At 37.7% G+C, this 72,089-nt stretch overlaps 4 protein-coding genes across 5 annotated transcripts in view; 2 read left to right on the top strand and 2 right to left on the bottom strand.

The window, feature by feature from the left end:
• The window catches only part of mc3r (melanocortin 3 receptor), an 11,224-nt gene extending 6,376 nt beyond the window's left edge, over positions 1-4,848 (bottom strand). The window contains exon 1 of one of the 2 annotated variants that reach the window (XM_053503634.1): positions 3,737-4,848. In XM_053503634.1, coding sequence (XP_053359609.1) covers positions 3,737-4,731 — 995 coding nt within the window. In that variant the 5' untranslated portion in view covers positions 4,732-4,848. Of the gene's footprint in view, positions 1-3,625 lie in introns of those variants that run through there. The other variant, XM_053503633.1, reaches the window with a different exon arrangement.
• Positions 4,849-14,170: 9,322 nt separating this feature from the next.
• slc13a3 (solute carrier family 13 member 3) lies at positions 14,171-55,074 on the top strand. The gene is made up of 13 exons (XM_053504500.1): positions 14,171-14,497; positions 17,730-17,995; positions 26,844-27,007; positions 27,963-28,026; positions 28,590-28,769; positions 32,471-32,596; positions 32,903-32,995; positions 40,805-40,909; positions 43,226-43,323; positions 48,158-48,270; positions 50,059-50,220; positions 51,391-51,528; positions 52,612-55,074. Exons 1-13 carry the CDS (start codon positions 14,390-14,392, stop codon positions 52,771-52,773), a joined length of 1,779 nt encoding a protein of 592 aa, XP_053360475.1. The 5' UTR covers positions 14,171-14,389; the 3' UTR covers positions 52,774-55,074.
• A 9,394-nt stretch (positions 55,075-64,468) lies between these two features.
• Positions 64,469-66,265, top strand: LOC128530659 (putative nuclease HARBI1). The gene is made up of 2 exons (XM_053504715.1): positions 64,469-64,733; positions 65,094-66,265. Exons 1-2 carry the CDS (start codon positions 64,608-64,610, stop codon positions 66,123-66,125), a joined length of 1,158 nt encoding a protein of 385 aa, XP_053360690.1. The 5' UTR covers positions 64,469-64,607; the 3' UTR covers positions 66,126-66,265.
• Positions 66,266-66,720: 455 nt separating this feature from the next.
• Positions 66,721-68,344, bottom strand: LOC128530837 (uncharacterized). Its single transcript, XM_053504982.1, has 5 exons — positions 68,276-68,344; positions 67,929-68,022; positions 67,739-67,826; positions 67,189-67,356; positions 66,721-67,042 (listed from the first exon to the last, which is right to left on the bottom strand). The coding sequence occupies exons 1-5, from the start codon at positions 68,307-68,309 to the stop codon at positions 66,782-66,784; spliced, it is 645 nt and encodes a 214-aa protein (XP_053360957.1). The 5' UTR covers positions 68,310-68,344; the 3' UTR covers positions 66,721-66,781.
• Positions 68,345-72,089: the final 3,745 nt, after the last annotated feature.

Genomic DNA, 72,089 nt, shown 5'->3' with positions numbered 1-72,089 from the left:
CTTAGCTGCATACCATTAAATAGCCATAAGTGTTGCTAGGAAATGGTTGGGCTCTTGCCTGATGTCAGACCACAGGGCAAAAAAAAAAAAAAGCACAGAAAAAAGAAGACACTCAACAGTTCCCCCTTCTGCTTATTTAGAGTAATTAACACATAAAGTATACCATACCAATAGATTTTTGTGGGTTTATTTCAGTCACCAAGAAAGTGCTTTGATTGGTTCACAAACATATTTCAGTGTGAAGCACCTCCTTGAAGCAAAATTCAGTTTGTGCACTCACCAAAAAGAAGGCTGAGCAGTTTAAATAGATGGAAAAGCTAGCCTGTTTGGGCCAATCCCTTCCAAGAGATACAGTACTTTAGCACAATTTACTATCATTTATTTCTGGGTATGATAAAAAGGTATAGCCACAGCAGCCATGCTGACTACTGCTGAAAGCTCCTACAATTGGCTTTTCAGCATCAGAACCAGACTATGCAGCAACTGATGGACCCCCCCCCCCCAACCCCCATTTAAATCACTTTTGTAAGTCGCTCTGGATAAGAGCATCTGCCAAATGCCTAAATGTAAATGTAACGTAAATGTAGAAGGTAGTAGAAAGTGGCCTTGTTTTTAGTTTATGGATGGCTGGGTGCATGTGCCTCACTTCCCTGGCCAATCTTACTCCAGGATGCACTATGGAAATGCTCTGGGCAAAGATCGGCTGAAGAACCCTCAGTCTCAGTTCATGTGGATGTTACTTTGACATGAACCACCTATTAGAAATTGTTGCATGCCAAGTGTTTCCTGACGGCAGTTGTCTTTTTTTCAGCAGGATAATGCACTCTGCCATACTGATAAACCATTTAGGTATGGTTTAAGGAACATGACAAATAGTTCAAGTTGTTAAGTCGGCCTTTAAATTACCCAGATCGCAATCTGACTGATATGTGGGAAACACACCACGCACAGCACCACGTTCCCTCCGATCTTTCAGCACTGCTCGCCTCATCACACCATCTCTCAGGTATCGAGGGCGGCATTCATCCAGGCTCTTTTCTGTTCTGGCACCTAGGTGGTGGAATGAACTTCCTTTAGATGTCTGTACAGCAGAGACTTTGACTATCTTTAAACGACGACTCAAGACGCATGTGTTTCTCCAGTACTTGGACTAAACCTTCCCCCCCTCTCCAAAAAAAAAAAAAACCTCTTCTCAGTTGTGTTGGACTAATGGCACTTAGTTATTAACCTAGTTAACCCAGTGTAAGTATCTATCCAGGATGCAAACTTTAAAGCACTTTTTGTAAGTCGCTCTGGATAAGAGCATCTGCCAAATGCCTAAATGTAAATGTAAATGATTGACAAACAACTGATCCATGAATGCCCCACCTGGCAACTTACAGGATTTAAATAGTCAGCTGCTAACACCTTAGTGCCAGATATCACAGCACACCTTCAAGGGTCTTGTGGAGTCCATGCCTTGATGATTTATAGTTGTTTTGGTGACACAAGAGGGACCCAATATTAGAAAGGTCATTTTACCGTTATGGCTGATCTCAATAAAACTTTTTTGTAAGGGCTTTGACAGTACAGTTGTTCCATCTGTGTATATATGTATGTATGTATCTGTGTGTATATATACACTTTATTGTTGTATAATATTTCATGTATTTATTTAGCCTATATTAAAAAATGGTTCACAAAATGCTTTTTGGAAAAAAGTCTATTTATGTAGTTTCATCACATTGTAATGATCAGTATGTTTTACAGTAGTTTCAGTATCTTAGAAAATTTTATACCGTACTAAGACAGAGAAAGAAGAAAGGCTGATAAAGTAGTGACTGTCCATAGCTGCTATAACAAATGAAAAAATAACTTACTTTGTTACATGGACACTTCATAAAATGAAAGTTCACTATAAATTATTTAAATGCTTTATGAATTGTTTAGTAATTATTAAAAATTTTAACTCCTGGAAAATTATATAACAATTCAGGACTTTCTGATGGTAATGGTATTACTTCAACTTTCTGATGGTAATACTACTAATAATCAGTGTTGATCATTTTCCAACAACAGTTCATACTGTCACATTTTATTCCTGGAAACATGAATGAATATTTCCTCCATCCCATTTATTTCAAAAGGTTTTATGTCTACACTCTAATGTCATTACTGGGAAAAGCACACTATGTGTCTCTCTCTCATGAAAAAGTGTAAGCGACTGCTTCTGAAAAACAAGTTGCAAGAAATTTATAAAAACAGACAACCCACACAATTCATTAGGCCAAAATGAACTGAATAGGTGCCCTTAGTCATAAGTCACTAACAGTGTGCAGAGAGTACACCTGCCTATTAATTACTTAAAATAAAATGCTTGTGACATAGGTCGACTGCAGAAAGCAGCTTCAAAACAACATCTATTGAGTAGAATTATTTTTAATGTAAGGTTCTAAAGAGCAATTTTGGAGCAAGAGGTTTCAGGTCATACGAGTTGAAATGGGCTTTACAGCTTCAGCACCATGACGTATTAATAGCTATTTTTGTGTTCACAGAGAGGAAAATATACTGTAGCTTTCAATGTGATCGCTTGTGGATTACTGTGAATGTAATGCATAAGCACAGAGTACTGTATATATCATCCAAATGCTCTGCAAATTTTATTTCCACGTTCAACATTACAACACAAATAATACTTTAGAATTATTCACAAATAATTCACATAAATAAAAAAAATCGAAAAAATAAAAATAAAACATTGTCACTATTGCAATAATGTGAAGACTCTCACAAAACTCACACATCAATACATTTCACGAAAATGTCACATCAATAATGTTGATAAACTACCATGTATTTTAAATATATGATCATTAATACATAATCTTTATTTTCAGGTAAATGAAGCAATTTGCAACACATAAACAGGTAAGTGAAACAATTAGTTGAAGGTATTGTAATACACACACACACACACAAGCTCACACACACAGAGGCAGCTGCTCACTCAAGGGCAACAGTTAGTTAAAGGAAACAGTTATTTTACTTGGACAAAGTTATAAAATTAAATATCAAGGACATTAAGATCATTTATATTTTGCAATACTATTTATTGGAAATCGGATTTTAGTCTCGAGATGACACAGTGATTTAGCAACTGGAAACTGCCTGCAGTTTTTCTGAACAGATCAGATTGAACAGACAGCCAGAAGGCCATTTTTAAATCCTACAAGTCAACAAGCACTGACAATCTATGGGTAGAAAAAAAAATATTTTGTAAATCATGCTTTCAGTTTGTACCTTTCGTAGATTCCCCCAGCATATAATTATTTAAAAAGTATCCTGAACATTATTAATCCTAATATCTGGGATATACATACTTCAAAAGCAATAGCAGAAATCCTTTGGTAGCATTCATAATTTTAACAAAAACTCATTTCCAAAATATAATCATCCTAATGTCCTCTACAAAATCAGTTCAGTTATGCATTCTTTTTTAATCTCTCTCTCTCTCTCTCTCTCTCTCTCTCACACACACACACACACAGCAAAATTAGTTCAATTAGCTTTATCCTTTACACTTTAAGCACTAATTCCCCTATGTTTTCTGCATATTTCCAGCACACCCACCAACTCTCCTTTTTCATCTCACTGTGTCTCACTTTCCTTCTCCCATTCCTGTGGTCTCTCCCCCGGTCTCTCTGTCTCCAGATCTTGTTCTCGCTCGCAGGGCGGTTCTGGGCACCCTGTGCCGAAGCAGCAGAGGATCTCCCTAAATGTCTTTCTCATCTCCAGGCTACGGAATGCGTAGATGATGGGGTCGATGACTGAATTGCACATGATGAGCACCAGGTAGGTAGTGAAATGTGACATGTAACACAAGCAGAGTGGGTGGCGTGGACATGCCACGAGAAGGATAAGGTGGAGGAAGAAAGGTGCCCAGCAGCATACAAACACCCCTAAGAGGATGCTGATAGTCACTGCTCCCTTCAGGCAGCTGCGTTGCCGTGGCACCGGCTCACCAGCAGCAACAGCTGCAATTGGTAATGCAGCAATGCGCTGGACATGGAGTCGGGCAAGCAAAAACATGTGAACGTAGAGTGTCGCCATTAGTGCCAGCATTGCAAAGAACATTGTAATTAGACAAATGATAACCATCTTGCTCTCGGAGTAGACGATGAAGACAATGCCACAGATGATACAGGTGAGCCAAATGGTGCCGATGGCAGTTAATGCACGCCGTGCAGTTACGATGCTGTGGTAGCGCAGTGCATAGAATATGGTGACATAGCGGTCAATGGCGATGGCCAGGAGATTACAAATAGACGATACCAGAGAGATACAAATCATGGAATCAAAAATATTATCCATTAGACGCACAAAATAGTCACTGAGTTTGAGCAGATTGTTTTTAAGAATGGCGATCACAATTGTCTCCAGTGAATTTGAGACACTCACGAGCATGTCCGCTGCTGCCAGGCTGCAGAGGAAGAAGTACATGGGCGAATGTAGATTCTTGTTTTTCGCCACTGCAGAAATGACCAGGATGTTCTCCAGAAGGCTGATGATCCCAAGTGCAAGGAAAACTTCAGCCTGGATCTGAACCTGCTGGCACAGTGCCCCTGGTGGCGGAGGAATGACACTGCTGTTAGACTTCCATATTGCTGTGCTTCCATTCTCGCATTCTGCTTCTTCTGTGCGGTTGGTCAGAGAGCTGTTCCGCAGGAGCATGTGATGGTAAGAGTCACTCATGAGTATCCACAGAAAAAAAAAGGAATATCAAAAAATGAAAAAGGCTAAAGTTGGAAAAAGAAAAGTTAAAATGATTAATTAGAGATGGAGAGTTAAACAGAGAAGGAAAGTCGGTGGGAAAGCAAGATTATGAGAGAGATTGAACTCAGATTACAGAATAGAATAATGAAAAGAGAATAGATTTTGAGGTAAAGGTGAATGAATAAGATCAGATGATGGTGCATAGGTTAGTTAAGAGTCCTCTCGTGATGGTATCTGACACAGGCTTCCACAATGATGCTCAGCACAAACTGACTCACTGCCTGATTCTGCTACTCGCACTCCTTCCACCTGATGCTTTCTCTCTCTCTCTCTCTCTCTCTGTGCTTAGATATGTCTGTGCATGTGTGTGCGTGAATCTGTCCTTGGTTCTGTGTTCCTGTATGTGTGTGTGGCCATGTGTTTGCAGTAAGACATATATTTGTATATATAATTAAATAGGATGAGAATGAGGTAAGGACATTTTAAGCATTTTAGAGATTATGAGACAAATTTCAGTGAACACACACACGCATACACACACACACGCATACACACACACATCTATTTATTAAAGGTCTTTTCATAATTTTTTTTCAATCATTCACAGCGTGGAATGATTCTAAAGACATCAAAAGTATGAAATGACACAGTACTGGCGGATTGGTTTATACAACATATGTGTGAATCAAGATGATTCATTAAAAAGTATAGATTAATATACTAATCATGCTAGATTAGATTAGATTAGATTAGATTAGATTCAACTTTATTGTCATTGTGCAGCGTACATGTACAGACCCAATGAAACGCATCTAAGCCGGGAGTGCATAAGTGGTCTATTTACAATAAATAAATACAGTTTATTATACAAACAGAAGATGCATTTGGTAGTGGGATTATGGTATATATAGTGATATAGTAATGTACAGTTGTGCAACATTGTGCAGTAAATGTGTTATAGTAAACAGAAGGTGCATTTGGTAAAAGTTGTGGAATATATACAGTGAGGTCAATAAGTATTTGATCACCCTGTGATTTTGCAAGTTGTCTTACTTAGTAATCATGTGGTCTACAATTTTCAGCATAGGTACATTTCCACTGTGAGAGACAAAATCTAAAAAAAAGAAAAATCCGGAAATCACATTGTATGTATTTATTTGTGAATTACTGTGTCAAATAAGTATTTGATCACTTGCTTATCAGGCAGATTTCTGAACCTCAAAGACCTGTTATTTTGCTTTTAAATAGTCCAGCTACACTCTGCTTATGATTCTAAATTAGTAGCACCTGTTTGAGGTCGTTAGCTGTCATAAAGACACCTGTGCACCCCACAATCAGCCAAAGTCTAAGTAGCAACATGGGCAAAACCAAAGAGCTGTCAAAAGACACAAGAGACAAAATTTTAGACCTTCACAAAGCTGGAAAAGGCTACAGGCCAATTGCCAAGCAGCTTGGTGAAAAAAGAACTGTTGGAGCAATTGAACAGAATATGGATGAGGCTAATGATGACTGTCAATGTCTCTCGGACTGGAGCCCCATGGACGATCTCTCCTCGTGGGGTATCAATGATGCTAATAATGGTGAACAATCAGCCCAGAATTGTAGGGGTATTTGAGATGGATGTGTCCCCCCTCCTCAATTGACTTTACAATTTTAAGATAAAGTAAAAACAACATGCTCTGCATATTACAGGTTTTTACTAATGTGTCAATTCCAGTCATTTTAATTCTCCTTAAATCTTTTAGGTACCATTACCGTTAATTCAACCTTTATGAAGTGGTGATTTTTTTGGGGGCCGGGTATGTGGCAGTACATACATATATACATACTGTACATACATACTGTACATACATATGTGCTGAAATGTTGTGGGAACTCCAAACGACTCAAACAGAGTACACATCCAACACTGTGTTGACCTTTTACAGTGCACACAGACTGACTTGTTAGTCTTATGCACTAGGCTATTTCAATCACTGCAGGACTCCTTTTCATTTTATTTAATTACCCCCATCTCAAGACATGTTTTTTCTCTTCCAGTAAAATGTAGGGGCTACTGCAATCAATCATATTTTAAGGAGTGTCGATGTGGTGTGTTTTGATTTTTGAACAAATAGGCTGAAATAAAAAGAAACCTCTAAAACCATGTCTTTATGAACCTTGCTTTGTGCAAAAAGAATTTTCATGCATTGGGTCATTTTAGCTCTAGTAATGGGGAACCTATAATGTTACAGCATCCAAAGACATCCCACATGTTCTCCTGATGTTGTGGTCACAGTTTTGTGAAGGCACAAATAGATGCATGGGATGGTCTGATGCTCACATATTTTTGGCCATATACAGTAGTCCTACTAATCCACCTGCTTGCATGTTTTTCAGAGGTTAGAGAAAACTAGAGAACGCAGAGGAATCCAATACCAACACAGAGAATATGTGAAACTCCACATGGCTGCTAACCAAAGCACTTTTTGAACTGCGGAGTAGCAAAGCTTTTCATTTGTATACCATGTTTTTAACTAGTGTTTCTTAAATGTCATTAAAGAAAAATATATAAATATATAACAGATTTTTTTTTTCCCCGGAACGGTACAAAAAGGTTATTAATAACAAAAATAAATAAGCACATTTCGGAATGGTACATTGGGCCTTGAGACAAAGTATATATATATATATTAGAAATGGACAAAAAAACTACTTTTAAAGGCCATTTCTAAGCCACTAAATACTAAGAAATATTGATGTCTGCAGCCTTGAAGAATAAATTACCTAACTGAAGTAATGATGTAATGTGAAGTAATATGCTCATTGATTTCTTTTTCTTTAACTTCTTATATCACAGTTGTCTTCTCTACATTAGAGTCTATTTAGACATCACACTGACATGTATTTCATTTTTGCCATTCAATGACATCTAAAAAGGTTTTTGCAGTGTTTTTTTTCTATTTGCAGAATCTGAACGACAGAGGGACAAGGAAAGAAATAGATATTTGTGAATTGCAGTACTGGTTATCGCTTGTGTATTTCATACCTCTCAATGTCCCTGTGTCAGTGCCTTAATCTCAAAAACCAACATTTACACTCCAGTGCATAATTTCTCATCAAATATTCTAATTCCTATCATCTTTTTGTTTTTTATCATTTGGCATTTGGCCCAACTCACCTACTATATAGTAACTCATGAGGAATGGAGTTACATAATGTACATTTGTCAAAATAATAATGTGTAGTGTTGGTAAAGCTGTGACATTTAGAATATACTGACTCTAAGTTAACCTCTGCTAAAGAGTAGGGAGAGGACAGCAAAAGGTAATATGATATGTCAAGGCAATTTACCTCAAGGGGAACTTTGAGGTAAAAAAGCAAAATAAAGCCTTGATTTGATGTCACCCACAGTTTTACCTTTATAGATTTAGTTTTTTTAATCAATTATAAAACAAAACAGGTGGCACGGTGGTGTAGTGGTTAGTACTGTTGCCTTGCACCTCCAGGGTCCGGGTTCGATTCCCGGCCAGGCTTGATTCCCGTCTCTGTGTGCATAGAGTTTGCATGTTCTCCCCGTGCTTGGTGGGTTTCCTCCCACAGTCCAAAGATATGCAGGTTAGGCTAATTGGTGTTCCCTGTAGTGTGGCAAATGAGTGTGTGTGTGCCCTGTGATAGATTGGCACCCTGCCAGGGTGTATCCTGCCTCGTGCTCTAAGCCTTCTGGGATAGGCTCCAGGTCCCTGCGACCCTAAATACAGGATAAAGTGGTATAGAGGATAAGTGAAAGTGAGTGATAAAACAAGAAAGAAGAGAGGCACATTGGTGTAGTGTGGTGTAAGCATTGCTGGCATAGTGCTCCATGGTCTGCAGTTCAATTGTCGGATCTGTCACTGTGAGGCGTTTTGCATGTTCTCCCCGTGTTTGTGTGGGAGTTCTTTAGCTTCTCAACACTGTCTAAGACCATGCAGGTAGGCAGATTGGCTTTGTTAAATTTCACATAGGTAAATGTGGCATCTCATCTCTCAGCTACAAGCATGTCTGCATATGTACACACACATTTTTTTCTCACACACAGATGTCTCGCTATTAACAGATTGTTGTAGTTGTTGTCAAGGAGAAGCTAAGCTTCATAATGAGTTTCTTCTACACTAACCTAACCTAACCTAACACACACACACACACACACACACACACACACACAGACAGAGCGCTGCTGTAATTGTTGGAACTAAACGCACAATAGTATATAGCTGCTAAAAGCTCTGTATTTATAGCCCCTCCAAACTCTGCAATTTTCCTTTATTTCCTTACAGTGTTTTATGACTCCTAATTACCATTATAAATACCCTTCCAAATTGTAATGATGTTGCTGACTGAAGCAGCAAGTCAGGGTGAGCAGTGCTACAAAATGACTCAGCGGCACAACACTATGAACAACAGTACATGAATTTTCAATACAACAGAATTTTTTTTTTTCTATGGAAAGGCACAGCTTGTTACCTCCAGGGCCAAGAGTTTGCACATTCCCCCTGTGCTTGGTGGGTTTCCTCCGGGTACTCCAGTTTCCTCCCCCCATCCAAAAACATGCAGATTTAGCTTATTGGTGTTCCCAAGTTGCCCATATTATGTGAGGTGTGGTGTGTGCATGTGTGTCCTGTGATGATTTGGCACCATGTCCAGATTGTGCCCCAGTTTGTGCCTGAAGTTTTCTGGGATAGGCTTAAGGCTTCCTGCGACCCTTCTATAGGATAACCAGTATAGAAGAAGAATGAATGAACATTAATGTATGGTGATAACACACCCTATTTCATATGGTACAGTATAGTAGTAGCAAATATTAAGTTACTATAACATTAAGATGGATTATTAGTTATATTCCAGTAAACCGGTGGCAGGATCAACACCCAAGGCTCATTTACAGTATATCCGCTGGGAGTAAAGGCCAGTCTGTCTGGTCTGATCTCATAGAAAAGCTAATGCTGCACCAATTGATTGTTTGTGCTGTTGATGATAGAAAGGTATCAGAACCCTCATTGCAGCACAGCTTGCTGTGTATAGGGCTTAGCAGGCAAAGAGTTCAAGGTTGTTGATAATCCGGCCTCCAGATTCTCCCTTCTGATCAATGGAGGCCCCATCTTGCTAATTGCAGTTCTCAAAGGGTCTGATCCTAATATCACATTCAAAGGTGTTGTGAAGTTATACCTATGCAATAGTGGGTGTAATGTTTTAGGTTTTAATGGTATAGCTGATCAGTGTTTATTTAGATATGCAATGCTGTAGGTAATGTTTTTGTTATTTGGATACAAATTTTTATGTCATTTACAAGATTATTTATTTATTTGGCAAATTTGACAGTTCACAATTCATTTAGAGAATTCAGAGACAGTTTTCCTTTCAGAAAATCTCTTAAAAAGCCGAATACAAGGCCATCCTTGGTGAGCCCCAGGCATTTCACATTTTTGCAATTCTACAGTCACTTTTTTTCCATTCTACAGTTCTGTATTATCAAAATGAGCTGCGTTCAACAACTGAATAGCACAACAGCATGAACTGCTAGGAACTAGAGGACATAATTAAGAAAATCTTTTTAAACATCTAAAATGTGTTTAAGGGTATATTTTTAGTATTTATTCATTTTATGGCAATCCCCTAAATGAGACTTAACCATATACTGTAACATAATTACATAGGGCATGGTGTATGTTATATATAGCAAGACTCTCCCATGGCAGCCCGTTGCTCGCTACAAGTAATAAGGTCAAAGCTGTAGAATTAGGTTAAATATTGGGTGTGGATAAGGGTTAAACATTAGACATTTCTTTAGGAATTGCTGTGAGTGATGTTTAAAGTTCCTACTAAGGCCACTTATAGCCAATAAATACATACACCTTCTAGTGGTATCATACTGTAGTATTTTGATCCAAAAAGAAGGAAGTTATGATGCAAATCTTGTTATACAAGTGGAGGCCCACTTATTTTAGGAAACAAACAGTTGTTATCTTTGCAATGCATCTTTGCATTGACTTTTGTAGAGTTTAGCACCATTCTTCCTTATCTCAGCCTGTTCACAAACCATCAATGGTCTAATGTCTGTGTCTAATCACAGATACCAGAAAACTAAAAGCTGCCCAGAAAAGTAGGAAAAGGCAGTTTTCTTAGGCAAGCAAAGTTGAAATGTTATCACATGTCCTAATTGCATACTTATTAATGCTCGATCAAGGATTAATTTCTTCCTTTGAGTAGTACAGATGCAAGACAAGGAAAATGGTAAGAGGTCTATACTCCTTTCAGTTCGTCTATTCTTCTCCACATACAGTAGCATGCAAGATGACAACTTGTGTACAGTAGCTACCCAACATTTAACCTGTGACTGTGGTATTTAATTAAAATGCCATGGTCTTAACAGAATGCTAGGTCTAGACTGTAAAAAAAAAAAAAAAAAAAACCTCTTTATAATTCATGCACCAAACCCAAGAATCATAAGTCATACAGTATATAATTTGCACTTTCAGTCCAAAGGGAACTGTAAGTAGGCTTAGATTCTTGTTGTGGTATGTGAGCAAATGATCTGTTTTTAAGACTATTTTAGAATTATTTAAATACTTTGTTTGATTTAACTGATGTGCTTTAAATCATCCTGCTTCTACTTATATCTCACACAATTATAGATATATGTGACTTAGCTTATGAAAACCCAACTAAAATCATTTTTATATTCAATTATTTATGTCCAATATAAAGGGCTCCAGCAAAGCATTTTATGCATAGTACATGATTAATTTGCCATGAAAAACAACAGAAGGTCGACAGTAGAAGCACAATTAAGCACATTTATTAAAAGAATATAACATGGCTATGGAAAATGCATTTTGGAAAAAATACATATAGTATATCGTAAATATATGAAATTATACTTAAGTTTATATCATGATGTGACCTTCTCAAAAAAAAAAAAAAAAAAAAAAAATATATATATATATATATATATATATACTATGTTTATTTTTGGAGCCCTATATATATTGGGCACAATTTAATTTATTTTATATTTAATTACGCACTAAAGGTTTCTGATATTTTACATTATTTGTTTAGTAATCTTACTTATAAATTCCATAACATATATGAAATGCTGTAAATTAATCCAGTTGTTTCATTCATAGGATCTGGGGTATTTCAGTGGTTAAGGCATTAGACTATTGCTGAAAAGATCTCAGGTTCAAACCCCACAACCACCAAGTTGCCACAGCTTGGATGTATAATAAGATAAAAATTGCTTAAGCAATTGCTTATAAGAAAAAAAAAAAGTTGCTTTGGATAAGGGTGTCTGCCAGATACCTATATGTGAAAAGCAGAAATTCTGTGATTATTAGGAGAAAAAAAAACAAGCAGAGTAAAAAATACTGTGCAGCAATCATTTGATTATTAGAAAAAATACCCAGCAGAGTAAAAAATATTTTGCAATATATGTTGTCTTAAACAAATTTTCTGACAGCTTACATCTGACATCCACTGTGTTTTAGTTTCTCAGTTTTGTACCACAAAAAAAGGGTTGATATAAATTAAAGGATTGAAAGGTTATTATGTATATGGTCATATATTTTCTGTGCATTCTTATGTCTAAATTCTCTGTTTATAAGCTATACATCAAAGTCGTAGATACTGTAGCTTTTATACCACGAAAAAGCAGAGCAGTGGCATTGTAAGGTTCTATTTCATATGGAGATGATGTGAGATAGAAAGCCAGAGCAATAAAGACATCCACTTAAGTGCATCTTTTTACTAAAGGACAACACACTGAGGAAGACAAAATGTGTGCTGTTGTGCAACCCACCAAAGTTGCTGTAATGGTCTTTTAAAAGAAAGAAAATCCTTAATTCAGATGGAAATAAAGAATTTTTTTTACTTTAAAAGCCTAGTTCATTTCTTTCCTCTTTCAATTGCTTATGACTAGGATTTATGGGAAGAACATTTGCAGAACTGGTTTAAAGAACAAGTCTTGAGCCTGAGGGTTGTTAAACAGTATCTTTGTATTAGAAGAGGGTCATGCTTAGCATGCACCTGTAAAAGCAGTGCTGAGGCTTGTTTTTACATGAGTACAGCTGTATTTTTGGTGTTTTGGTGGATTGTTTTTCATTTTTCTTTTGTTTTTTTTTTCTCTCAGTACCAGGTAACCTGTGACTAATCATGTAAAAAAATTCCATGACAGTTGTTTAACTGTTTGAATGATTTACTTGTATGATAGAAGACTGTACACATGTATAAAATGAGTATAGAGAAAAGATGGAAGTTTAGTTCATAGATATAATTCCTTTATTTATTTTGGTAAAATTTTATGTATTACATAGCTCTATTCACTTTATGTCTTATTTAGTTTATAGGGCACTCAATAAAATACTTGAAAATTCTAAACTTCAAAATGTCAAGAAAAAATACTTTTTTTGTATATTTTTTAAATGCCCATAAATAATAAAGTTAAAGGATTATTTATTTAGAAATGAAAAGCTCAAAAAAATATATATTTTTTCTACAAATATGTTTCTTGAGGTGCTGGTACTAGCACTTGTATGTTACCAAATATGGTTCTTCGCCCTGTTAAGTGGTTGATGTATAATTTGCTTCTCTTACTTACAACTACAAGCAATACCGCTGAGAAACTCTATCACATACAGTAATAAACCCTAAATAGCAATATTGTTTTTTACATTAGAAAATGATATCTGTTAAAATATTTGTTTAGTGGAAGAAACTTTTTGAAGGCAATTATCAAAACATGAAATAAGCAGGTCATATTGAGATTATGTGTAATTAATGAAACATCTGCAACAAATAAAAAGATTTAAAATGCTTAATTTTTTTTTAGCTCAACATTGTGCGAGACATAATGTTCTTGAAGAAACCTTCAAATGATTATTGCATAGATTTTTGTTGTTGCTGGTTTAAAAGTCGTGTTGAGTTCTCCTCTGGCAAGAGTCTGAGGTGTACTGATAACAATATTGGCATTGATGCTTGAAAGTCGGTCTGTGTGTATATATAGGAAGGGAAAACAGACCCTTTTTTTAGACGTTTCAAAAATTCAGTGCTGGTATTTGTGAATTCATAGCGTGGAGGCGTGCGCGCGCATGTGAGTGAGTGTGTGTGTGTGTGTGTGTGTGTGGCAACAGAAAAGGGAGTAACCAGTTTCTAACGTATATATCCTTAGCCTTTATGTTATAGCGATGTGTTATCTTGGCTGTATCAGTGCGTAAAGCAGACTAGTATTTCAGTTTCGATGCGCCCTTCCCCTGACTCAAATCCTTCTGACCTCCGTAGCGCGTGTTGCACAACACTCCTTTACGACCCACCTTCTTGGCGAAGCAATAGAGCACACTATAGACAGCTCGTTTATATAAATAACCCGCGACATTCGATGTTTCCCATACTGACCCCACTCAAGGGCCCCGCTTCGAACAGCATGTTTCACCATTTATTACGCGTGAGGAGTTAACGAGTAAACCAGGAGTTAATCTTCTCCCACGGTGTAAAAATCAACAAAGAAAACGTGATAAAAAGTGGAGACGGAGCATCGGAGTTGTGAAGCCTACAAACTTTAAGGTCGCTTGAAGAAAAGGGGGAAAAAAAGAGGAAAGGAACAGAAACCCTACTTCCTCGCGCTATGGATCTGCTGAAGTTTGCCAAGAAGGTCTGGTGCGTCCGTAAGGAGCTGATTCTCCTCATCACACCTGGGCTGCTGCTCCCATTACTCTTCGTTTTGCCAGAAAAGGTAGGACGCAGAATCCTCAGGTTCGAACATCACAGCAGATCTTATTAGAGGTTGTCACCGCTCCAGTATTCAAATTTTTTTTTTTTTTTTTACAAGTGTACAGAGAGAGATGACGAGTCTCCTCGTGCCTGCGTGGCCTTGCAGCTTGTGTGGGCCACGAAATGCCAAATGATGCCAGCAATATTTAATAAATAAAAAAAAAAAAAAAAAGTCTGAAAGCATTCGTGAAAATAATTCTGTTTGGCATTATTTTTTACATTTAACATCATTTAAATCTTTTCATTGCAGATAATATTCTGCAAATAATAATTAATGGAAAAATCTTACAAATATTTCCCTAGATTTAAGAATGTCTCAGTGAATCATGTATCACTTGATTTTTACTTGAATGAGTGTGCACTCAAGATGACATACCTGTATACTCCACAGAATTGTGTCAAACCTGATAATCCATGTTTGATCAAATCCCTCAATGTGTCATGTCAACACTTGTTTCAGTGGAAGAGATAACACTGACCTTTTGTCCAAAGCAGTTAACATAATCAGGATCACAAATTAGCCTTAACGTGTTTAGTGATCTATAAATTATGCAACATCTTGAATACAGACTTGTCATTACATTGTTTATCTCCTTCGTCGTTGTTGTAGTAGAATTCTACAGTTCTTGAAACTGTCAATTTATTTCCAGTTTAAAAAAAAAAAAAATCAACAAAAGATCTATTTATACACAAGGTTTACTTTGTGTTTTTACAAATGAATCATTTTCAAATCAGATTGTATTGGATTTACGGAGCCAGCGACTGAACCAATCCATGTTTGATTCTTTAAATATCATTTCACACACATGTGACAGTTGTTTAACGGCAGTTTAATGGCAATTTTACTGCTGTAGTTATATTTCCCACATGATATTATGTCACTTGGATTTGTGGCAGAAGTTAGAAGGCCAGCATGTGACTGGATGTACATCAGTAATATGTGAGAAAGGAGAATGAGTGAATGTAATGTAAGAATACAGCAGTGCATACTAGTACAGTATTAATACACACACACACACACACACACACACACACACACAACCCATTTGGTAAGATGATGGCAAAAGGGAATAATTTTCATTATGCCTTTTTTCTTTTACCAGCGCTAGGAGTCAAGATATTTGTGTGATATGTTGGAGAAATTTCAACACAAGATTTGCATTTGTGTTTTAAAAAGTTAAAAGTAATTCATGGGAACACATTCATGGTGAATCACACTGTGAAGAACTCGCTTGCGTTCTGTTAGTCAAGTATGCTGTATCATTAGTGACAAATGCACTGAATAAAGTTTTTTGGCTTTTAATGAGCTTTTACTTGTTAATTAATCAGTGACCTTGTATCACTGCCTTAGTAAAGTTTTGTTTCTGTGTCCATGTGGATATATTCCAGTCTCCTAGGCTTCCTCACATCTTCCAAAAACATTTTGGTAGGTGAATTGGCTACACTTAAATGATACTCTAGTTGTATTTGTGTGAGTGAATGAATGTGTGAAAGTGTGTGCATGGTGCCCTGTGATGGACCTTGTTGTGTGCTTCACTGCTTTGCAACAAACAGAAGTGGGACCTGACTTGAATAGTTATGATGCCCATGGGGGAATACACTATTCTTTTATTAAAATAAAATATATACCCATACTATGTTTCCTCATGCCCAGACACACTGGGCCTGGGGTTCTGTTAAGAGGTCATGGCATCACTGTGGATCTGCATGCATGTTAAACATGCTGAAAAAAACAAACAAATCAAGAACTGAGATCAAAGACACTTTTACGGAATATAAAGGTATGTTCATGCGTTTGGGCCATGCATGTAAATAAGATAGGAAGAACTGATATACTAATATGTAGGCGCTTACAGTAAATGGAATCTAGGTTTCCCATACTGTAATCGAGATGAGGCCAGTCTGCTGAGAGTTTGATTAGCCTGAATAGTGATACCATGTTTGTCTTTTCTGCTTTGTTGTATTTGTTGTAAGATTCAGGAGTTTAGGAGGTTTAGGTGCCTGATGTTTAAACAAATAGAATGTTGGACTTTATCTGTTTTTCATGCTATCTAAAACTGTTAAATGTTGACTGAGTCAACCTGAACTGTATCTGATTTCTTGGTGTGTCTAAGGATGCACACATGTGCCATGAAAGCAACTAAAGAAACTAACTTGTTTCATGGATGTGCCTTTCATGGATGTTCTGAGACATTAGGTGCAGCTGCAATATCTATATTAATACTGTATCCTTGTTCTAATATTGCACTGCCTGGCCAAAAAAATAATAAAGAAATGTTTCAGAAGGTCAAATTGCTGGTCTACATCAAGAAAAGAAAACAAAGGAGAATTGAAATGGATCAGTATTATTCCTGTTCAATATATTATTTAAGCCTGCACAAACAGTACTGAACTGCAAACTTTCCAGAGAAAATGTGGTAAAAAAAAAATCCTGACTAAAGATCACTTAAACACTTGATGAAGTTCCATCCATCCTTTTTTCAACTACGGGGCTGTGGAGGGCAATATTAATTTCCATTGGTTTCATTCTCATTGTACAATTTCAGTATGACCTCCGGTCAACATTCAAACATGCACACAACAGGAAATTTGTGAATGCCATCTGCATGTGGGAGTAAACCCGGGGTACCCGGAAACCCTAGGAAACTCACCAAGCACAGGGACAGCATGCAAACTTCATGCACACAGCCCCCGAGACATTTTCACATGCTCATGAAGTAACAGAGAAAATACCTTTTTTTCTTTAACATAACCAGTTTCATTTTTATCTTATTAACTTAAACAGAAAGAGAAAAAGAGCATAATGAGAAAATTATTTTTTGGTAATTGTAGATAGATTAATGTTGTGAATTAATTATATCTTGATTATGTTCACTTTAATGTGCTGCCAGTTCTCGAAATTATAGAAATGATATAGAACAAATTATACAGCAACTTTATATAAAGATAAAACAATCCTGTGTTTTTTTCTCTGCCTCTTCAAACTTCTCTTAATAAAGGATAAGAATCTCTATGCATCCATCATTTACACATTCATACGTACCCATCTCAAAGTACAGTATACCAAAGCACTTTAACCATCAATATATCATCTGTATATCCATCCATCCATCCATCCATCCATCCATCCATCCTTAACATACAACAATGTATGTATCAAATTGTTATAACACACTCTTCTCTCTTCCTTGCAGGAGGGTAAATGTCTATATGTGGTGCTCTTGATGGCAGTATACTGGTGTACAGAAGCTCTCCCACTAGCTGTTACTGCCTTACTGCCAATCTGCCTTTTTCCTACAATGGGTATTCTACCCTCCAAGAAGGTCTGTCCTCAATACTTCCTAGAGACTAACTTCCTCTTCTTTAGTGGCCTAGTAATGGCAACTGCAATAGAGGAGTGTGGTTTACACAGACGTATCGCCCTCCGAGTGCTCAAGATTGTTGGCGTGAAACCAGCCTGGTAAGATTAGCCATTTATTAATTCAATAATTTATTTATATATATTTGGTTATGTTTTTGTTTTGTCATATAGAATTTTGTGAAATCTGTCATTTTACATTCAATAACTTATACAAGACAAGTCTGATACAAGAATATAGTGTGTCAAGTAAAACCATTAAGTAGTTAAGTTGCTTGAGCTTAACATGGTTATACAAGAAACACTGACAAAAGATTACCTTTAATAGGAGATCAGAACCAAACATAATGAACCAAGGTCAGTATTCTATTCAAAATTCTAACATCATTAAACCATTCTGAATGATGTACTTCACAGACCTTTAGGACCTTTAAACATCAAGAAAGATATATTTTTAGAGCCACTGGCAAAGTGAAAGCTTTGTGTGAATATATTTTTCTTTTTATTGCTAAGATAAGAATTGTCTGCTTGGAGACTTCCAAATTCTAATTTGGTATGTTTGATATCTGTTTTAAGTTTCTTTTAACAATAGCAAAACTCTTTTTGCAGCTTTAGAGAACAGTGAATGAATAATCTTGGTTGTTGTGACAGTATGGTCCTGATGTTACTGTTATGAACAGTAACAATTCAGCAGTGGACATATTAATGCACTATGTGTTATGCACATATTCTCACTCATTGCATAAGTATATATAAGATTTTAACATGTGCATATGATATTTTATATAATGAAACATTGTCTTTTTTTCCACTTCAAGTTTTTCTAGTTTCTCATTAACATATAACATACAAGCTATTAAAAAAAAAAACCCATTAAGTTTAAAGAGAGCCAAAAAGCATGAAGGAATAATTGTTTATAGCTACCATGTTAGTTGTTACAGAATCTAACAGGTTTCACATTAAGTGTACCGTTAAATACAGTCATGTTCAAAAGTTACTACCCCATCTTTTAATGTGTTTTGGTTTAATACATACAGTAATAAGAATCATCTGCTAATAGAGGGTCTTAGTATTAGTGAAATATAACCTCAGACAAATAACATATGCAATTTTTTGATAAATATGTTGGCAATACAGGTAGTCCCTGACTTACTAACAAGAGTTCTTCCAGGAGCACGTTCATAAGTCGGATTTGTTCTTGAGTTGGATTTGTTCTCAAGTCTGTGAAAGTGAGTCTTATTTGCCTTTGACTTGAATATAAAATGTAAAGTATGTCAATTCACTTGACCATATCCCTGTCTTCTTTTCCGATATTGCCATCATGTGGCCAAAAACTGTAACTGCGCGAAAGGAGTACTTCTCTTAGTGTTGTCTCTGCAACTTTAAATTGCAAAGGGAATCCCAGGCTCAGAGCTTTGTTCCACTGTATTGTATTGTGAAAGTTTATTCTAACATTTATTTTAGGATGTTGTTGAGGAAATCATTTTATAATAATTTAAAGGATATATATATATATATATATATATATATATAAGAGCAGTACGTATATGCTTTGCCTGCCAAGCTGATGATCTGAGACAATAGTTATTCTCTCTCTCTCTCTCTCTCTCTCTCTCTTTCTCTCTTATGGGGACATTTGCTCTTAAGACAAAATAGTGTCTGGGATTCCCCTTGTGATTTAAAGTCGCAAAGACAACACTGTTAGATTTACTAACATGGTTCTGTTTTTGGCCACATGTTGGCGGTGTGGGGAAAGGTGATAGAGATTTAGTTAAAAGGATTGGTATGCTTTACATTGTATATTTGTATAAAAAAATTATAAGACTCACTTTGTTAGGCTTAAGGACAAATCTGATTTATGAATGTGCTCCGGAAATGGACCTCAAGTCGTAAATAGGGGACTACCTATATTATATTTTATTGTGCTCACGACTTCCTTTGCGTAGAATTTAATTGCACACTCATAAGCGCATTTTAAAAAATGTACAATGCAATCTGTTGAATTTATAGATGATTTAGGTTTTTTGTTTAAATTTGAAATTAGCTTATCTTCTTTTCCCATGGGCTGATTGTGATAATACCAAGCCTATATGTTATCTTAAACTCAGTCAAATACATCTGGAAAAACCTTATTAAATTTATTGAGTAGTTTTTACGTTATGTGTGAACAAACAAACAGACGAAAATTACAAAAACCATCTTGATGTGTTCTGGTACTTATAATACATAGAGATTGTTCACCATGTTGTAAAAGAGAATATTTGCAGTTAACCGAAAAGCAAATACACAAATATTTCTAGCCTAAAAAAAAATCTAAAATATATATGCAGCATACATAAAAATGCCTGAAGTTGCAACCGACTAAATGGTACAGTGTGGGTAAGTGGAAGAAATCTTAACATATAAATATAAAAATGCTAGAGGGTAACCCTGCTAACAGAAAGATTTGACAAGCCAAAAGCTAAATAGTAGACCAAGGGTGAAGAAGATACAGTCATCTGGATGATCCTCAGTCATCCATCATGAATTTTTGGGACCAGTTAAAATACTTTGTGATTGGTTATTGGCTGGAAAGAAGTACTAATCAAAAGTAAGTGTAAATAAATAACATGAATGGCACTGTATTAGCTGGCTTAGTAGTAAGCACTATTGCTTGGCACTTGGTGCTCCAGTTTCCAAAGTCCAAAGACATGCATATTAGGCTTAATAGGCGTTTCCAAATTGCCCATAGTGTGTGAATGACAATCCAATGCAATAGATTATGACCTGTGTTTTGACCTAAGTCTCCTGGAAAGAACTCCATGCCCCCTGCAAAAAAAAATCTTGCTATTTTTTTTTTCTTTTTACTCCAAGATCTCCAGCTTTTTTCAAAACAGATCTCCAGTTTAGATTGCATATTCATCAAGATCTATGGATGTGGCTTCGGTTAAACAGTGAGATTTAAATGTCATCCCACTTTCCTTTATAGCAGTGGTTCCCAAACTGTGTCGCAGAATAATTTCATAGGGTCGCGAGAGGGATAAAAAAATGATGTATTTTTTTTGTGATTATAATACACACTTTTCACTATTACAAGTAAACGCTATAAATAAATATTTTCTGATTTGTAAAGATATTACTGATTAAGTGTGAGTGTTTAAACTGAGTGTTTAAAAAAAATTAATTTGCGACTCAAAGATATGACGTCACTGTGCAGCGACTAGCTCACTAGTTATTGCTACAGCGCACAACTGCACGTAAAAACAACAACTGCCGAGATGGATAAATTTGTTATTCGCAAATCTAAAAATGTTGGGGAAATTGTGGACAGTTTGCCTGAGTCATCGGAACTATGTACATCGACCAAGCATACAGTAAGAGCGAAACCCCATCAGACTGAAGTAGGAAACGTCGAAAATATCAGGAAGAATTCATAAAGTATGAATTTACTTGCTCTATTGTTGATAATGTAGATTTCCCTCAATGTGTAATCTGTTCAGAAGTGCTTGCTCATGAAAGTATGAAGCCCGGCAAAACACATGATTGCTCAACAAGCAAAAAAACAAAACAAAAAAAAGTACACTCTTCCCATTAAAAGGTAAGCCAGAATTATTTTGATGTATAGTAAATGTATTCAAAATACTGTGAACAGCTTGTTATGTTTATTGCTTGTTTTTGATAGTGGGGGTCGCGAGATCTTGTCGATCTTCAATTAGGAGTCGCTGGCTTGAAAGTTTGAGAACCACTGCTTTATAGTACAGTTCTTGCTACTGTAAGTTTAAAAGCACCAAATATATCTTCTAGGATTGAGACCAAAATTTTAAATAATCACAGCATTATATATTTTGTCACATCATTTTGGTTGATATAGTTCTTGAAAAATTACTTTCATCTCAACAAACTATGTTCCTATGCTCAAGCCCTTGTGGAGATGTACATTGGGGCAAAAAAGTATTTAGTTGGCCACCAATTGTGCAAGTTCTCCTACCTAAAAAAGATAAGAGAGGACTGTAATTTTCATCATAGGTATAACTTAACTATTAGAGACAAAATTTTATCTCAATACCTTGTTATATACTCTTTGTTGGCAATAAAAGAGGTCAAACGTTTTCTTTAAGTCCTTACAAGGTTTTCGCACACTGTTGCTGGTATTTTGGCCCATTTCTCCATGCAGATCTTCTCTAGAGCAGTGATGTTTTGGGGCTGTCGCTGGGCAACACGGACTTTCAACTCCCTCCAAAGATTTCTTTTAGGGTTGAGATCTGGAGACTGGCTAGGCCACTCCACAGCGCTTGAAATGCTTCTTACGAAGCCACTCCTTCATTGCCTGGGCGGTGTGTTTGGGATCATTGTCATTCTGAAAGACACAGCCACGTTTCATCCTCAATGCCCTTGCTGATGAAAGTTTATCACTCAAAATCTCACGATACATGGCCCCATTCATTTATTTTTTTCCACGGATCAGTCTGGTCACTGGTCACACAGGAAAACATCCCCAAAGCATGATGTTTCCACCCCCATGCTTCACAGTAGGTATGGTGTTCTTTGGATGCAACTGAGCATTCTTTCTCCTCTAAACACGACAAGTTGAGTTTTTACCAAAAACTTCTATTTTTTGTTTCATCTAACAATCTCCCAATCCTCTCCTGGATCATCCAAATGCTCTCTAGCAAACTTCAGACGGGCCTGGACATTTACTGGCTTAAGCAGTGGGACATGTCTGGCACTTCAGGATTTGAGTCCCTGGCAGCGCAGTCTGTTACTGATGGTAGCCTTTGTTACTTTGCTCCCAGCTCTGCAGGTCGTTGACTAGGTCCCCCTGTGTGGTTCTGGGATTTTTGCTCACATTTCTTGTGATCATTTTGACACCACCGGGTGAGATCTTGCGTGGTGCCCCAGATTGAGGGAGATCATTAGCGATCATGTATCTCTTCCATTTTCTAATAATTGTTCCCAACTATGGGAGAAAAATTAACTCCCACAGTTGATTTTTTCATACCAAGCTGCTTACCTATTGCAGATTCAGTATTCCCAGCCTGGTGCAGGTCTACAATTTTGTTTCTGGTGTCCTTTGACAGCTCTTTGGTCTTGGCCATAGTGGAGTTTGGAGTGTGACTGTCTAAGCGTTGTGGACAGGCATGTGTTATACTGATAATGAGTTTAAACAGATGCTATTAATGCAGGTAATGAGTGGAGGACAGAGGAGCCACTTAAAAAAAGAAGTTACAGGTCTGTGAGAGGCACAAATACTGCTTGTTTGTAGGTGACCAAATACTTATTTTACAGAGGAATTTACTAATGAATTTATTAAAAATCCTACAATGTGATTTTCTGGATTTTTTTATTTTATTTTGTCATAGTTGACGTATACTTATGATGAAAATTACAGGCCTTTCTCATCTTTTTAAGTGGGAGAACCTGCACAACTGGTGTTTGACTAAATACTTTTTCGCCCCACTGTATGTAGGGTGGCCTACATACTGTCATGGCAGTATAAGTGAATGAGTAGAATAAGGTGGAGTGGTATGAATAACATATCAAGATGCACTGTATTCCTGTATACCTTTATTGGATACATTGTATTTCACCTATTTAGCTCTGTTTATAATAGGTAAAAGGAAGATTTGTTTACAGTGACATGGTGCAAAATGCCTAAGATAAAATGTAAAAATGGGTTGTTTATGTAACGACCTCAGCAGCAACCTCATTTCAACTCTTGTCTGTTCCAATCACGCAGCACTCAGTATACTTATCACTGGCCTGATCATTTGCCATCGTCTGCACCTGTTTCTCATTTTTTTATGCCTTACATTATATTTATATTTATTTTGCTAGAATAAATTGCAAGTCACAGTGTGGCTTAACAGACCAAAAACATTTCTGGGAAATTGGTCAGGTACAGGGACTAAACTAAAAATGAATGCCAAACACTTAAAAATGAGTGCCAAGCACTTACCAAAATGAGAGACAAAAAATGCAATCAGGAAGTCTGAAGAACTAGTCCTCAAAACTGCATAAAAAATACAAGAAAGTCTGGCTCTTTGAAAGCTAAATATGCCTTTGAAACTCCAATATTGTCCTCCTGTATATTGATGTTACACATTTACATTTATGACATTTGGCAACCTTTTTACAGAGTGACATAGAGAAGAGCTTTTAAGTCTCGAAAAATAATTATGTTCTAAAACTGGTTTACTAGTTCAGTTCACTAGGTAAGAGGACTACTAATAAAAAAAAAAAAAAAAAAGTCTGCATACACACCTATACATACATAAATAGTGTCATAACTTTTTTTAAATATATAAAATAAACAGTTTGTCTGCTGCACAGAAAATTATCAAAGTTGGCATCTTTAGACTGTAAACAGTTCATGAACAGTGAAGCAATGTTAAAATGCCATTGACCTGCAAATCTGATCTGGTGAGCAGCACAGTGAAAGTCAGCTTTATGCAAATAAATTCGTCTGCTGCATTGCGCTCGGCCAGCCAGTCGAGTGCCGTACACAGGAGAAGACGTGAATTAACCACAAACAAATTAAAGGTGTATTGAAACACCCATCTGAAGCAGACAGACTGTGTAACCTCATATGAGAAATGATCAAGTGAACACATCCTCTGATTCATTTCTTTCCAACATGTTGCAAAAGCTATGGTATTTGATCATGGTATTTCTGGGTGTTTATGGGATGTCACATGACTAGTAAATGTGTTTATAAGTCATTGTCCTTGTTAGATGTGATGGATGATAGCTAGTAGGCATCCACTCATTTGGGTGACAAATTAAAGAAAAAAAAATGTGGCTTTTATGCTTGGCAGGATTCTGGTTAGAATGTTTGACTTGTGATGGGCCGGTCACTACAAATGAATACAAAGTTCATATGACTGATCACATTCATCCTATGGTTTATCCTTTGTGTTTAGAACATCACTTCAATAGTAAGGTGTTTTAATGTTGTTCTCGTTAGCTTAGACAGGCATAAGCCACACTTGACTGGCATCTCTTTTACAACACATTACGGTTTAGATGGAGCTACTCTACAGTATACAGTATGTACCTGTGGAACTGCACATTTTCTGTACCTACTCTGCACATTCTGCCCTCTGCTCTCTCACATTGAAAGTTTTTTACAATTTTAATTTTTTTTGCTGATAATAATGAGATCATACCAGATGAAACCGCAACAGCATTCAGTGTTAAAGTTTTGCCAAACTCAACCATTTCTGCTAATGGCATAAGGTGCTGTTATAGTGGAAGTTCCATTGTGGCCGTAATTTCGGTACACATATGAGAAGTCCCACAGGATGTAAAGTCCAACATAGAGGAACTGCATTTAGTTTGCAGTCATGTGCTCTAGTTGTGCAATCTAATACTTGCTTGCTTTTTACCCCTTCACACAATTAGACATTTGTCTCTGTGTCCATGCAAACCATCATGAAATCTAATAGTTCCAGTTCCGGTTATATTGCATACAGAACTGTTATAATACAGTGGTCTTATTTCCTATACCATTAGCATAAATAATAACTTTGTTTATTTGCTCATTTTGTTTATCTGATATCATTTTGTTTACCAATTAAAATATCATCTATGGCAGAATATACACAAAAATATTGCCTGGACTAAAAATATTTACAGCCTTGAAATAAACAGTAACATGTGCATAATCTTAACATCTCTCTGCCACTTATCATAACTTTACATTGCTTTAGGAAAGTGTGTTTTTTTTTTTACATTTTTAATGGTCACTATTAGAAAATGTGTGTAATAATAAATAGAAATGTATTGCAGAAACTAAAATAAAATATCATAAAATTAAATTAAAAAATTTTATGGGTAAAATTCCCCAGGCAAAAAGACATTGGCTCAACAATTTATCATGATTCTTAAATGGTGTACAAATACAAATTCGACAAATAGGAACTGGAAAAATGTCTTTTAACATCTCTTTGGCTGTTGTTTCCAAATCATCATACACCCCGTATTTTTTTAATCCTAAATGCAAGAGTTTAACATGTTAACTAAATATGATTAATATACTATATTTGATTCATTTGGGCCACTTGAACCAAAACACTTGATTTTTAATAAATACATTTTGTGGCAGCAGTCGACCTAGGCAGCATATAAGCTTCAGGGAAACTAGCTTCTACAGTATATCGGCCATAAAGTGTCCTACAGAGAGCAAAGTTCTTTTTGTATATATAAATAAGTACTATATGGTCTAACTTGGTCTGACAATTTACAACCATGTTTTGGTTGGCCTGGATTAATGTTTCTTTTACATTTAAGCAGATAGAAGGCTGATATTGTATGGCTGGAAATACCTTTTCATGGCTTTTGCCTGCTGAATGGAAAGGATTCAATATAAAGTCTTTCATAATACATTCTCCACATTAATCTATATACTCGCCTGACTGGTGTTAATTAAATTACAGATTGCATACCTCTTTCTTGCATGCACTTTATTGCATGCACAAAAAAAAAAAATCTGAGAGCATGGCTTCGTGTCTCTTTGACAATGTTTGTGTTGATATGAGAATGGTGTCTAACTCATTATCCCATTAAAAGTCCTATCAGTGGCCAAATTCTAATTCTCCTAGAAGATGCAACTAGGTCTTGAGACACAATATCCCAGATGTTATAATGCCATGTTTATACAGTAAGAACCTCATAACCACAAACCACCACCATGATCTACCACCATATTTTAAAGTGGTATCAGGTGAATTCCCATCTATGCAGCCCATATTTGTCATCAAACATAGTGATGATGTGTATGACCAAAAAGTGTTGTAGTTGAACTTTAGCTCCAATAAAGTTGCATTGATTGTTTTGGGGGAATGACTTTGTCATCACACCCTTACTAACAGTTAGTATCACTATTAAGGCAGTATCAGACAAATTTGTTGTTTTATTATTGTATGCCCCTCCTGTCAAAATCACCAGTGAAACAGTGTGTCTTTCTCTTTAGGTTGATTCTGGGGATGATGTTAACATCCTCATTCTTGTCCATGTGGTTAAGTAACTCTGCTACGACAGCCATGATGTTGCCTATTGCTAACGCCATTCTGGAAAGCTTGTTTGGAGACTTGGAAACACTTAAGGAGAGGTGCAAGGTCACAGACGACCCTGAGGGTATGAAAGAAAATCAATAATAATAGCATAATAGAAAGCAATTACTTAAACGCTGGCCATGACTACATTAGAATGAAATAATGTTTTGGTCACTTATTATATACTTAAATGGTATTATAATTCAAAGTCTCCAGAATCATTATGCTAATGCAGAATTATTAAATATTCCAAACACAGTTAAATGTTCAATGCTAATTGGTCAGTGATTTTTTTCTCATACAAATACAAACTTTTTATTAAGATTTATATATGCAGACTTCCATTGTGCATATTTGCAAATAATAAAAAATAATTGTAAAATTAGTAAAATAAATCATTTCCATTACATTAAAATTAACTATGAATAGATAAAAATTTAAATATATTTATTAACTAAAAAAAGAAATTTGTAAAAATTGCTTTTGCATTAGATACCTAATCCACCTCATTATGTACCTTTATTGGATTCATAATTGGTCATATTGCTTTTTTTTTTTTATTCAATAATCTGATGTTTATTCAACCAATGTTTTTATGTGCTTGCTTTGACATAGAGATTATGACGGTAGCAGATACTGTGTAGTACATTAGTTTTTGCTATATGTTATATAACAACACGTATGTGTTTCTAATTTATATTCCTCCCATCTTAAGCTATATAACTATCTAATTCTCTCTATAAACTGATATTAGATGCATTTACAATATTTCATTATTCATATTCTTACACAAATACACAGTGCAGAGGGCTTGACACTTGTTACAGTATAATGCCACTTGCCACATTGCTAAATGGGAAAATAATTGTTCAACAGACATTGCTGGCTTACTTCAATTAGTGTAATATCACTTTTTTAAACACAACATTGGGCAGGACAACCTAACCACATTTGAGAGCACACAATGAAATGTAAAAGAAGCTATTTTACGAATACTTTTTAACTGACTCAGTAACAAATGTGTTCTTCCTTTACAGTCCAGTCTCAGGTGAAGCTGCATGTACTGCTAGCTGAAAAACACACTCTGACTGCAGTTGACAGGTGAAGGTCTAAAGAATACTGCTGCAAACCTGAAACGCATATCAACCAGTTTACCTGCTTTAATATAACAGATTGTTTACTCATTGAGAGTTGATCGTCATCTAGACAATTCAGGCTGACAAGAAAATAATTTAAAAATAAGTGACTAAATGACGAACCATGGATTGTAATCAGTAATTTTGGATAAAAAGTAATAGTGTAACTTGATCCTTGCCTTAGAATATCTCATTAACTTCTGACCCAATTCTGATGAGACCCTGAGCAAAGGACTTGTGAAATCAGTCTGTCCTACAACCACTTGTGGCTGGGAGCCAAAGGAGTAAACATGTTCTTGTCTTATGGTGAAAGGGATAATATCTGTAACTCCTCTGTCAATTACTAGCCATTAATGAGTGTCCATGATATCATGCTTGCAGTAGAGGATGAATAATACCGTCTACCCTTCAGTGTAGGCAGAAATTGCGGTTAGCTGATTTAATGTTGGCATGAAGCATGTGTTATCCTCTACTGGGTTGGGTTGGAAAATGCTTGAAATCTGTTCTAACACTATGCTTATATCATAGGGCTGATGGAATAGAGAAGATAGAGCCGAAAAGTCCGGAGGAGGTGAGGAATGAGGCAGAATACCAGCTGAAAGTGTGGAAAGGATTTCTCATCTGTATCCCCTACGCAGCCAGCATCGGGGGAACGGCCACCCTCACAGGAACCGCACCCAACCTCATTTTTATTGGACAACTAAAGAGGTTAGTGTGTGAAGACCTAGTGATCAACAGCATCAACACAACAACCAACATAACAAAACAGACCCACTTGGCAACAAAAACAGTTTTTTAAATAAATTAATTATTATTAAGTTGATGATAATATATATATATATATATATATATATATTGTAGCGTTTTACCGCCGGAAAGGATGTTGGAGAGACGAGTGAGCTTAATTGCTGCCCAATGCAATGGCTGGGAGTACTTTATTCCCACAGCACTGTATAGCATGAGCAACATATTTACACGAGAACAACATCCAATTCAGCCTTAGCATGAACCGGAGCACATTTAACAGGTCACACACACTTAACACACAACATGGCCGAAGTCACTAACCCAAACACCCTTCCCCAACAGGGTGAACACATTGACAACCCCGGCGCAAAGCATGACGGTCGTCAGCCGCCGCCCCGCCCATGCCACACTGCCCCCACCCGAGCTGTGACTGTCCCCGGTCACCATGACTCTCTCTCAGTCTTGGAGGCGTGAAGGCGGTCGGCGCTGGCGCTGTGAACGCCGGGGTCCTTTTGTGGGGGAGGGAGGGGCACAAACATTGTCCTGAGGCGGTCCAGCCTCCCCAGAGTTCGACGTTTCGCCGGCGTGTACCCACGCCCATACGCTTCATGAGTGCCCTCACCCAAAAGTCCTGCAGCGGTGCTCATGAGCGCTGGGTGGGGCCCTTCTTTGCCGTGCAGAGGTCACGTCGGTAAACAATGAGTTTACTGTCAGTATGACAGCACGGCCAGTAGAAGCGAGCGCGCAAACATCGCAGAGTTTTATTCACCCCGGAGTGTCCCGAACCAGAATGTCCATGCACCAAACCCAAGCATTCGCCCGTGCCGCGCAGCCATTCCCAGCGGAGGTAGAGTAACCCCTTGTGCAACGCTAAGTGAGGAAACTGGGAGCGAAGAGCTTTTACCTCTCGCCCTAGATGAGCGACTGCGGTGTAATCCGGTCTCACGCCCACTTTAACCCAATCTAGCACCCTATGCAGAACCGGATCCTTCTCCTGCTCGGCAATGAGCTGATCATGGTCTAGCTGTGGCACAGGCAAAACGACTACTGTTGGCGCTCTAGGTGATGCAGTAACTCGGCTGTACGCCAGCTCGGATGGCTGATCACTGCCGGAGAGCCCGGAGGACTGCACGGAGAGAATGTTTGGCGTCGAGGGTTCTACGTCGCAACCGCACACGCGCTCTTCAACTCACTCGCAGTACCGACCGCACACTTTGCTGCCCGGCCGTCGGGATAAAGCGCCGACATTAGCGTGTAGGTTTCCCGCTCTGTCTACTACCAGATGTTTACCTGGCGCAACTACCGAAAGTTCTGCCCCCCGAGTGTGTGCTACTAACATGTCCAGTTGTGGTGTGGGTATTAGCAACCTGGCCAACCCAAAGTTACAACGCAGAGTTCCGTCATTTAAATTCAGCACCACACTCCACTTTTCTAAAAGGTCCAACCCCAAAATGCAATTGTCCTCAATGTCTCCCACAAAGAATTCATGTGCGTGAGTCCGCTCACCTATTTTTATTCGGACCATGCTACACGCCCGTACCTTTCCGTAGCTCCCAGAAACGGTGCAAATGTTGAAGGCTGGATCAGGCAGTCTGCAAACGCGCTCGCTTTGACCCAGTAATCCAGAGAGCAACAGCGAAACAGTGGAATCAGTGTCCACGAGCGCCTGTAGTAAGACGTTGTCCAGAACACAGTTCACATAGACCCATAGAAAGAATGCATTGGGTTTGACGGCGCCGTTGTAGGAGGGAAGATGCAGCTGCAGCTCGCCTCGCCGGCTGCTGGCGCACGGAGCTGTAGCTTACTCCGGTGCTGGGACTCTTGATGAGTCTGTTCTGAGATCCAGTGCCAGAATCTTTATTACGCCGCTCTGCTTCGGTCGCCCTAGTTTGCTCGCGCTCGCCCCGTCAGGAAAATGCTCTTTCTCCCCCCATAGTTGCTCCGCTACTTGGCTGCCTGCTTGGATCTTTTGTAGGTCCTCTTTAGTGCGCTCCAACTCGTAACTCTCCATACCACTTCTGACAGAGTGAACACATTGACAACCCCGGCGCAAAGCATGACGGTCGTCAGCCGCCACCCCGCCCATGCCACAATATATATAATATATATATATTTATCATTTGATTTTGTTAATTTAGCTGATTCTGATAATATACAGTAGATAAGATGGGTCAAATTTATTAACATATTAAAAGTCAAATAGGATCAATTAAAAATAAACATTTTCCAATTACACTAAGTCTGAAAGCAAAATTTTTACCTTTGTGCTGGCCTAACTAGCTAGTTCGGCTTATGTTAGTAATGAACAACAACACTTTAACTGCTATGTTTTAACTGCTAGGTGGCAGTTTGTAATAAATAAACCAGTGAGAACAGGAAAATGCAAGTCAGTGTTTAGATGCAGAAATCCTACTCATGCTGACAAAATTGTCTAAGTTAATGATGCTAGGTTTACAAACATATGGTTATAAGTGAAGTTTAATGTTCATTTGTAATGACTGAAAATATTGGAAGAAATTGTTCATTACAATATACAGTATATTTACCTCATAAATAATTATTTAGCAGGCTATAAAAAATAGTGGATTTTAACTCGCAATGCCACTGTGTAAAACCAAAATTACAAATTATGCAAAAAGAACATAATTTTTTTTTTGAGCCTAAAGGCTGAATAACTTCTCTGGCCATGCGCTTAAATTATTAAGATTAACACGATTTCCCCTTGACCCTGAATACAGGATTAAACGGTACAGATAATGAGTGAGTGAGTGAGTGAGTAACACCAAGCGACTAATCATGAAAGCACTGGAATGGCTAAAGAATTAAATTTTTTTAAACAAAACAATAGATGTCCTTGCTCTTTGTTTAATTTTTTTGTGTAGGTTCAACCAAGTACATGTTAATATTCTAGAATAAAACATTAGCCCACCACTGTTCATTCCCAAACATACGTTTTTATGCAAATTCTGATATTTGCATGTAAAATTACTAATGAGTCTAAAAAAATACTAAAATATTGAAAACAAGTGAGGCGAGGTAGAAAAGATAAGGTAATAAATATTGATGAAAACTAATAATGCAGATGTTAGACTCCCCATTTAGAATCTGCTAGCCACATTTTTATATTCAGTATTTTGCAATTTACAAAAAACATCTTTGGAGCATGGGTCTATAGTTACATTAATGGTACAGACAGAAACTCTCACTCTAAAACCATTTCATTTTCTGCTTTTACAATCAAGGCAAAATTGTAAACTCGCAAATTTGTGCTTCCATGATTTACACTGAAACTGTGTGGATGTGTTTACTTGTACAAAATTGGAAAAGATGAAGGAGACCCCACAGCAAAAATTTTATTTATTGCCTTTTACTGTTTTTTATAACAGTCTATTAATTTAACAATAACAATAATAATAATAATAATAATAATACATTTAATTATTATTATTGTTATTATAGTATTCATAATTTCAATCTAAACAAAGATAAAAGATACAGTGAAACATCCTTACAAAATCATAGTATACTGTTTAGATTAATCCGATATTTAATAGTTTTCCTAAAATTAAAGATCATAAATTGTAAAAGGACTAAGGAGTAAAGAGTCAGTAAGTTACGTCATGTGAAATATGGTTGCAATAAATGACCAAACCATTTTGCAGTTATTTTCCAGACTGTGACTTGATCAACTTTGGCTCATGGTTCATCTTCGCTTTCCCACTAATGATCATTTTTCTTCTGGTATCATGGATCTGGATTGCTTTCCTGTATGGAGGAATCAGCACAAGGTACAATTATACAGACCCCCTTACACCCACATACACAAAAACATATTAATGCAGCCATGCTATAATGGTGGGGACATTTGGTCCCCATTAGCAAATAAATGTTGACCACACACTATGTGGTCTACTAAATGCATGCATCTACCACTACTAAATGCATGCATTTACACATGGAAGATACGCTCATTGAATTTTTCTCTGTGCAGAAAGCTTTGAATTATGATATTTATTATTTATTGTAAACGTGTTGTTTCACTGTGTGTGTGTGTGTGTGTGTACATGTATGCATGTGCATGTTTATGTGTTAAGATTGTGTAAAAACAAACTTGATGACCGTGCAGCTGCTGAAGCTAAGGCCAATGCGGTCATTGACGAAGACTACAAAAAACTAGGACCCATGAGGTGAGATGCATGCGGGTTTATTCTAAACAAATACAGACACTGCTGATTAAATGCTGAATCATTTTGGCATGATACACTATAGGTCACATGTATGGAAGCAAACAGTATTTGTACCTACTAAGCTACCAGTAATTCAGTACCTGTGTAAAAGTTGAGATATTTTTGAAAATATTACTCAAGTAAATGAAAACTTAAGTTTTATTTTTATCTGAGAAAAAAAAATACAAAAGTACTAAACTTGTATTAGCTTACTGTAGCTTTTACATTATAGTAAAAGACAAAAGTATCCTATAATAAAACTACTGGGGTACAGTACATGTACAGTACATTAAAATTGTATACAGTGTACAGAAGCAAAGAAACGTCTCGGGTTACTTTGCTGTAACCCTGTTCCCTATAAAGGCAGGAAGGAGATACTGCGTGAAAACGCTATGGGAAAATCTTTTCGTATTGCCGGTTGTGAAGCATGTGTGTATTAAACACGCCAAATTTTGGCTTATATAACCTTTGTCAGATGACTGGTGTCTGGACCCCAAGGTGTCTGGACCCCAAGGTTGTGTAGCGTGTGCCGAGGAGGTCTCAGAACTATCTCTGGGAGGCTGACTCGAGGACCCGTGAGCCCGGAGTAGCATGAACATCCAGGCTATAAAATCTAACAAATGTGTGCGGAGAGGACCAACCTGCCGCTTCACACACTTGCTGCAGGGGAATACCTCTTGCCAGGCCAATAGATGAGGCGATCCCCCTGATTGAATGAGCCCTAATTCCTAGAGGCGAAGTGAGCCCACGCGCCTCATAGGAGAGGGCAATAGCATCTCTCACCCAGTGTGACAGGGTCTGTGTAGTGTCTGCAGTGTAGTCCTGAGAGTACTAGGGCACAAGCCCGAGGACAACTTTTCCTGCAGAAACTCTAGCACTGAAACAATTCGGCAGTGGACTGAGTCTACCTGCTTCGTCATGCACCAACTTTCAAATACATTCCATTTGAGGGCATAAGTTCTGTTAGTGGAGGGAACTCTGGCACTTGAAATAGTGTCAATTACTCTGGCTGAAAGACCAGCTTGATTTAGTTGGTCCCGTTCAGGGGCCAAATGTGAAAGTTCCAAAGCTCGGGCCGGGGATCAAATATTGTCCCCTGCGCCTGAGACAGAAGATCCCTCCTCACTGGAATCACCCATGGTGAGCCGTCGAGGAGAGATATTAGGTCCGAGAACCACACACTGGTCGACCAACAGGGAGCTATCAATAAGAGGCGCAAACGCTGTTGACGGACCCTCGCCAGGACTCCCAGGAGCAGAGCTATTGGAGGAAACGCATAAAGGCGTAATTTGGGCCACATATGGGCCATGGCATCCAGACCCAGGGGAGCTGGAAGAGTCAGAGAGTAGTAAAAGGGACATTTGCTGTCTTTTGGGAGGCAAAGAGGTCCACCTCTGCTACCTGAAATCTCTCCCAAATCTGACTGACTACTTCGGGGTGGGGTTTCCATCCCCCCGTTTGTCAGAGCTTGACTGGACATCACATCTGCTCCCACATTCATATGCCATGGAATGTAAATCGCCCTGAGGGAGACGAATTCCAAATTCAAATTCCAAATTCAAATTTTATTTGTCACATACACAGTCATACACAGTACGAAATGTAGTGAAATGCTTATACGACTGCCATTGACCCTAAAAGAGAATTAAAGTTTACAAATAAGAAATAAATATGAATAAAAGAAATACGATAGAAAATTAAATAGAAAAATTTAATTAAACTAGGAAAAATAGAACTAAAAATAAAAATAGAAATGTGCTAGGAAAAATAGAACTAAAAATAAAAATAGAAATATGATGTACATAAAAATAGAAATATACTGTACAAATTGAAATATACTGTACTGGGTGTGCAAATATGGATAGAACAAAAGTGTCTTTGTGCAGAGGTTATTAAAGTGTCTTTGTGCACTGGTCCAGGATGTAAACGTAAACATGTAGTGTAGTTGTGAAGGTAGGTGTGCAAAGTTATTAAAGTGTCTTTGTGCAATGGTCCAGGATGTAAACGTACAACATGTAGTGTAGATATGAAGGAAGGTGTGTGTGTAATTGTCCATAGTGTTCATGGATGTAAAAAGATTGATAGATTTGATCAATTATGAAAAGATTGTGTTAGTTCTGCATAGTGGTGTGGTTGTGGTTGAGAGACCTTATCGCCTGCGAGAAGAAGCTCCTCCTCAGTCTCTCTGTGTTGGCCTTCAGGGAGCGGAATCGCTTCCCAGACCGCAACAGAGTAAACAGTCCGTTATTGGGGTGGCTGAGGTCCTTCACGATCTTCCTGGCCTTGGTCAAGCACCGCTTGCTGTAGATCAAGTGCAGGTCAGGGAGCTCGATGCGGATGATGCGCTCAGCTGATCGCACCACCCTCTGTAGAGCTCATCTGTCCTGCATAGTGCTGTTCCCGAACCTATGGTGCAGGAGTAGAAATTCCTGAGCACCTTGGAGGGCAGTCTAAAGTCTCTCAAGCGTCTGAGGTGGTAGAGACGCTGCCGGGCCTTTTTTACCACGGTGTTAATGTGACAGGACCATGCCAGGTCCTGCATGATGTGAACACCGAGGTATCTGGAGCTGTCCACTCTCTCCACTGGGCTCCTGTTGATGATGGGGGTCTGGTAGTTCCTCACCTACTGAAGTCCACTATCAGCTCCTTTGTCTTACTGACGTTCAGGAGGAGATTGTTTCTCTGGCACCAGTTCTCCAGATTTCCAACCTCCTCCAGGTAGGCCGTCTCATCATTGTTCGTGATCAGGCCCACCACAACAGTGTCGTCAGCAAACTTGATGATGGTGGTGGAGTTGGTAGTGGCCACGCAGTCGTGGGTGTACAGAGAGTACAGCAGGGGGCTCAAAACACAACCCTGGGGGGCTCCAGTGCTGAGAGTGAGAGAGGCTGAGACATGTCCGCCCATCCTTACTGCCTGTGGTCTGCCAGTCCAAATTGGAGATCCACTGACACATTGATGAGCTGAGTCCCAGGTGCTCCAGCTTGGTGGTAAGTGTGGAGGGAATTATGGTATTAAATGCAAAACTGTAGTCGATGAAGAGCATTTTCACATAATTCCCCCTCCGAGTGTCCAGGTGAGTAAACTTGTTCTGGAACTTGTTCTGTGCCCAAAGCAGAACCTGGTGCAGTAGATTATTCAAGCGGCGCAAGTGCAGTCCGCCCTGGTGATTAATATATGAGACTACTGTAGTGTTGTCCACCTGCATTGGGACATGATAGCCTCTCAACTGTTGGAGGAAGTGCTTTAGGGCCAGAAATAGAGCCATTATTTCGAGGCAATTGATGTGCCGCGCTAGAAGATGACCCCCTTCAGCTCCCTTGGGATGGACGGTCATCTAAGACCGCACCTCAGCCCGTGGGACCCAGAGTCAGAAACCGGTGTCTAAACCACGTAGAAAGGGTACGAAGCCCCTGGCGCATAACCCTTATTGGGGATTGACCCTCGAGTGAAATCACCTGGTTCTTAGCCACAACTGAGATGCTCGCATGTGCAGAAGGCCCAAAGGTATCACCGTGGATGCAGCTGCCATGAGAGCTAAGATCTCTGGAAGTGATAAACAGTCACATTCTAGTCTAGCTTGATTTCATTGAGGGTGTTAAGAATGGATTCAACATGAACGGGAGACAGTTGTGCCCGCCTTACGATCAAATCCCATGTGACACCCAAATATGTTGTCCTCTGAACAGGAAAGAGCATGCTTTTCGTGGCGTTGGGTCTCAATCTTAGGAGATGAGCTAGGACGACATCCTGATGTCGAAACGCTAGCTACGGAGACTGGACCAACCAGTCGTGCAGGTGAGAGAGCTAGACCAAATGGAAGGACCCAATACTGGTAAGCTTTGCTCCCGAAATCGAACCTCAGGAATCCCCTGTGTTGTGGCAATATTTCTATAACAAAGTAAGCGTCCTTCACATCGATTGTCAATCAATCACTTGGTAGGATTTGAGAACAACCACTTTGACAGTCAACATTTTGAAGCTGTATGTATTTATTTTTAGATAGCGGTTCAGCTCGCGAAAATCCAAAAATTGGACGCAGCCCCCCGTTCCTCTTGGGAACCAAGAAATACCAACTGTAGTAGCCTGACTCTTTGTCTGGTAGGGAAACATGTTCTATGGCCCCTTTTCCCAGCAACTTCTGTCAGCAGATGCACCCTTTCCGGTATCACGGAAGTGGTGACCACACCGTTAAAACGAGGAGGGCGATGTGCAACCTGAATCCTGTAGCCTCTTTCTACAGTCTTTAACACCCAGGGAGATTTGCCTGGCAGTAGATTCTACCCTGCCAGTTTCTCCGAAAGGGGCACAAGTCTTAGCACTTCGGCTGCACTGGGGGTGTTAGTGGTTCGGCATCCTGGAGTACAGCAGGATATGACCAAAGAACTAATATTTAAGTCGGAGACCGGTGTTGTCTAATACACCAAAGGCAGCGGAAACTGAACACCGACCCCCTGGGGGTGCCAGCGAGGGCACCTTCTTATAGAAAAGAATGTTACGCGCCCCTCCCCGTGGAGGGTCCACCCCAACAGTCCTGGGCGCATAAGCTTCAGGACGACTTCTTCGAAAAGAATGCGGCGATCTGACCTCTTGGAGGCAGCTTGTGAAGGGCGGCGAGCCGTACCCCAGTCTTTACGAGGGGGTGCCTGGCTGCTGACGCTTTCCTTCTGCGCCTTCCGCCTGGCAAGAATCAGATCTAATCGAGACTGGGTGGCCGACAGTCTCGACCCTTAAGTACGGCGTGGGAGAGATTTCTCAAAGCCTGTTCATATAGGTTAGCCTCCCTAAAACTGGTGGCGACAGAATTAACACCGTCGCTAAACAGGCCGGAAGGTGAGACAGGGGCATCAAGGAGAAATGCATGTCCAGTTTAACCACAGGTACCTCTCTGCGGACACCAGGAAAGCCATAGAACGGCCGATAGCATGGGCTGTCTGCATGGGACGCGACGGGACAAGTCAGTAGCCCGGTGTAATTTTGTGAATGCTATCTCATTCACGTTGCCGCTCGTGCTCAAATCCTTTAGCAGATCGGCCTGGTACAGTATGCCTGCAAGACCGCCATGGTGTGCAAAGAAGCGCCGGCCTGACCTGCTGCTTGGAAAACCTTTACTACCAGGGTAGAAGAAGTTCTACACGGCTTGGAGGAAAGTGTTGGCTTTTTTATTGAGGATGATGTCCCAGCAGGGAGATAGCCCGCGAGCGTCTCTTTTATCTGGGGCATTATTATATAACCTCGTGCTTTTGCATCAATGATATTCGCATAAAACGAAGTCGATGGTACAAAAATACGGGATGAAGCCCTTGGGGAGCATGACTTTCACCCAAACATTCAAAGCAAAAAGTGTGGAGATCGCTCTCCGAAAGGAAATTTTTTGCACGGCAAGGGACATCTCACTTTATACTCCGCCATTATATCGATGAGTTAAACACTTTTCTTTGCTTTTTAAATTGCTTTTGATTTGTTTGTAACACACGCGCAAAATGCGGTCTGAAGTCAAAAGATCTGAGGAATGTTTCTGGTTTACTCCTATTTATAACCTGCAGGTGCATCTCATCAGATGACGTCACCTGACAGAGGTTATATAAGCCAAAGTTTGGCATGTTTAATACACACATGCTTCACAACCGGCAACACGAATAGATGTTCCCATAGCGTTTTTACGCAGCATCGAGTGTAGCCTTTGAAAGGGAACTGTACTTACAGTAGTTACTTTTACCTACATTTTTTTTACCTACATGTTTTACAACATTTTTGTTCATTCCAAAAGAAGACAACTAAGCAGATGAGTGTTAAAGGCATTTAAAGTCTAACAGTATGTTGCAAATTCAAATTAAGTAGAATTAATCAATATTAAAAAAGCGATAGTCAAAAAATAGTCAGTGGCAACAATGAAACACACTCTCAAAACCAAGTGAACTGCATGTTTGAGCAGATGCCCAACTGCAGGTGTAGTGGAGGTTCTTATTTATTTATTTATTTAATTTAATTTAATTTAATTTAATTTAATTTAATTTAATTTAATTTAATCATTCGAAATAGACCATCAGCTTTACCTGTTTTGCAAACCTTTTGGGGTCTGTTCCAGAAAACGGGACTTGTGAGTTTCCTATTCCAGTTACTGCAATAAATAACGCTGCTGTTATTGCAGCTTTACGCAATCAAAAGAATTATTTAAGTTTGTATGGAATGTGAATGTGTATGAATCAAAAAGGTGAGATAGTCCCTGATGAGCAAGCCAAGAGTGACAGTGTCAAGGAAAAACTCCCTTAGATGGAAATAGGAAGAAACCCTTAGAGGAACCAGACACAACAGGGAACCCATCCTCATTTGGTGAAACAAAAAGCAGGAATTGATCTGCATTCATACTGTGTGTTAGGTGGCAGACAGTTCAGCTATAACAGTTGATGTTAATTGATGTTAATATGGAGTCGAGGTAATTGTGGGAGACCCAGGTAGACTCGTAGGAAATTCCAGTCCTGAACTATCGAGCAACTGCGGCCACGTCAAGTCTTCAGAGAGACAGCTTTCAACATCAGTCGAGGCCAGAAATGTCTTCATGGTAGAGTGAAACCGCCCCCAGACACCGGACGCATCCCAAAGAAACACAGGGGGCATCCATGTCACGAGATCTCCAACCAGAAGCGGGGCACCAGGATGGGTCAGACAGGTCCAGAGGGCAGAGGGAGTCTGGATCACTGGCAGCTCAGGAACGACATGTGTAGCTCAACAGAGAGAGGGAAAGAGAGAGCAGGAAGAGAGAACATGAGAGGGGTATGAGAACAGTTCGGTATGGTCGCAGTCACATAATGTATAATGTGAATGTATATTTAGCAGAGACTCCGGCAAGACTAAGTATAACAGAATACTGTAACTAAAAGGCAGAGCCAGAAGAAAACACAGACATGAGGGCTCCCTGAGATGTAAAGCAACCAGTCATCACACCAACAAACCTTAGTGATCAATAAGAGTGGGGAGGACAGCATCTAAAAATACCAGTTCACCTAATACTCTACGTCCATGAGTCCCCCAAAAGTCAAATTTTTGTCCAAATGTGATGTCAGTCTTTTGGCTGCCCAACAACTTAGCACAGGTTTTTACGCCGGATGCCCTTCCTGACACGACCCTGCTATTTTATCCGGGCTTGGGACCGACACGGCATGCATGCATAGTATGAGGTATGGCAACCCACCGACAGTGGATCTCAAACCCAGATCCTCATACAGTTGTTTCAAATTAACAATTTTAGCTGCCTGAGCGGTGGTATTTTTTTGCCAGCTTAAACAATAATTATAAAATACATGTTCATAATTGCATCCAAAGTTTTATATTAAAATGTTAAAATGCCAGGTAAATGGTTATAATTACAATTTTTGCATGGTGACTTTCTTTTGTCCTCTAATCATATTTTCTTTTGCCACTTTGTTTTTCTTTTTTACCATTTTCAGTGTTTGATGACTGCTTTCAAAATTCTTCACGAACATGTATTATGCTATTTTAGACTATACAAGATTAGGATAGGTTTAGGATTTTTTTCCCCAACATCTCCAGGTTTAATTTTGGGTAAAACAAGATTAAAATTTAATGTATTTACAGTATGCCTTTTTATGAAATGGACCCATTTATTATTTGTGGTTCTCATGGCACCATGTCATTCAGCATCTTTCAGTCTAATGCATTGCTTAGTAATGTTCCTGCAAAACAAACACATAGCTTATATGGAGTTAATATCTTTATTATTATTATTATTATTACTTTTTTTCTTCCCAGTTTTGCAGAGAAAGCCATCTCCTTCTTCTTCATCCTATTCGCTATCCTTCTGTTCAGCAGAGATCCAAAGTTTGTCAAAGGCTGGTCAATATTCTTCAAAAAAGAGTAAGGAATAATCTAAACACTAGGTTAATTAATAACTGTCTGATAATTGTCTAAATCTCACGCAGTAAACTTACATAATCATTGATAGTTAAGGGTCAGATGCATTTCTTTAAGATGCCATTTATATAAAGGGGATGATGAGTAACTATGTTGTAATAAAAACATAAGAAACTTGCTATACTGTAACTACACCTCAGAAAATCATTCTAAATATCATGGAGCAAAGTGACAACATTTCAATACCAAGGATATAAGAATAGATCACACAATGTCAATCACCCATCACCTCATCTCCGTACATTTTCTTTTCACATCACACTAATGAACAGAGACAAGGTGGTGCAGGGGACCATGCAGCTCTTATATAGTTTCCAATAAACTGGCCTTTCTCTGACAGCAGGGTGTCTGTCTACACTCACTCTGCCTGATTTACACTATGAGAAACTCAAAGCATAAAAACAAGTAGGCAAAAACAAGTGAAAGAGTGTTTCAGGCTTTTAACCATAGGTATTGCTTTAAATAAAAAGTTTGTAGTGTTGCAAACTAGAAACAACAAGAAAAGTAATACAATTTATACATGTTTTCTTTTATGCTTCTCTGTTTACCTCTTTACACAATCACTTACATTTGATGGATAACCTCCTTTTATTTTATTTTTATCCCATTCCATTTCATTCTTTTCCTGGACCTTTTTTAATTGATCCTTAGTGTTCTTTAGACTAACAAACTCAGGGGTCCCCAGCTACAGCTGTATTTATATTGATATTAGATGACAGCACAATTAGATAAAAACTGAACAAGTATGTTTTGTTTGAAAGCCTCTTGTGTCAAAAAAGTACATGGAAGTATGGTTGAGGTTTGCTTGCTACAGATGAAAACAGGATGGTTGGCATTAATGCCCAAAGCCATGTATGGTAAAAACCAAACACAGCATACCCACTGTCAAGCATGGCGGTGAATTGGTGATGATTTAAAAAATAGAAGAATTAAGGTTTTAGAATGACCTAGTGAAAGTCCAGACCTCAACCCAATTGAAATGCTGTGGTGGGGTGCTAAGGGGGTGCTCATTTTTACATGATGGAACAGACAGTTGTAATAACTTCACTTTTCCATGTGATTTTTTATTCCTTAAGTACAGTATGAAAGAAGTGGCAATCAGGTACACCCTTATGACAAGGAAAGGTGTATATATGTAGTTTTTGGTTTCCTTGTTACAACCTGTATTTTTCTGACTTGCTTCAATGAAATGGGAAGAACGATTGTTTTAGTGTAATTAATAAGAGGAATTGGTTATATTGATTATACATAATTAATTGCTGGCCGGATGTTGGTGATTTGCTGTAGCAAAAGTAGAGATGTCATAGGAAAATTATCACATTTGCACTACCAATCATTGATTATTTTTCCATTACTGCATGTCCTATGTTTTAAAAATTACTTTAGAATAGTGATTTAAACTGCAAAATGCCCTGATATACAGTACAGGTATTTTGTTTTCTGTGACAACAGATTATTTCTATATATCTGATGTGATTTAAATCTCTGAATTGATATAAAATGTTTACTACAGCACCTCCAACAATTTTTCTTAATATTAGTTGCAAAAATAGATCACACAGAAATGAAGACCAGAATGAGAAGTATAAAAGAAGTACCACTAATGCACACTCCATTGATAAGCAATGATTAAGAGTATCATTTCCATTTCTATTTTTACATTTCCTCATTTTCAGAAAATGTATCAGAAATCCACATTTTAATAAAAATAGATGTTTTTTTATTAAACCCAGCATGTGTAAATCTGGTGCATTTTTGGTAACAAATAGCCAAAAATGTGCTAAAGTACAGTGATGAATGACGATAGAGAGGAAAGGAGACAAAACTCTCTCCACAGGAACCTCAGCTGTATTAACACTTGAGCACAGCGTGCATACTGAGCTTAGCTGGAAGAAAGAGACTCAGGACAAAAGCACACTCAGATGATTACTTTCCTTTCAGTTAATCATAAGCATTATAACAAATTCAGCATCTAATTTAGGTTACTAAATATGTTACCTTTAAGATGAACCAACCTCATCATCTATCCATCAGGCAGGTAGAAAAAAAGGTTGAAGAATTGGCTCCAAAAGAGTTTCAGGTGATTTAATAATCAAGATGGACCCAAACAGGTCAGGTCTCCATTAATGTCAGCCTACAAAAACAGGCTATGTGCTGAGGAGAAAAATAAAACACAAAAATAAGGAAAATAACATTATGTAAATTGTTTTTACTCTCTCTCTTTCTTTTTCACTTTCTCTCTCTCTCCTTCACATAAAGCTATGTGTCAGATGCAGTTACTGGAGTCATCATCATCTCCATCCTTTTCTTTTTTCCGTCCAAGTGTCCATCACTGCGTTGGTGGCTGAACACTAAAGGTAAGAGCATAAGCTGAACAAACTTCAAGTAACCTTAATCTCAATTTGAGTAAAAGAGACTAATAGTGGTCTTTTTCCTCAAAAACATAGTAAAGGTTGACTCATACTATCTACCCCACCTTTTAGGACCTGTCAGTTGTATGGCATAGAACTTGAACTTGAAATGATTGCAACTTTAATTTATTAACGAACGTTCCATTACACATTTTAATCCCGTGGGAGATTTTTATCTTCCACTTGTTAATGTTACCTTAAGTAAAAATATTAAACTAACGCTGTATCTCCAGTCAAAAAGACCAAAAGGAACAAAGAACGACTTAGGACTCTGCGCAGATCTGGATCTACAATTTATCTTATAGTCAGTGCTGTGCTATAGGAAATTACTGCAAGATCGGAAGGGGTCGCAAATTGTTTTCAAGAAAAAAACAGAGACAATGCATTATTTGGGCACTGGGTGTATTTTATTGAATTTCACCTTTCAGGTGGAATACATATGGAAAAATGGAAATACCCTGCTTGATTTGAAAGAAAACGTGCTCAGCTTGGGGTGAAAAATGCACTCCTCTTTCTCTGCTATCAGTGCAGACACGTTCAGATTGTTAGTGACAGCAAAACGAATTTTGGGAAGATAATGGATAAATTCATCACATGTACGAAAAGGAGTTGTGACAATGCGTCGTCAGCTCCCGACTGCTAAGAAGTGTAAAATACGAAAGTATGACATTAGCCATCTTCAGCTTGGCTTTACGGTGGCTGGGACAGATGCTGAACCGCTGCCCCAGTGTGCCATAAGCTGGCTTCATGCTATCATTTGCAGATCTGCTGGCAAATGATAGCATGAAGCCATGCAAGCTGAAGTGCCATTTAGAAACTAAACATCCAACACTTAAAGACAAACCTTTAGATTTTTTCAAACTAAAGCTATCTGGCCTTGAACAGCAGAAACACAACCTCTGCAAACACACATCAGTGTCCAACAGGTGTCTAGAAGCGTCGTACTACGTCTGTTAACATGTGGCTAAATTAGGAAAACCTCACACAATCGCAGAGGCGCTAATCTTACCTGCTGCCAAAGATATCTATCAGGTTATGTTTGGAGAAAAGTGACATCCCCCTTTCTAACGACACCGTTAGCCGCCACATATCTGACATGGCAAGCGACGTTATAGAGCACTTGCTAGTTAACATCATGCAAAGCCAGTACTATGCCCTACAGCTTGATGAGACAACTTTCTGCCCCTTTTAGTGCACACAACTGGCGAGGCATTGTTTGAAGTTCTGGATAGATATTTACAAGATTCAGGCATGTCATGGGATAAATGTGTCGGTATTTGCACGGACGGGGCCCGCTCAATGACTGGAAGGGGTTAGCGGCCTTAGAACATGAGCAGCTCCTTTTTCATACTGAGGTTCGCTAGCTCTCCAGAGGTCAGGTTTTACATCGTCTCTACGAATTGCGTTCCGAAGTAAAGACATTTCTTGTAAATCTTAAGTCCGACCTTGCGGGGTACCTGGATGACCCTTTTTGGAGAGATGCCAACATCTTGCTACTTTCAGAAAAAGTCAGTGCATTTGTTGGCAAACTGGATCTTTGGCGTTATCGTCTGATTAATAAAAATGTTGACGTTTCCCACGTCGTAAAGGGTCAGAGATCCCTTTATATGCCCAGGAAAAGACCTTCCAGTTGACATGGCAGAGCAGTTAGTCGAATTAAAGTGCGACATGAGACTGTGAGACTTATAGAGCTCTTCCTTTCTGCGTGATGAGTGTGATGCCTGAATATCCTTTTATCTGACGCCATCGTAAAATTACTTCTTCCATTCGCCTCAACTTATCTGTGCGAGGCCGGGTTTTCAAAATTAATGGCTTTGAAAACAAAGTACCGAAATCGGCTCCAGGTGGAAGATGATCAGAGGCTTGCGCTGTCCAACACTGAACCGTGAATTGCGCTTCTTTGTTAAAATAAGCAAGCGCAGGTGTCCTACTGATTTCTTTAACAGTGTCATGGCTGAGACGCAGACGCACCGACGCACCCTGTGTCCCAATTCGTATAATATCTGACGACTGAATATTATTTAGGGCGGATAGTATGCAAATGCTTGTAGAATGCAACAAACTTCACACTTAAAATAATACGTTATTTAGCATTTACATGTTACAACTGATACTACTTACTACTAAGTTCTCTTGTTCAAAATAGTTACAATTTTGATAACATTTTCCATAATTGTCTAGCCATCTGTCATTGTATACAGTTGTATAAAACTCAAAAAGGTTATGTTAAAAATCATAAAAGTTAAGTATAAAAAAAACAAAATACATTACTACATACACAACTATCTATTTGTCTGTCTGTCTATTTATATAGTTTTCTAGAACTTGTAATAGTTATTTTGAAAATTATAAAAGCTAAGAATAATATAAGAAAAAAATGCAAAAAAGTAAAAAAAATCTATCTATCTATTTATCTATCTATCTATCAATCAAAGGATTCATAAGGTGTGCGTATGGGGCACATGATAGGGGAGGTTTGGGGGGGGCTTTAGTTCCAAAAGGTTGAGAGGAATTCAGCAGTCCTGTATAAAGGTGTAGTGTTATTTGTTTACATACAGGCATGCACATTACCATAAATACTTCTTATATGGTGCTAATCTTCCATATGTTAGATTGATTTTATGAATAGATTTAATTAAGTTAATTAAGTAATTCATTTGTTTCTTTAAATTTAGTTTTAATTAATGGTTTTATCATAGGCAGCCTTCCACCCGTTCTTGGTGGGTTTTTCTCTGGGTTCTCTGGTTTTCTCCCACAGTTCGAAAACATGCCGATTAGTCTAATTGCTGTTTCCAAATTGCCTGTAGTCTGTGTAAGTCTGTTTGTGATGGATTGGCACCCTGTCCAGTGTGTACCCCGCCTCATGCCCTAAGTTTCCAGGGATAGGCCCCAGGCTCCCCTGTATAGAGGATCAAGCAGAATAGACATAATGAGTGAGTAAGTAAGTAAATTTCATCATACTGAAAATAATATACAGCAATAAGCCAAACAACTAGTTGAGGGCCCCCTTCCTTCTGAGCAACAGTTGCTACTGAACAGCCTATTTAGCTTTTCCAGAAAGAGATTAGGATGTTGTGCTGCCTTTACATTTACAGTAGTTATCATTTGATAGAAACATCACTATGCTTTTCTTAAATATTACCCTGTTCTTGGATATTACTAAGTGCATGAGTTGACACAGACACACAATAAATCTTATTTTGACAATTTAAACATTAAATTTTTTCTTATTTATTATTTATGCATGCCATACTTTACTGATGATTTAGTCAGGAAGGGAGTTTTCAGAATTGTTTGGTAGGTGTTAAGGGTGGTTTGGTAGGGGTAAGACAGATGAGTGCGGAGATCGGTTTTATGTTTTGTTGCTAATTTTTAATAAATGTGTATATAATTTTATATCCTGCATTAGCTGTAAAACTTTCTGCAGTCAATGAGGCTGGCCCTACCAGTAAAACCAAGTTATATAACTGAAAAAAAAAAAAAAAAACATATAATCATTGATATGGTGAACGTTTCTGTAAAGAGCTGTTGAACATTTTTGGAAGGTGTCAGCACTCGAAATGTCAAACTGTAAATAGATTACCATAACGTATCAGAGCAGTTCCTTTAAGTTTAAGGCCAGAGAACTTTATGCTTTGTGCACAGTGAACTCACAATCTAGCACAGTAGGATACAGTTCAGAGTTTGTAGCTGTCTGAAGGTGGGACTGGGAGCTACAGTAAATACGATGTGGAATGTTAATGATTAGCTTATCAGGATCTACCAAGGGCTCACACTATAATGCTACTGTTCCTACCAGATTACAGTAATCTCACACAATTTATTTTATTATTATGTTGAGTCAGAAGTAAATTTTAAACTCAAAAACACTTGCAACAGTTTCAGAACTAAATATGTGACTGTTGTTATTTTTTAATACTTAATGAAAGTTCTAAGATTAACATGTATAGTTTAAACTGTAACTACTATGCCAATACAGAACACAAAGTCCACTTAGTTTAAAGATTGTAAGCAAACATGTATACAGTACTGTGCAAAAGTCTTAGGCACCATATTATATGCTGTACCAATTTTGGTATGCATTTTTATCATGTCTGCATAATTATGTACAAAATCATTTAGTCGTTCCATATATAAACATAACAACTTTTTTTTATAAAACTGCACAAATCTGTCTAAAACTTCTAATATTAAGCAATAAGTTTTTACTTCAAATGTTGACTTTTTATTTTATTACTCTTTATTTCTCTTTATAAGTTTCTTTCATGCAGAAATGTTTTCAAAAGCATCTTTTGCTTATGACATTTTTTTGTATGTGCTCAAAACTTTTGCATATCACTATAAGTAAAATAATTGTTAGGTTTTACTGAGCTTGCTGGAGAAAATGAGTCTCTGGTAACTTTGTCACACTCGCTCTTTTCTTTTTTTAATGCAAATCCCAGGAGCGTACATTTGGTTTTTTGTTTCCATCTGAAAACTGGTCTGTCTTGTACTATATTTTTTTTCTTTACAGCCATGCATATATATTTTCCTGTAATGAAATACTGATTGATTTTGTACATAAGTATGCAGACATGTTAAACATATAATGTGGTGCCTAAGACTTCTGCACAGTACTGTATATATTACAGATGTAATGTGGGTCACAGCCAATAAAAAAAAAAACGCTTGGTGAAAGTACCAATTAAAAAAAATTCATTAACACATATGCCATAAAAATTAGCTATTCAAGCAGTTTCATTTTAATCTGACTCCCTTCTACTACCACTTTCATTTACAGCCCCAAACACTCCATATGTGCCTCTGTTGTCTTGGAAAAGAGTTCAAGAATGTTTACCATGGAACATCATCCTTCTGTTGGGTGGAGGCTTCGCAATGGCTAAAGGCTGTGAGGTACATTTACCTGTTTTATTATACAACACACTGCCATAACTTATTATGTCACGGTACTTTTATCAAATTTAAAAGGTTTAGTACATGAACGATTTTTAAACAAATAAATATTTATATAATAAAAACCAAATGCTTGCTAGGCAACTCCGCCATGTTGCCAATCAGAGCAGACGCGCTACACCTGTCCGCCAATTTAAACCCCCATAAACCAGCACACTATGTGCGAACATTAGATAGCACCAGGTATGAGAGCGTTGCTCTGGTATAGGGGAAAGAAAAAAGAAAAGTGAAAAGATAAAGAGAAGGAAAAAGGGAAAACTGAAAAAAGAGAAATAAAAAGATAAAGAGAAAACTAAAAAGAGAAGAGAAAAGAGAAAGGAGAGAAGAAAGGTAAAAAAGAATGTTTTTTTACTTTAAAAAAAAAGAAACAACTGAAAAGAGGCCTGAAAGATGAACAATATATCTCACTAGAGATAAAGAAATCATGGTCTGGAGAAGAATAAATAAAAAAATAAATAAATAAATAAATAAGCATTTTACCTTTCACAAAAGAAAGGGGAGCATATATATTTAGGTTTACACGCACATGGTTTACAAGACACCATTCTTTAGTTGAGGTACAAAGAGGCGTAAAAGCACTATTTCCTTAGCACTGTGAGGTGCTTGCCCTAATCGAAAAGTACACATACTGTAATCACCCCACGTCTCAACGCTCCCCTCTAATTTCTTTGTTGGGGCTCCCACCCTTAACAACATTTTCGGTGGCGCCATATTGGAGCGCCCCCTCATAACATAATGAAAAGTGTTTAAAAAACCCTGAATATTTTTTATAGTTTAGATTGTTCAAAGTAGCTACATTTAACTTTAATAACAACTTGGCACACTCATTTAACTTGGCATTCTCTCATCAGATTCACGAGGTAATCACCTGAAAGTTACAGGTGTGCTTTGTCAAGAGTTAATCTATGACCTTTTGTTCCTTCTTAATGTGTTTTAGACCAAAAGTTGTTTTATGCAGAAGAAAGATGAGTCAATCGCTCTATTAGTGCTGTTATAACTACTGTACACATCAATACGATGGCAAGAAACACTCTGTTGAGTAAAGAAAAAAGACAGTCCATTACTGTTTTAAGAAAGAAAGGCCAGCCAAATAAACAGAAATCTCAAGATCTTTGAACGTATCCCTAAGTGCAGTCACAAAACCATCAAAACCCTAGGAAAAGAAGACCAAGAGCTACCACTTTAGCAGAGGATACATTTGATAGAATTACCATCTACATAAATCTGCCAACTAGATTAGAGTCCACATGTTTCAACATCCACTGTTCAGAGAAGACTGCGTGAGTCATGCTTTTATTATCAAATTGTGGGAAAGAAACCATTACTTTGGAAGAACAACAAGCAGATGAGACTTGCCTGGGCCAAGAAACACAATAAATGTGTGTCCTATTTGGAAAACTGTCCTTTGGTACAGATGTACAGTAGTGATAGTAAACAGATGGTTTCCGAACATGTGGTTCCCACTATGAAGCATGGAGCGTGATAGTGTGATAGTGTGGGGGTGCTTGGCCTAGTCAAAATTGAGAGCACGCCTAACATTTCAGTTAATTACGTCATGAGTGTGACCAAGAGAATGCCAAGAGTGTGCAAAGCTGCCATCAAAGTAAATGGGGGCAACTTTGAAGATATAAAAATATAACACGATGTTCTGTATGTCAGGTAATTTACATGCGGTTAGATGAAAGAGGCGATTTCAGTTGTTTTTTTATTCTGCTTGTTCATCTCCAGGAGTCTGGTCTAGCTGTGTGGATCGGAGGACGCTTGCATCCACTAGCTAATGTTCCCCCTCCAGTAGCCGTGATTCTCATCACAGCCTTCATTGCTTGCTTCACAGAGTTTGCCAGTAACACTGCCACCATTATGATTTTTCTTCCAGTCATTGCTGAACTGGTGAGTGACTGTATCACACCCCAGGACTTACTATGGTTAACCATTTTAATTTTTTTAATTACAATTAATGACATTTTCATGAATAAAATTCCCAACACATTATTACCTTATTTATTTTATTTCTTTTGTGTAAACACACAAAAAATTAGTCAAACATTAAAATCACTGACAGGTTATTTCTGGAACATTTTTTCTGGGACATCAAGGCATCCCTAAGTGAGATCCATTGTCAAATAGCAGCAAGCGATCAAGTAGTTTCTCAATTTGGGGCATTGGGCATTCATCAAATTTAGACACTATTTTTAATAAGATAATACTGTACATCTCTGAGAATTTTAAGAAATTTAAATGGCCAATGGAATGTGCCCCTACCTTGACTGAACTACACTAGTGCTAATGATGTTGTTTCAGCATAGGGTGTACCCATTTCAGAGTTGCCATTTATAATTTGGGATATTCCAGCATGCTATTGACTGGGGTTGATGAGCTGTGAGCTTAGTTGCACCTGTTAGTAGCAATTTTCTTTTGTCCTAATTAATTCGTCTAATTTGTCATTGGTAATGCGTTTGTACAGTACAGTATGGAGCATTAATATTTTTTCTGAATTTTGTATGATACAATGTTTTCCAAACCAATTGGATTCCTGTATGGATAGTCAATTACTAGATATTCCCATAACTTCAGTTGTGTGGAATTTAATTGCACACTCAAAAGAATTAAAAAAAAAAGTACAACACTATCTGATGAATTTTGGATATAACAAAAACATTTAACGTTACCGCGAACTATGTAGTGATCGCATTTATTAAGTAGATTTCTATTGCACACTTCTGTTGAATTTGATGGCTTTTGAAAGGTCGATTTTGTATGATATAAGGGCATTTTCTATTGAAATGTCAAATCAGCATATCTACTCTTCCCGTGGGCCGATTGAAACAAAGCCTATGTGTCACCTCAAGCCTGACCAGATACACCTGTAAAAACTTAATTCAAATTTGTTTAGTATTTTTTTATGTGATGGGTGCACAAACAAATAGACAAAGAGACTTTACAGTTTTATGATATGTATAGATTTTTCAATTAAGTTGATTTATGTGCAGTCTGCTATCAGGCCATTTGTGAACTTATCATAGAAGGAGTAGTCAATTAACTGATTTTTATTGCTTACAGGCCATCCATGTGGCAGTGAACCCTCTGTACTTCATGATTCCAGCAACTGTAGGTTGCTCTTATGCCTTTATGCTTCCTGTTTCCACTCCACCCAATTCCATCGCATTCGCCTCTGGACACCTCATGGTTAAAGACATGGTGAGTAGCAGCAGACTCAGTGAGAATCTTAAATAAAAAAAAAACAACCCTGGCAATATGCCTCATTTTAACTAATGCATAGATTAAAAAAAAATTACTGATCAACATTATGCTTATCATAATCAATTTAAAGAAACTACAAGCTGCCCTTTGAGTTTCTAAAGTTTCTAAAATCAAGCCCTCTAATTATATAAACAAACATTTGCAGCAGATTTTTTTTTTTTTTTCATTTTACTTCTTCTGGGTAAAATCATTCAAATGGAAGCACAGCCTCTATTTCACAACTTCCAGCCCTAGCCACTGAATGACAAACATTCAAACTAGTCCTAGACCAGCTTAACAAAGCACACTGTAGCACCAAAACTTCTACACAGACTAAATACTGCCCAGTAAAAAGCATCAGAGAAATAGGCTGAAATACTATACTTTTTAACACTGCCTTGCAAAAATATTCAAACTCCTTGAACTTTTTCACATTTTGTCACGTTACAACGACAAACGTAAATGTATTTTGTGTGATAGACTAACACAAAGTGGCACATAGAGTAATTGTGAAGTGGAAGGAAAATGATGAATTGTTTAAAAAACAATTATGAATAAAATAGCTAAGAAGTCTGGTGTACGTTTACATTCAACCCCCCTGAGTCAATACTTTGTAGAACCACCTTTCGCTGCAATTAAATAAAATTACAATAAAATACATTTACGTTAGTCATTGTAACATGACAAAATGTGGAAAAGCTCAAGGGTTTAAAATTAGTTTTGCAAGGCACTTTAAGTAACATGTCATGTGTAAGTAACATATGCATAACGTAATATAACGAAAATAACAATTTTCTTTGGAATAGTTAGAGCTTTAGGGTTGCATTGAGGGTAAAATTAGTCAAATGTTTGATTCAAATAATTCTATTTGCATAGAGCATTCAACAGTAGACATCATCTTCATTTTCCAAAGCAGAAAGCAGCTTCATTTTTAAATCACAAATTTTTTTTCATTAGACTTTTACAATAAAATGTTTAATTTCCTGACCCTTGGTTTATGCTGCTTTAATTTAACATCTTTTTATATTTCTCTTTTAACAGGTGAAGACAGGGTTTATGATGAATATTCTGGGGATTATGTGTGTATCTCTGGCTATGAACACATGGGGACAACACATGTTCAACCTAAACACCTACCCAGACTGGGCTAAACCTCTAAACTCCACAGAAATTACGGTAGCAGTTGTTAACATTACTGGATAGACATATTCACGCACTTTAATATATAGTTTAAGTCTAGCTGCTAAAATAGGTTTTGTCATATACCCTATACAACATTTACTGCAACAATTATTACTGATAACAAAGAAGGTCAAAATGAAGGCATAGCGTAGATCATTTTTGTCAGTAGATATTTATTTTCCCAACTATCATAGAACATTTATAGAATAGTATTTAGTAGGTAAAACATTTATGATAATTTGGTTATAGTTAAACAACCGATAGCATTATGGTAACTTCTACAAACATTATGGAAGCATATATTAAAATGCTGCAGGAATATTGTATGAATGGCTGCTAATATTAATATTAAATAAAACATTATCAGAACACCCAGAAACCTTGACAGAATTAAAAGATGTGTATGTCAAGTTTCATAAATATAGTAATCTATTTGATCAAGCAGTGGATAAACTGTGATTTTCCTGTGATCATGTTCATCTTGTGTTATTTATCTCTTTCATACTGTATCACGTGCATCATTGTTTTAATATAGTGCAATATATGTTGATCCGCCATAGCATTAAAAAAAAAACTGACAGGTGAGTTGAATAACACTGATATTTCCTTATATTGACACCAGTCACTGGATGGGATATACTGTATAGGCAGCAAAGTAAAAAAAGAGTTCCTTTTTTGATGCCTCCTAGTGTATTAACCTAAAATCAACCATGACTCAAAATGTTATACGTTATAAGTGTAAATCCAGTGTTAAGCTATGCAAAAGAAAGATTTTGTTATATATATATATTTTAATATTAGTCTCTATACAGTAAGGCATATTTAGTCTATAAAACCATTGAAAACCTCTTCAACCAATACCCACCCAATAAATAATGTGTTTATTTTTCTGTATTGCAAAATAAAAAGTTAAAAGTAAGTGTTTTTTTGGGGGGGGTTGCAATATAACAACCAAAGTTTCCAGTATTCTATGGACACAAAAATGACTGTGATGTAGCTAGCTTATCAGCCTAGCAAATATGGTGTGTGTGTGTGATTGTATATAATATTTTTCCACATCTTAAAATATTAATGCGCCAATCAGGTTTAAAAAACAAAAGTGTTATGAAATGTTTTTTTTTTTTTTCATGAATCTTGTACATGGTTCCATGTTTTACTTCCTTTTTAAATGCCATCTCTTTCCCAATATGCTGACTCAAGTCAGTGTAAATGAGAATGGATACATAATTTACACAATACTGTACTGTACTGAGTAATATATAAGTAACATCATTGGATGTGGCCATGGGTGTGTGATTGTTAGTAATATAGCATTCGCTATTCAACAGTAGGAGTACTGCATGAATCACTGACCACTGATTACCTTACTACTGATACATAAAAAAAATAATTTTACACACACAATCTGATGAGTTTTTAGCATTTAATTCTTTAACTATAATGCAACGTTTTTTTTACACATATGGAATGTAAACTGTATGTAAAACCTGTATAGAGTTGTATATAAAGGAATATGTGCTGTATAGCACACATCTATATCTAGGAACTTGTTAAAATATATAAAAGATAATGTGTTCATAATTTTTGTTTATGTAGAATTGACCCTTTTTAAGTTTGCAATTAACAGCCTTAATGTGATTTTTTTTTTTCTTTTTAAATTGTTTGTTTGTAAATTTAATGCAGTGATGAGCGAGTGTTTTGTAGGGACCCTGGGATAATTGCAATTGCAAACTTATGGTCAAACTGTATCTTGATGGTACAAACAAATATTTTAAAACTTTTGATTTTGTTATGCACTCTAGATGATCACATTTGCAAAGCCCTTGAAATTTAATGTTGAGGAACATTGTTTTTAAAGTATTCCCAAAAATCTTTCACGCACTGTATTACAGATTGGAGAACCTTTGCGTATCTTTACTTTTGAGAGACGCTGCCTCTCTAAGACATCCCTTTCATAGCTAATCATGCTATAGACATGATGCTAGATGTTTTCCCAGCTGAATATTTTGTGCTTTTTCCGCCCTTTGTTGCCCCTGTTCCAACTTTTTTGAGCCCTGTAGTAGGCATCAAATTTTTAAATGGGCACATTTAGTGAATAAAAGTGTAAAATTTCTCATTTTAAACATTTATTTTCTCTATGTTCTATTGTAAATAAAATTGGCTTGTGTAATTTGAAAGTCTATTATTTTTTATCTTAAAAAAATTAAAAAATTATCAACTTTTCCGGAATTTTGGTCGTTGTTAGCTAGTTAGATTTGTTGATTTATGTTGTATGTAGCACCTTGGTCCCAGAAGAACATTGTCTCGTTTTATTGCATACTGAACTGTCTATTTATTGTTTATTAACAAAAGCATCCTCAATTCTTGTTACAATATAATGAAATTTGTTTACATAAATATGTAATGTATAATTATTTATACCATATTAATATAATGTTGTTATATTATATTATATTATATTTACAGTATATAACATTGCATATTTATGTAAACAAATTTCATGCACACCACCTTAATAACCACCTTTTTTTCAGGTCAGAGAAAATATATTAATATACCAATCAACTTAGTATTTTATAAATTAATTTTAAATCTATAAAAAATCACTACAAATCCCAGTAGGAACAACAGTAAATTACAAAGGAAACTGTGGAAAGGAACTATGAAAGTGATATAAATAATAGAAAAACATATTCTTATGCACATAATAAAGCTTTAGGGGCTAAGAAATGTCTGGTTGGTTTGCATGGGAGAACGATGCATAAGCATGATTTTATCTTCATCCAGTCATCTTTGGTATCTGTTTTATTTCTTAAGATCATTATGTTTATATAACTTCTTGTTGATATTTTGAAATAAAATAATCAAAATCGCTCATCATACAGCAAAGTAAATATAATAATAATATAAATGATTGCGTGAGTGTGCTGTATTCATTAAAAGGTTGATACACTGGAACCTCGGATTACGAGTAACGCGGTTTACGAGTGTTCCGAAAAAAGAGATTAAAAGATTTTAAATAAATTTTGACCTGAAAAACGGGCATTGTCTTGGTTTACGAGCAGCGAGTATCATGTAACACGCGAGTGCTTCTTGTTTTGACGCTGAGTGTCACGTGATCACAACTGAGCCAACAGTTTTACTCTCCCTTGCGCTGCGTAATTGTAAGTAATCGTCTCCCCTGCTGGGTCTTAGTGCTCATCTCTTACTGGTATAATCAACATCCGTGCATGCGTGTATTGTTTCCTATAACACTGTGACCACGTGTGTGTGTGTGTAAGTTTCATTAGAGGGTAAAGATAATTTTTCATTCAGTCGCGACAAAGCAGAGTTTCTGTGAGGTGGTAGGGGGGCTATAAAGGCAAGAGTGTGTGTGTGTGCGGGCGCATGCGTAATTTGACACCATGCTCCACACCAACACACACACACACACACACACACACTCTCGCCTTTACAAACCGCCTCCCACCCCCTCCTCCTCTGGGCTTCCCACACACACACACACACACACTCTCTCGCCTTTACAGCCCCCCTCCTACCTCCTCCTTCTCTCGGCTTCACACACACACATACAGACACACACTCACCTTACACAGAAACTCTGCTCTGTAGCGATTTATTTTTACTTTTTTTTAAAGGTAAAGTGCAGGTTAATTTGTTTTATTTTTACTTTATATTTTGTAAAAATTATTTTTATGTATTTATTTTTTGGGCTGTAGAATGAATAATTTGAGTAATAACTCGAATTATGCTTGTAATCCGGGGTTCCACTGTACAAAGAATAGAATGTAAAATATAATTTATATTTACAAATAGTGGAACAATCTTATAAAGAAAAGAAGTTCTTTATATACTAAAATACAGTACTATAATGCAACAACTACTACTACAAGAACAAATACTAGAATTTAACCATAACAAATGCTAGACCACAAGCTCAACATAAACAGGCTATTTATAATAAATCAACTAATAAGTCACATTGATTCAGGTGAGAGCTCCCATCACCTGACCAAGGTGCATCCTGGGACACGTAGTTCCAACTTTAATGAAAACACAAAAAAAAAAAAACACACAAAAGAGGCTCCTGGTCCTTCTGGTGGAGGGCCTGGCACGACGCCCTGTAGAGGCTGTAGATTTTGTCCCCTAGACAGGGCTGCAGTGCCAGCAGAACAGAATTCCCAAAGCCTAATGGCTTGGGCAGATGTTCCCAAAGCAGGGTGATTGAGCAGGCATTGGGGCGTCAGAGCCGGGCAGCGAAGCTGGCACGACATCCTCAGAGCGGGGTTGAGGCACTGTATGACGTCCTTGAAGCTTGGCTGCGGAGCGAGGAAGCAACGTGACACCCTTAAAGCTTGGCTGTGGAGTGAGCACTGGGGCGTCGGAGCCTGACAAAAGAACCGGCACGACGTCCTCAAAGCTTGGCGGCGGAGGAGGAAGCAACGCAACGTCCTTGCTGTAGAGCGGAGGAGGAAGAAGCGCGATGTCCTCGACGTCAAGCAGAGGAGCTGGCACGACGTCCTCGAAGCCGGGCGGAGGAGGAAACGGCAACGTCCTCAAAGTCAAGCAGCAAAGGAGAAAGAAGCGCGACGTCCTCGTCGTCAAACGGCGGAGGAGAAAGAAGCGCGACGTCCTCGAAGTCAAACTCATAGTTGAGCGGCGGAAAAGGGAACAGCTTGCCTCTCGTGAAGATCAGAGCTCGCGGCGTGGCTCTCGAGAAGATCAGAGCTCGCAGCGTGGCTCTCATGAAGGTTAAGCTGGACGAGCAGTCTTTGGAGCTTGCTCCCACAGGGTTTGTATGTGCTTTCGGTTTTCTTCTGCATAGAACATGTGGACATTCCTTGTCTGTTCCCCTGCTCGCTAAGACTTTTCTCTCTCCGCCACACATTGACACTCAGTCTGGGGTTCTTCTTCACCCTGGTCACCGCCATCTTTGAACCTCCTGGTCCCTCCTTCGTGGTCGGTGCGGGGACTCACCTTACCCCAGGCTTTTTCGTGTCTGAACGGCACTCGTCGTATAGCGAGCCGGTGACCTTCCCAGCTCTGCTGCGCCCCTCTCTCATTTCGTTCTCTCTCTCTCCTGTGCTCTCTGCATAAATCCGCTCCACTTAGCTCCATGTCTCTCCTGCACGCTCTGCTGGCTTCCGCTGCACTTCGACTTGCACGCTCCTTGAAGTTGTGGCGAATGGTCAGCCGAACCGCTCCCAAAGTCTGCTCGCTCTGGCATTATCATCCCAGCTTCCCCCCAAAAAAAAACATCTAGGGAAGGCACCTCTGCTATGCCACTGTAGAGGTCTAGCATTCTGTCACGATCGGCGGACTTGTGTTTGCGTGGCATAAATGGAGAGGCAGAGATGACGGAAAAGATGTTCTTTTAATGATAATTAAACTAGAGCACTACCAAAATACAGTACTATAATGCAACAACATCTACTATAAGAACAAAATACTAAAATTTAACCATAACAAATGCTAGACCACAAGCTCAACATAAACAGGCTATTTATAATAAATCAACTAATGAGTCACCTCTGTTCACCTGACTAAGGTGCATCTGGACATGTAGTTCTAACCTTAACGAAAACAAAAAAAAACACACGAGTCTCTAGGCGCAAGGCTAATCTCTAGGCGCAAGGTTAATCCTGACATTTACTGAACTTTTGTTGTTTAAGAGAGTGTGCTGTTACTTAACCTAAAGCTTAAATGTATGGCCCTTTTATGCACATGTGCATTCAGACGTGCTGTATGGTTCAGTTTTTTAACAAATCATTTTTCAAATTTAGCAGGAAGTGGTTATCATCCAGACACATCAGTATTTTCTGGATAAAGGTGAATGTGTGGATGAGTTTTTTTGGATATTCTAAATTGAATGCATAGATCAACCCAAACAATAGTATAAATGCATCAGGCAGCCTGGGAATATCTCTTACAATAATGTTCCCTTCGATTACAACAAATATGCTTTTAGTGCTGAAAGTGTCCACACTAGTACTGAGAAGAGCAAGAGGAGTATCAGTGATTTCTGGCTCCTCTTCTTGCTGGAAAATACAACACCAAAAAAAAAGAGGAAAAAGAGTGAGATAGTTTAAAAGTCATAAACTTTATAGTTATTGCTCTTTTTACAAGTTTGTCTTTGATTATATCAAATAGTGAAAAATATTTTTCATTTATTATAAACTCATGAATAAAATAAAAGCTACACCATAAAATTTGCATTTTTACCGTTACAAAAACCTGCCATCTAATTTATAATTTTGGTTGCCTTATAATGGACATGCTGACTCTAGAGTACATCACTGTATATATTAGGGCTGCTACAACTAATCGATAACCGATAATTATCGATAATGAAATTCGTTGTCAACGAATGCCGTTATCGATTAGTTGGGCTGCTCACGTCACTGAGGAGCGCGACCCCAAGATGCACAAATACACAAAGATACACACAGATACACAGCTGCTCGCGCAATGGAGGTTACAGAAGCGTCTGCAGGAAAAAGCGTGCGCCCCGAGTCCTCGAAGGTTTGATAGCAATTTACATTAAATGCCTCTAAGAAGACGGTAACCTGCACGCTATGCAAGACCGAGCTTACATGGCATGTCATGCACGAACACATAAAAAGAAAACATGTTGGTGTTACAGATGGCAAAACGTCAGCAGGGTCAGTAAAAACTGTATCTCGTCATTGTGTAAAAGCTGTATAGTTAAAGTGCTTTTGTTTAAACTGTTTGCTAACTTCGGGACAGTCGCGCTAGATCTGTTCACGGGCTACTCGCTAGCATCACATTGCGCAATCACCTCAGGAGCAATAGTGATTAGTTAAATGGCGCTATTTTAGATCAGCTTAATTTACACGGTGCGAATAACAGTAGAATATTACATTTAGTGATTGTTGTGGTTTTCGGCGAATGCAAATAACAGTATATTTGTGACTATTAGCTTTTTGCATTTCTACAGTTTTTTTTATAGTCCACTACAAAGTTAACTTGTAATTTACTGTGGTTTTACTTATACATACATAATTTTATTATACAAAATTACATTATTTTATCTGTTTATATCTTTAACTGAATATATCAGTGTATTTTTAAACACTATATATATATATATATATATATACTGTATATAGTGTTTAAAAATACACTGATATCTATCTATATATATATATATATATATATATATATATATATATATATATATATTATTTATACTGTATATATTATATACTACATTTTATTTAAAGTTTAAAATGTCAAAATTAAAGATTATTAAACTCTATATGTGGCTTTTGCATTTTTAAAAGTTTATTTTTATACATAAAAAATACCCTGATTTATGTGATTTTAGTTGTTTTTATAGTTATAAGCAAAATATCACATTAAGGAAGAGGTTAGGTTTTATCTGATTAATCGAAAACATAATCGCCCAACTAATCGATTATCAAAACAATCGTTAGTTGCAGCCCTAATAAATACCAATCTTGACTGCAGATGCCGTCTTGCCCATTACAGACATTTGAGATATAATGTCCTTGAGGTGTAGAGCATGATAATAATTTTACCTTACCTATGTTATTAATGTAACAAAGCAAACAAAATTATGAATTTGATTTTGTTTTTTTTATAAACATGACAATTTTTTTGTATATTTTTAAGTGCAATGTTTCTTTTGTCCATGAGTATGTGTTTAAAATGCATTAAGTAATATAAAATTCAAGGCAGAGACAAGCACCTACCTCACCTGGCTGACAAGATCACCGCATTCACCCAAAAACTTGTGATGTGGGACAGGCGCCTCAATCAAGGCATTACTGATGTCTTAGAGAATCTGAGGGAAGTTGCTGAAACCAGTGATTCTGAAACCACCACAGTAATCCCATGTATTAAGCAGCACATCTATTCTCTGAGAGGGTTATTTAAAAAATACTTCCCAAACAACAGTGCTCAGTATGACTGGGTTATGGATCCATTCAAAGTAACAGGTTGGTGTATTTTAGTATTTTATTTAATTTAATTGACTGACTATGACTACAACATTTATTATACTTGTATATTGCACATACATTTAATTTATTTTGTATGCTACTTTTGAAATCTTTGTCTTTAATATGCAATGACAAAGTATTTATTTTTATTCTACTGTACAGTGGTTACTCACGCGGAATGTCTATTACTGCCGCACGCTCTGTCAAACGGCAAAACAGCCAAAATAAATCAGTCGCAATTCAAAGTAATTCGTGAAATGACCGCCAGGTGGCGCAAACGGACATTTTGCAAAACGGCTGCAATTATTTTTGTTAAGATAGACACTCTGTTTCTATCTGTCTATTGTTATTATTGAAGAAAACAGCACAAACAGCTTAGGGGTTTATAAAAACATTTTTATTTTTTAACAGTAAAAATGTCAATTTTAAAATCTGAAGAAGCTCTGTGGTCCGAGAACAATGTAATAATCTAAAATTATTATATGATTCCACATTCTAAAATTTACATTGTTACCGTTTTGAATACCTGGAATGCGATTTTTCTTATCATAACATGCATTGTATTGTTATTAATCACTCTACACTGTACAATCTACACTCTACAATGTTTTAATTTTAGATTTTATAAAAAAAAATAATAATCCAAATAAAATTATTCCATTTGTATTTTCCCTTTGTAAAACTTTCTATCTCTTCCATTTCAGTGATTAAAAAAAAAAATAATAATAATAATTAAAGCTGCTTACATCGCGCGCTTTCACTTTTTAAAAAAATGAAGTGTTTAATCAGCAAGTACAGTATATGTCGCTCCTCTTTATGATAGATGAATACTGAAACAAAGCTGCTCGTGTCGGCTCATATCGGGAGCCTTTTTATCAAAGTGGAGATGAAAAGTAAAAGTGTGTACAAACAACATAGCACAATGCATGTGTGTGAATGGCTGTAATGTGGTTGTGAATAAGCCTTTTAGTGAATATAAAATGTTCCCGTGAACCAGCGGCGCGCGTGTGCACTCTTTCACTTTGCCAAGTTTTGATCTAAATTCAGATGAACGCGCGTGCCGATATGAGAGATTTATAAGAGATTTCTCTTTCCCAGAAATATAACAAACACTCATTTATACGTGTTAAATATGTGCTGTCTTTGCGGCGCTGTGCGAATCGCACGCCGATGTGATACATACAGTACAAACATATTTTTGCTGTGTAGTGGACCGGGCACAACCGGCAAAAGTAATTTAATGATTATGAATGCGTTTGGGAAGACAGCAAGGAAACTGACTGGCCATACAAGCAGAAACAACAGCTTAGGGGCTTGTAAAAACATTTTTATGATTTAGACTAGCTACTTAAGTTCATTAGCTAACGATTTTATTTGTACAAAGAATTAACTGCTATATAGCTTCTGTTTGTATCGGTTTATTGTTATTACTGTAGCTATTTAAAAAAATATACATTTAAAGACATCAAAATTTAAATATAGAAATAACTGGGAAAATTGACTTTCTGAATAGATCATTAAAATAACTAAAATATACACTTTTATTTTTGGTATAATATAGTTATAGTATAGTATATCGCGGCTGTGTGACTCATCCTGTACTCTGCGTTCCAGAATCATTGGTGGAAGTTGTTGATGCTTATTTTATTTATTTATTTTTGTCCTTGATGTTAACTAAAGTTAACAGTGTCTTCCCACCTGGGAGTTTCTCCAGCATACTGTATATCAGATTGATGGACATGAGTTTTCATCGGTTACATTTTTGGTAACACCAGTTTTTTTCAGCGCACATTTAAACAATAATATTTTTTAAAAATTTGATCCGGCCTCATAATTCTCCTCTTTAATTTTCTGCATAGTCTAATCAGCGCAGGAATTTAGTTGTACTAAATAATATTTATGCAGCATAATCAGGGCCTTTTATTTCTATTTACTTTAGGTTGTTGCAGTGTTACTGTGTGTGCTTTGCAATGTCAGACACATTCAAATGCAAATAATACACCCTCCCCAGGTGTGAATCAGCTGTTCTCCGCTTTACACTCGGAGAAACTAAAATGCACCCCTCCCCACTGTGCATGGTTTAGCAAACTGGTGCATTTGCTTCAGGCCTCTTTATAAATTTGTGTAAATTTAAAATCTTCTGGATTTTACATTCTACAGTAAAATTACCGTTTTTAATCTCTGGAATGAGATTTTTTTTTATCATAACATGCATTGTATTGTTATTAATCACTCTATATTGTTTTTAATTACTCTCCAATGTTTAAATTATAGATTTTATTTAAAAATATATAAATAAAGTAAATAAAATTATTCCATTTGTATTTTCCCTTTGTAAAATAGCATTAAAAATGATGGGTTGTGTATCGAGCGATTAAAAACAATACAAGGCGTGTTATGATAAGGAAACTTTCTATCTCTTCCATTCCAGTGATTAAAAAACAGTTGTCAAAAGTCAGATAAACGCAAGCATCAATATGAGAGATTTATAAGAGATTTCTCTTTTCCAGAAATATAACAAACACACATTAATACATGTTAAATATGCGCTGTCTTTGAGGCGCTGTGCTTAATATACTTACATGTTTTTGCTGTGTAGTGGACCGCGCGCGCACAACCTCTCGCGGGCGAGCCTCTGAATACGCCGTTTTAACGGGGTGGGGATAAAAAACACCGCACCGGCAGAACTAATGATTATGAATGCGTCGGGGAAAACAACAAGGAAACTGACTGGCCCTTTTAATAATTAATTAATAAGTTGATGTCTTTGGTTTCGGCTGTGAGTGAATGCGCTGTAGTAATCCACATTTTATACGAATTACATAAGCTGATTTTTTTTCCCCCATTAGTTTATATAAAAGCAGACATTTTGCTTTCTGTAAGTATATATTTTTCACGTCTGTGAGGCGAGTATACACCGAGTTTCGGTTCATTTTCTGACGCGCTCAAGTTCACAGAAACCGATACAGAATAGCGCTGTATCCCTGTTTGCTTTCATTATTTTACATCATAACGTTTTCTCAGTTTTTTCGTCACTTAAATAAAAGTAAAGTCTTATAAAGGCTATGTAGCTTATATACAATGGTGTGAAAAACTATTTGGCCCTCTTCCTGATTTCTTATTCTTTTGCATGTTTGTCACACAAAATGTTTCTGATCATCAAACACATTTAACTATTAGTCAAAAATAACATAAGTAAACACAAAATGCAGTTTTTAAATTTACATTTACATTTAGGCATTTGGCGGACGCTCTTATCCAGAGCGACTTACAAAAAGTGCTTTAATGTTTACAACATTGGATACATACTAACACTGGGTTAACTAGGTTAATAACTATGTACCATTAGTCCAACACATCTGATTTTTTTTTTTTTTTTTTTTTCCGGGGTGGGGGGTTAGTCCAAGTACTGGAGAAATGATGGTTTTTATTATTTAATAAAAACCTAATATGAACCTAATAACTGGTTGGGCCACCCTTAGCAGCAATAACTGCAATCAAGCGTTTGCGATAACTTGCAAAGAGTCTTTTACAGCGCTCTGGAGGAATTTTGGCCCACTCATCTTTGCAGAATTGTTGTCATTCAGCTTTATTTGAGGGTTTTCTAGCATGAACCGCCTTTTTAAGGTTATGCCACAACATCTCAATAGAGCCCAATCCCAATTCTACCCCTTACCCCTTCCCCTACCCCTTCCCCTTCCCCTACCCCTTCCCCTTGTCCCTTAAAACGAAGTGGAAAGGGGAAGGGTTAAAATATTTCCCCTAAGAAATGGGACACCACTACAACACTGTTATACGTCATCATACGTTGTCGCTAGTTCCTAATGTTACGTCAGAGGACTTGCGCCAAAGTTTATCACGCATTTCAAGATGTCGCCGTCAGTCATAGCAGTGTGGATTGCAGCGATTTTTTGGCATTTGTCTTCAGCAAATTTTGTGAGACGAAGGAGACGACGATATCTCCGCCACTTAAGTTTGCTTGTGGATCGGGCTGGGGTGAGTATGATGACTGCAAAAATGTTTTGTTGAATGTAACATAGGCAATTACACAGCTCGCTAACGTTAACTGCTAATGGTTACCTGGACATGTACGTTAAGTAAACTAATGTTTTCGTGTTGTATGCGCACGTTTACATACATTTGTTAGTTACAACAACAGACAACTGTTGTTTGATGGTTACGTGGTAGCATATTGTTTTCATATGTTTGTACCCTATTATGTATTAACTTTACTCTGTAAATTGTTTACAATCGTACATGGTAGCCTTTTGCAGATTAGATTTTTTTCTTTGTTTTGGGGCAATAAATGACATGTCAGTCCAATGCAGATTAATAAGGGGAACTTCTTTGTTATAGGCTGATGGTCCAGTATCATACTGCAGGCTAAACCATAACGTGCCAATTCTGCGGTTGTGGTTTGATGAGGAGCTTGAATTGAGGCAGGATTTTCGCCTGAGCAGAAGAGCCATGAATGCTTTACAGGGACTTTTGCACAGAGAACATGATCATGGCTGGGGTAATCAGCTGGAAACTCTTATTTATGTTTACTGGCTGGCTCATGGACTATCATACCGGGTAGTGTCCAGTGTTTTCGGTGTCCCAAAAGCAACAGTCCACCGTGTAATCCACAAAGTGGCACAAAACATATGGGTCAAACTAAAGAATGTCATCTTCTTTCCACGACCAGAGGAGCTGCAAGCAGTGGGACAAGGATTTGTTGAACTGTCAAGAACCCCTGCATTTAAAAATGTTGTTGGTGCAATAGATGGCACACACATCAGGATCAAACCCCCACGGCAGCACCAAATAGACTATTTAAACTACAAGGGCTATTATTCCATCAGCATGCAAGCAATATGTGATTCCTGTGGACGGTTCCTAGATATATTTGTTGGTTATCCAGGGTCAGTTCATGACGCACGTGTACTGAAAAACAGTTCATTTTATAGGGCACAACGGTATCCCCCTACAGGGTACATTATACTGGGTGATGGGGGCTATCCATGTTTAGACACCCCAGTCTGCTTGATTACACCCTACAAAGAGCCAGTGAATGGACAAATCCAGGGGCGCTTTAATTACCACCACTCAAGGGGACGCAGCATAATTGAAAGGGCTTTTGGCATAATGAAGACAAGATGGAGGTCTACACTTTTTAAAGCTTTGGAAGTCAAACCAACATTTGCACCCCAGGTCATTGCTTCCTGTGCCTTTTTGCACAATGTGTGTTTGGACAATGGGGACCTGCTAGAACCTGATGATGACATTTCAAGGGAAATGTTTGACTCTGAACCTCCCCGGGAAGCTATGGCACACACCGAAACCTCTGGGAATGGTACAAGAGACGGATTGGCTGCCCTAGTTTCAGGCATTGTGCAGGACCCATGAAAATAAGCTACATGTGTGTAAACAGTTAGATTTTACATTTGTTTGTACAGTACACATCTTTTTTTTTTATGTATACAGTTATATACATACACACTACGAGTCAAAGGTTTGGATAAACTACTTTATTCTCTTTAATAGGAAAGTTTGTCCAAATCTTTGACTGGTAGTGTATATTTTTACATGTTGCTACACTTTTATAACTTTTTCATGCCTTTTATCCATTTCTGTATAATAAAATGTTTTCATACATATTATATGGTGAATTGTGTATTTCTTTATGGCGCTTTGTATCATTAATGATGCCCAGACACACTTTTTTATAGTCAATATTGCTTTTTATTGCCTTAAACGTATAAAACTTTAATATAAATAGGTATGCAAATGCCCTTCAGATTACTTAAATAAATATTGCACTTCAATGTATATAAACATAAAGAAAATAAAATATAAAATGGCATAATAACAAAAATGGCATTCAAATTACTAACAACAAATACTTTATTGAACTTGTAAACTTGTAAACATTAGTGCAGCTTGCAGAACTAGAAGAACTTATAATAAAAATATATGAATACTTTATTGAACTTGTAAACTTGTAAACATTAGTGCAGCTTGCAGAACTAGAAGAACTTATAATAAAAATATATGAAACACAACTACATTTTATCAATCATTTTTTCAAAAAGATTAAGGAACCTCTCAGTCTTGGCCTCACTCTCTTCGTGGCGTTTTTGCTCCTTCCGGGACTCCGCAACTAAAAAGTCCACAATGGGATTTGTTTTTCTTTTTTTTCTGGGTGATGAGGTTAAGGGGCTTGCTATGGCTGTGGGGGCTGCTGCGCTGGCTCCAGATGTATTGGGCAAAGGTGAGGTTTCTGTAGTGCTTGTTGCAGTGGCAGTACTGGGTTCAACAATCTCCTAGAAGATCAAAACAAGTACTTTAGTCCAAAAATTCATAATATGGTCATATATCATGTGCGATACATACCTTCTGTAAAACAGCTACATTCTGCGCTCAAAACAACAAATGACTGACCATAAAAACATTGTATTTAAGACATTACCATGACGATTGCTGTTGGTTCCTCATCAGTGAGTGATGCAACCACCACAGGAGGGTCCACAGAAGGTCTGGCACCCAACACCTCATGCATGGCATCAAAATATTGCCATGTTGCAGCTGTTACCTCTCCAGCATCTGTTCCTGAACCAGTTTTAGGTGTTCTTAAATCCTGAAAAGACACAAGCACAATATTTATTATTTATATTTTGTCTCCTCATCGCAGTACATGTTTTACATTAGTGTGGGTGTGTGTGTAGGTGTGTGTGTGTGTAGGTGTGCGTGTGTGTGTAGGTGTGCGTGTGTGTGTAGGTGTGCGTGTGTGTGTAGGTGGGTGTGTGTGTGTGTGTGTGTGTGTGTAGGTGGGTGGGTGGGTGTGTGTGTGTGTGTGTGTAGGTGGGTGGGTGGGTGTGTGTGTGTAGGTGGGTGGGTGTGTGTGTGTGTGTGTGTAGGTGGGTGGGTGTGTGTGTGTACACAAAAATAATGTAAAACAAGCAGTGAAATGACTGCAAAGAATTTAATTGCTATAGTTGTCATAACACCACATTGCTTACCTTATATTTCTTCTTTAAATTCTCCCATTTTTTTGATGCCTGTTGGCCCGTCACTATTCCCTCCAACTCCAGGTCTTTTATTAATGTCCTGTTATATATAAACAGCAATAAAATGCATGTTTTCTGTTTTATTGAATACAAGCACTGTAGCATGTAGAGATCACATATCACATATGTAGCATTCACTCACTGCCAAAGTTTTTTTGCGCCGTATTTTGACTTTAAAAAAAATTGCTCATTTTCACCACGAAAACGGATGAGCCTTCGGGTTTCCTCGGCCGTCCCTATACAGAATATAATATAAAAACAATGCGTTATCAAATGCTCGGCAAACTGCTGTACTACTAAACTTTCATATTGTTTGTAGCATGCAGTAATATCGCGCAATCGGCGCTATCCACTAGCAAACTTTAGCGATTTTTTTGCAAACGTTTCTTTACAAAACATCACCATAAACACAAACAAAAGACTAAAATTAATATACATATTATGAAAACTTGTCATAAAAATCCTTATTAGTGGCAAAAATTTACTTACATTTATGGGTCTGCTTGCTCGAGTGAGCGGCCATCTTGAAAATTTCTTTAGCCCTTCGTTTGAAGTGAGGTCCTGAAAAATCTTCGTTTCGAGGGCTATCTGGCCCTTCCCCTTAGCCCTACCCCTTCAACTAAAAGAGAAATGAGACACCCCTACCCCTTCACGTGAACGCGCCAAACGGAGGGGTAGGGCTAAGTGTAGGGGTAAGGGGTAGAATTGGGATTCACCTTAGGATTCAGGTCAGGACTTTGACTAGGCCACTCCAAAGTCTTCATTTTGTTTTTCTTCAGCCATTCAGAGGTGGATTTGCTGGTGTGTTTTGGGTCATTGTCCTGCTGCAGCACCCAAGATCGCCTCAGCTTGAGTTGACGAACAGATGGCCGGATATTCTCCTTCAGGATTTTTTGGTAGACAGTAGAATTCACGGTTCCATCGATCACAGCAAGCCTTCCAGGTCCTGAAGCAGCAAAACAACCCCAGAACATCACACTACCACCACCATATTTTACTGTTGGTATAATGTTCTTTTTCTGAAATGCTGTGTTACTTTTACGCCAGATGTAACGGGACACGCACCTTCCAAAAAGTTCAACTTTTGTCTCGTCGGTCCGAACGGTATTTTCCCAAAAGTCTTGGCAATCATTGAGATGTTTTATAGCAAAATTGAGACGAGCCTTAATGTTCTTTTTGCTTAAAAGTGGTTTGCGCCTTGGAAATCTGCCATGCAGGCCGTTTTTGCCCAGTCCCTTTCTTATGGTGGAGTCGTGAACACTGACCTTAATTGAGGCAAGTGAGGCCTGCAGTTCTTTAGATGTTGTCCTGGGGTCTTTTGTGGCCTCTCGGATGAGTTGTCTCTGCGCTCTTGGGGTAATTTTGGTCGGCCGGCCACTCCTGGGAAGGTTCACCACTGTTCCATGTTTTTGCCATTTGTGGATAATGGCTCTCACTGTGGTTCGCTGGAGTTCCAAAGCTTTATAAATGGCTTTATAACCTTTACCAGACTGATAGATCTCAATTACTTTTGTTCTCATTTGTTCCTGAATTTCTTTGGATCTTGGCATGATGTCTAGCTTTTGAGGTGCTTTTGGTCTACTTCTCTGTGTCAGGTAGCTCCTATTTAAGTGATTTCTTCATTGAAACAGGTGTGGCAGTAATCAGGCCTGGGGATGACTACAGAAATTGAACTCAGGTGTGATAAACCACAGGGAAGGTATTTTTTAACAAGGGGGGCAATCACTTTTTTACACAGGGCCATGTAGATTTGGATTTTTTTTTTTTTCTCCCTTAATAACGTAAACCTTCATTTAAAAACTGCATTTTGTGTTCAATTATGTTATCTTTGACTAATAGTTAACGGTTTTTGATGAGCAAAAACATTTAAGTGTGACAAACATGCAAAAGAATAAGAAATCAGGAAGGGTTATGTCAATTTTAGAATCACACCACTTAGTTTTTCACACCACTGTAGGTTTATTATATCGTTTTTGCCCATTAATCTGACAACACCTGTGGCTCACCCATGTTTTCTGATACACACAGCTAGAGTTTTCTGGCTACGCGAGTGTTACACATGATAAAATATAAAGGCTCACAGTGTTAACATTTACTTTGCCTAAATTCGATGGAACTAAGAAACGCCTATATAAATTTTTTTACAGTAATTTTTGTACTGTGATTGTAAATCCGTTTAATGTTTCACTTGTATTTTATAAGGTTTTTGCCGGCGGTGGTACAGCACAAAGGGGGTGCTGGGATGTAAAAATGTAATTCGTTAAAATGTTTTCATTATTTATTTAATAACATTATGAAGATCATAACACATCGACATCTGCTGACGCAGTAGCACGTCCTGACAATGTTTGAATTTTTATGGTCATGTACCTTCGTTTATTTCAGTTAATAAATCTACTACAAATTTAAAGAACACAAAATATACGATGACAATAAAACATACATGCGTAGCTTTTCTAATTACATATGATAAAATCTAAAGGCTCACTGTGTTGACATTTACTTTGCTTAAATTCGATCCTAATAAGATTTAATTTAATTTAAATTCTACATTTGTACTGTAATTTTAATATTGTCATTATAAATTCATTTAACTACAATGTACTTGATTTTATCCGCTACTACGTGCAGCTCTAACTGAGCGCGGCTCATTAATTCTGCAGAGAATGAACTGATGCCCGAGGCAGCAGTCTATAGTTATATAGCGCCACTCAGCGGTAAAAGCCAGCAAATGCACAATCCAAAATGCTGCAACCGTGAGGCGTGGCGGTAAAACCAGAATACCGCGTGACTACCATCTGTATATGCAGCACCAACCGATTTCAGCTCTGCTGAACTGGACCAATTCATTGAGTTGACATGTACTTCCACCCTGAACTGAGGTTTACAGGCCAGACACTGAGTGAATTCTGTCTGGGAGTGGAGAGGGAGCATCCACTCATCACTATGAGCATTCTTCTGCCCTTTGCAACATCTTATCTCTGTGAGATGGGGTTTTCAGCTGTTGCTTCACTGAAAACAAAGTACAGATCTCAGCTCAACATTGAGCATGACTTGAGCAGTATCAAGCCTGCAACCACATTTTGAAAAGATGTGCAGTACAATACAGGCTCATTGCAGCCACTAATGCAGTGATAAGGCTCACATGTTCATTATGTTGTTCCTCCTGTTCTCGACTTGTTCACGGTTATTGTCAAATGTGTTTGCTGTTTTTTGCACAGATGGCAAAGTGGCAAAGTAAGGCTAAGTTATACCAGTTGCACTTGTAGTTTTCCTATTTTGATCTTATTAATTTAAAAATTGATATTTCAATAAATTTGAAATTTTAAACCTGGCCATTTTCATTATCATTTTGTTGACAAGTGGGGCTTGAAAATTCACCCACCCCTTAAGTGAGGAATGACTGAAAATGTTTGAGAACAACTGGGTTAAGGACACATTCTCCTTGAACACCTCACCGATTCTTATTTTCCCAATGCATCACAGCATGTACATCACGGTCATCGCTTTTTTTTGTCCTCAGACTAAAATCACCCCCTCCAACCTCATAAGACTGAATCTGGTCTTGAGTAGCTGTGCAGAATCTGCAAAAAATAGTTGGCTTTAAAAGACTTCATAAAACCTGCTAATGCATGGGCTGCAAGATTGTCAGACACCACACATGGCAGTGCCCTTAACTGCTTTACCAATGGACTCAATAAATACACCATCTTTTTCGAGAATACAAATGTCTCGTAACTAAGCAGGTCCTTCATCAACAGAGTCAGGAGAAAATGTTACTGAAACACTATCATTCTCTGTTGATATGAAGATATCATCATCATCAACTTTATTTATAAAGCACTTTAAAACAGCCACAACTGACACAAAGTGCTGTACATTAAAAACTAAAACAATCCACATATATAAATAAAAGAAACTAAGTCTCACTGAGTCCAAAAGCCAAAGAATAAAAATGGGTTTTAAGACGTATTTTAAAAATTGACAGTGAAGATGCCGTTCTAACATGCAGAGGCAGGTTGTTCCACAGTTTGGGCACCACGATGGCGAAAGCCCTATCCCCTTTGAGCTTCCTCCTGGATCTCGGTACTTTCAGGAGAAGCTGATCAGCTGACCTAAGAGACTGACAGGGTGTGTAGGGGTGAAGAAGCTTAGATAAGTAAGGCGGGGCCAGATTTTGAAGGCATTTAAAAACAAACATAAGAATTTTAAAATCCACTCTATAAGACATAGGCAGCCAGTGCAGTGAAGCCAGCCCAGGGGTTATATGCTCTCTTTTGCGGGTTCCTGTTAACATTCTCGC

Source organism: Clarias gariepinus, chromosome 9 (assembly GCF_024256425.1).
Source record: "Clarias gariepinus isolate MV-2021 ecotype Netherlands chromosome 9, CGAR_prim_01v2, whole genome shotgun sequence".
Lineage (NCBI taxonomy): Eukaryota > Metazoa > Chordata > Actinopteri > Siluriformes > Clariidae > Clarias > Clarias gariepinus.
This window is presented reverse-complemented; position numbering and strand designations above follow the sequence as displayed.

Coding starts and splice junctions, on each gene's coding strand:
- slc13a3 (XM_053504500.1), top strand. CDS start 14,390: ATGGATCTGCTGAAGTTTGCCAAGAAGGTCTGGTGCGTCCGTAAGGAG. Junction 14,498..17,729: donor TCTTCGTTTTGCCAGAAAAG/GTAGGACGCAGA, acceptor TCTTCCTTGCAG/GAGGGTAAATGTCTATATGT. Junction 50,221..51,390: donor TTCCAGTCATTGCTGAACTG/GTGAGTGACTGT, acceptor TATTGCTTACAG/GCCATCCATGTGGCAGTGAA.
- LOC128530659 (XM_053504715.1), top strand. CDS start 64,608: ATGTCGCCGTCAGTCATAGCAGTGTGGATTGCAGCGATTTTTTGGCAT. Junction 64,734..65,093: donor TGCTTGTGGATCGGGCTGGG/GTGAGTATGATG, acceptor TCTTTGTTATAG/GCTGATGGTCCAGTATCATA.
- LOC128530837 (XM_053504982.1), bottom strand. CDS start 68,309: ATGGCCGCTCACTCGAGCAAGCAGACCCATAAAT. Junction 68,023..68,275: donor GAGCAAGCAGACCCATAAAT/GTAAGTAAATTT, acceptor TATTCTGTATAG/GGACGGCCGAGGAAACCCGA. Junction 67,357..67,738: donor ATTTAAAGAAGAAATATAAG/GTAAGCAATGTG, acceptor GTGTCTTTTCAG/GATTTAAGAACACCTAAAAC.